This window comes from Theobroma cacao, chromosome 9, assembly GCF_000208745.1.
Source record: "Theobroma cacao cultivar B97-61/B2 chromosome 9, Criollo_cocoa_genome_V2, whole genome shotgun sequence".
NCBI classification, from domain to species: Eukaryota; Viridiplantae; Streptophyta; class Magnoliopsida; order Malvales; family Malvaceae; genus Theobroma; species Theobroma cacao.
In genome coordinates, this window is record NC_030858.1 from 37,031,423 (window position 1) to 37,092,993 (window position 61,571).

The 61,571-nt window shown below is 34.1% G+C and overlaps 11 protein-coding genes across 19 annotated transcripts in view; 5 read left to right on the plus strand and 6 right to left on the minus strand.

Annotated features, from left to right (window-relative positions):
- LOC18590816 overlaps positions 1-25 on the plus strand; it is a 2,050-nt gene extending 2,025 nt beyond the window's left edge. The window contains exon 3 of the mRNA XM_007016562.2: positions 1-25. This exon is cut by the window's left edge and continues 144 nt beyond it. The gene's annotated coding sequence lies outside the window, so the exon portion shown is untranslated.
- LOC18590817 lies at positions 107-1,853 on the minus strand. 2 transcript variants are annotated; one of them, XM_018127297.1, is made up of 2 exons: positions 1,290-1,853; positions 107-591 (listed from the first exon to the last, which is right to left on the minus strand). In XM_018127297.1, exons 1-2 carry the CDS (start codon positions 1,456-1,458, stop codon positions 410-412), a joined length of 351 nt encoding a protein of 116 aa, XP_017982786.1. In that variant the 5' UTR covers positions 1,459-1,853; the 3' UTR covers positions 107-409. The 2 variants fall into 2 exon arrangements, with proteins under 2 accessions (XP_017982786.1, XP_017982785.1); XM_018127296.1 differs by having other exon boundaries at positions 107-594.
- Positions 1,939-5,267, minus strand: LOC18590818 (probable serine/threonine-protein kinase RLCKVII). The gene is made up of 5 exons (XM_007016564.2): positions 4,886-5,267; positions 3,904-4,154; positions 3,485-3,674; positions 2,975-3,366; positions 1,939-2,501 (listed from the first exon to the last, which is right to left on the minus strand). Exons 1-5 carry the CDS (start codon positions 5,010-5,012, stop codon positions 2,202-2,204), a joined length of 1,260 nt encoding a protein of 419 aa, XP_007016626.1. The 5' UTR covers positions 5,013-5,267; the 3' UTR covers positions 1,939-2,201.
- LOC18590819 (two-component response regulator-like APRR3) lies at positions 10,260-16,122 on the minus strand. The gene is made up of 11 exons (XM_007016567.2): positions 15,887-16,122; positions 14,837-15,174; positions 14,160-14,321; positions 13,903-14,036; positions 13,422-13,583; positions 13,083-13,266; positions 12,557-12,992; positions 12,419-12,446; positions 11,458-12,201; positions 10,759-10,832; positions 10,260-10,668 (listed from the first exon to the last, which is right to left on the minus strand). Exons 2-11 carry the CDS (start codon positions 15,129-15,131, stop codon positions 10,590-10,592), a joined length of 2,298 nt encoding a protein of 765 aa, XP_007016629.2. The 5' UTR covers positions 15,132-15,174; positions 15,887-16,122; the 3' UTR covers positions 10,260-10,589.
- On the plus strand, positions 17,881-20,820 carry LOC18590821 (probable trans-2-enoyl-CoA reductase, mitochondrial). 2 transcript variants are annotated; one of them, XM_007016571.2, is made up of 10 exons: positions 17,881-18,107; positions 18,181-18,278; positions 18,426-18,557; positions 19,089-19,232; positions 19,313-19,415; positions 19,667-19,799; positions 19,916-19,992; positions 20,076-20,154; positions 20,295-20,413; positions 20,493-20,820. In XM_007016571.2, the coding sequence occupies exons 1-10, from the start codon at positions 17,929-17,931 to the stop codon at positions 20,584-20,586; spliced, it is 1,158 nt and encodes a 385-aa protein (XP_007016633.2). In that variant the 5' UTR covers positions 17,881-17,928; the 3' UTR covers positions 20,587-20,820. The 2 variants fall into 2 exon arrangements, with proteins under 2 accessions (XP_007016633.2, XP_007016632.2); XM_007016570.2 differs by having other exon boundaries at positions 19,667-19,766.
- Positions 20,760-24,005, minus strand: LOC18590822 (uncharacterized protein YKR070W). Its single transcript, XM_007016573.2, has 12 exons — positions 23,858-24,005; positions 23,658-23,761; positions 23,490-23,525; positions 23,122-23,195; positions 22,950-22,990; positions 22,592-22,663; positions 22,305-22,488; positions 22,097-22,192; positions 21,926-21,993; positions 21,491-21,683; positions 21,292-21,381; positions 20,760-21,104 (listed from the first exon to the last, which is right to left on the minus strand). The coding sequence occupies exons 1-12, from the start codon at positions 23,962-23,964 to the stop codon at positions 21,042-21,044; spliced, it is 1,128 nt and encodes a 375-aa protein (XP_007016635.2). The 5' UTR covers positions 23,965-24,005; the 3' UTR covers positions 20,760-21,041.
- Positions 24,636-27,516, minus strand: LOC18590823 (mitogen-activated protein kinase homolog NTF6). The gene is made up of 6 exons (XM_007016574.2): positions 27,199-27,516; positions 26,566-26,695; positions 26,313-26,450; positions 25,732-26,064; positions 25,304-25,487; positions 24,636-25,204 (listed from the first exon to the last, which is right to left on the minus strand). Exons 1-6 carry the CDS (start codon positions 27,351-27,353, stop codon positions 25,029-25,031), a joined length of 1,116 nt encoding a protein of 371 aa, XP_007016636.1. The 5' UTR covers positions 27,354-27,516; the 3' UTR covers positions 24,636-25,028.
- On the minus strand, positions 32,453-33,265 carry LOC18590824. The gene has a single exon (XM_007016576.2). The coding sequence runs from the start codon at positions 32,875-32,877 to the stop codon at positions 32,656-32,658; it is 222 nt and encodes a 73-aa protein (XP_007016638.1). The 5' UTR covers positions 32,878-33,265; the 3' UTR covers positions 32,453-32,655.
- LOC108663306 lies at positions 48,641-49,189 on the plus strand. The gene has a single exon (XM_018126947.1). It carries the CDS (start codon positions 48,641-48,643, stop codon positions 49,187-49,189), a length of 549 nt encoding a protein of 182 aa, XP_017982436.1.
- On the plus strand, positions 49,508-50,400 carry LOC108663360. Its single transcript, XM_018127105.1, has 2 exons — positions 49,508-49,724; positions 50,063-50,400. Exons 1-2 carry the CDS (start codon positions 49,514-49,516, stop codon positions 50,167-50,169), a joined length of 318 nt encoding a protein of 105 aa, XP_017982594.1. The 5' UTR covers positions 49,508-49,513; the 3' UTR covers positions 50,170-50,400.
- Positions 55,354-59,714, plus strand: LOC18590829 (DNA repair protein RAD51 homolog 2). 7 transcript variants are annotated; one of them, XR_001929213.1, is made up of 14 exons: positions 55,354-55,499; positions 55,602-55,715; positions 55,849-56,001; positions 56,232-56,335; positions 56,452-56,515; positions 56,615-56,670; positions 56,815-56,895; positions 57,152-57,211; positions 57,305-57,396; positions 57,453-57,590; positions 58,038-58,181; positions 58,505-58,710; positions 59,309-59,380; positions 59,469-59,714. XR_001929213.1 is itself a non-coding variant. In XM_018126727.1 (12 exons), the coding sequence occupies exons 1-12, from the start codon at positions 55,416-55,418 to the stop codon at positions 58,546-58,548; spliced, it is 1,134 nt and encodes a 377-aa protein (XP_017982216.1). In that variant the 5' UTR covers positions 55,354-55,415; the 3' UTR covers positions 58,549-58,859. The 7 variants fall into 7 exon arrangements, 4 of the variants coding, with proteins under 4 accessions (XP_017982216.1, XP_017982217.1, XP_017982218.1 ...); XR_001929212.1 differs by having other exon boundaries at positions 59,304-59,714; XR_001929211.1 differs by having other exon boundaries at positions 59,309-59,714.

Here is a 61,571-nt window from a genome sequence, read left to right on the forward strand (position 1 = left end):
TTCTTTTTTCACCATGGCCCAAGGCATACAGCATACAAGAATAAGTTTAATGCCAAGGGTCTCAAGAAGAACAGAGATCAGAGGTAATTTTGATACTCCAACAGGCTCAGGAAAGAAAACTATTTGCCCACATTACTAATCATGAAATGAGTCATACATGATTGCATGCGTTTCTCTCTTGTTGGTGTCTGTATTTGTAATTCAATACAAACAAATCAACAACAGTTTATATGCAGAATCACTTGTTACAGAAGGTTCCCTTACTATCTCTTTTGCCATATTCATGATACAGCAAAAGGAAAAATGTTGTACCTCTAATTCCATAAGGGGGGCACTTGAGATCCTAACTACAACATCGACAGAAAAGAGAATTCCTAAAAACTGTTTTCTATTTTCAGAAACAAATTCTTCAATTACTTTCACTCACTGCATGTGCTTCAGTTCCATTCCCTGTGAGATTCTGTGGGACTGAGGCGATTGGAGATGTAGCAGACGCCAGGATGGCGAGTTCAATCTGAGAAGTATTAAGAGGCAATGGCATTTCGACCGGATGTATGGCCACAATTCTGCCATCCTTGATCTCCACAGTCACTGCTTTAATTTTCAAACCAAAAACAAAAGATTCAGAGGTAATCAACACTGAGCAAAAGCAAGTTTTTGAGATACACGAAAGTAGTTTCGTCTGCAATTGCCTTTTCTTTTTCTTTATATCTGCTTTCTTGAGGGTCAAACAAGATGGCATAACCCCAAAAGCTATTTTACTACTGTCAGAATCAAAACAAATTCTGGCTTCTGAGGCATCCAATGAATAGAAACCAAAAGGAATGATCATTTAAGCAACTTAATGATTTTCTTTCCTTTTCATGCCATTTTTCTTGAGATCCAAACAAAGGCTACAGGACGATTTAGCAATAATTCTAATAACAGAACTGCTTAGAATGAGACTGCAAAAGCTTTAATTTCTTTTATTCTCACACTGTAATCACAATCAAGACACAAATAATGGTCTAAAGATTAATAAATAATAATTAACAGAAGCCGAGAAACTATCAAACAATTATTAGCAAAAAGCCAGCTTCAATTTAACCCATCAAAGAAATAAAGCCAGAAACTTTACTTCCTCACCAATGAACAGACAAGAAAGGGAACATTTGAAGAAAAACTAGAAAAGGGATCTTGAAAACGAATGCACCCAATCTAGGACAACATCAAGACAGACAGAAATCAGAATAAAGAAGGGAGAGCTTGCATGGTTTATTGAAAATCTTGCAGAAGAACATCAACGCTACCTGGACGAGAGAACCACCAGAGGATGAAGAAACTGAGTAGGACGACCACGGGAATGGCATGGGTCCATTTCTCTGCCAATGGAAACACTCGAGACTTAGAGGCCCCTCTTTCCTTCTTGGCAACTTTACCCTGTGGTAGCGAAACTGGAAGATGACCAGGTCTCATCATGTTTCAGGAGATCTGCTTTTCTTCAAGCTGCTTGAGAGAGAGAGAGAGATTTGCTGAAGATTGAGATGGAGAAAACGTTTGGCGTTGTCTTGTAGGGAGCTGAAGTAAGAGGGCTATGGTTTGCGGTTAGTTAGTTTGGCTTCTAACGACTTTAGGCGGGAAATCTTTTGGTATGCGACAGGAAGAGAACTTTGTGGGAATCCAAAACTTTTTCAATCTTAGCAAAGGTTTGGAATTAGAAAGCAATAACTGGGTGAACTCAGCCCAGCGGAGCTTAGCTGAAGCCTTTCCAAGATCCTAATGAATGCGGCTTTCTTTCTCATAACTGACGTTTAATGATATATAAGCTAATACTGAATATTCACTTCGTACATGTAAGACTGCAAAAGTGACTCTTGAGTTTGGAATTTGGGGTTAAAATTAACAAATCACCCTTTTCATTGTAGGATTAAGCACGAGAGCAACATGGGAAGGAACTCATCACTGTGAATAGTAAGGTTAATTTATTATTAGGTGAAAATGGTTCCTACAAAGAAGCATCCTACATACAAGGACCCCAACTCACATGTACAGCAGCAGAAGTGGGGGGAAAGGAAGAAAGGAAATCTCTGTATGTGAAGATTTAAAGATGGAAAGTGTGCCAGTTATCTTCTGTGATGCAAAAATTGATAACCAGGCACTGTGAATTAACACCGCTGAACAATATTTGCCACTTTCTTTTATTTCTAATTTTGTCCTCCAGCTCAGTAAGTCTTAGGCTCATGATCTGCAACTGGTCCTCTATCGTCATCCCTAGTCACAGCCAATGTAGCAGTGCTCCTGCGAGAGCTCTGAACAGGATTGCTTGGGTCATATTGCTGGGAGGCTAGGTAATTCAGAGCCATAACCACATCGGATATGGCTGGCCGCATATTAGGTTGCTCCTGAACACACATTGCAGCAATGGCAAGCGCTTGGTACAGACCTCTCACAGGGTATTGACCTTGCAGCAGAGGGTCAACCATTCGTGAAAAATTCCTTCGATCTCTGAACATGGGCCGTGCCTGCAAGCAAATAAGCAATTAAGCATTTATAGAACAGATCCAAGGAACCACTTGCAATAATTACTATTTCCCTTCATCAACTTGCCTTCTAAAACCAGTTCCTTAATTGCTATATAATAGTAGAATTATCAGCTAGAAGACACAGGACAAAAACTACACTTGGCCAAAAATATTTAACCCACAATTTCTTACAGAATTTCCTTATAAAATGAAGATATCAAAGCAAAAGATAGATGACACTTCCAGCAAACTTATTAAGGAAAAAATCAATTGAGATTATATACTACAAAACAAAACCAGATTCATCACTATCGCACTTTTAAACAGAACTACAATCCCAATAAATATGATAAACAGGCCAAAATGAGTGAAGACGGAAGAATGATTTTTAACAGACAATCTTAAAATGGAAATATAACCAATTGAAATATCAAAGACATTAATTAATAAAAGTGGAATAAGCTTTATCTTACCCATGCAACAAGATTTTGCTCCCCATGATCTCTTGTATTGTCGATTGCTTTCCTACCAGTAATTAGTTCCAAAAGGACAACCCCAAAGCTGTAAATATCTGATTTAAAGGTCAGCTGTCCAGTCATTGCATAATCTGGCGCACAATATCCATATGTCCCCATAACCCTTGTAGAGACATGAGTCTTATCCCCAATGGGACCCACTTTGGCCAACCCAAAATCAGATAGCTTCGGATGGTATCCCTCACCAAGCAAAATATTGGAGCATTTCAAGTCACGGTATATGACAGGGGGCTTCATTTTATCATGCAAATATTCTAAGCCCCTTGCAGCACCAGCTGCTATTTTCATCCTCATGTTCCAATCAAGTGGTTTTCTGCTAGGTGGAAGATCTGTAGCCATGGAGGAGAAACGATAAGAAAGTTCATGACATAATTGGTAGAGATATCATAAAAGGTAAACAGTAAAATAACAAGATCAGCACGGAAATGCTAAGAAGATTTTGCTTACCATGTAAATGGTTCTCCAAAGACCCTAATGGCATGTACTCATAAACCAGTAGTCTCTGCTCATCCTCAGCACAAAACCCTATCAATTTTACTAGATTTGGGTGCTCAGCCATGCTTAATGTCAGTACTTCAACAACAAACTCCCTAACGCCCTGAACACCATTACGATCAAGTTGCTTGATAGCGACAACCTACATCAGAAAAAAAAAAGAACAGCAAAGTAACCACCAAATTCACCAAAGATAATGCAGAACTGAGATATAATACAGGTTCACCTAGTATAATACAGGTTTGTTAAGTTGAACTGAGATATAAAACAATTAAGTTAAGTAAACCAAGTAATTGAGTAACAAAGTTTTGATAGGATATATTCATAATTTTCAACAACATTGACAGCAAGACAATATAAACTCAACTAACCTCGTTTGTTTTCTCCAAGAATCCCTTGTAAACTTTTCCGAAACCTCCTTCGCCCAAGAAACAATCCGATCTAAAGTTGCCTGTTGCAGCTGCGAGCTCAGCAAATGTAAATGATTGTGCCAGTTGGCTAGCTTTTCCATCCTTGGAAACCTCATCATTCAAATTCAAATTCTTTACATCCAACGATAACTGGTCATCCTTGGCTACCTCTTCCTTCTTTACACTCTCATATGGACTGACTTTCAGTGCGTCTTTTAGCAGATGTATCAAAAACCAAACAAAAAAAACCAAGAAAAAGACATAAGCCAAGGCCCCATGAATAGGAAAGGCCAAACAGAGATTTTTGTTTATAAATGGCCACAATCATCAATTTTTAAAGTGAACAAAGAACAAACAAGGACAAATAGAACACCCAGTACGGATTTTGGATTATAGAATTGATCTTTCTTCCCTATCATGCAAACAAACAAAAAACCTACTAACATAATTGCACATACAGCACATGTTAAGAAGATACTATATAAAAATTTCACCAATACATCATAATTAAATCACTACCAATCTGCTCAAAGAACATATTAAATGGATAAAAGAAGTACTTAAAACGCGAAGTCATTAGCTTTAACAATGGAAAAATATGAGATATAGAGAAAGAAAACATCATGACCAAAGAAGAATCCATTTTGATTTCAACACCCCTTATCAACAAAAAACCAAAGTAACGAAAAATTGTAAAAGAAAATTGGGTTAGGAAGAAAATCGACAACAAAAATGTTCTAAAATCGGATACCTTGATTTCCTAGGAGAACAACAGAAAGATCAAGAGTGGCACATATCGAAACAAAAAAACACAAGAAAAATAGTGATAACAGCAACAACAAAAATCAAACACATGATCAGACACAATGCATTTCATTTCACAAAAAAAAAAAAGAGAAAGAAAACAATAAAAAAATGCATAGAATTAAAACATATTCAATACCCGAACTGGCTTGTGTATGATCATGGTGTGTGTTTCTCTTGCTGCTGTAGTCACTCCCGTTCCTGTTCTTGTTTGTTGGCTTCTCTGATCTTTGGCTTGAATTCCCAGCGCAACAAAAACAACCCATACTCAATAATAATTATAAAACAATAATAATTGTAATTAAAATCTTTCCCTCCTTTTCTCTATTTTTCTTTCCCTTTCTCTCTCCTTCTTTCTTTTTTCCTGCTCTTTCTCAGCTGCACAGAGAAAATTTGAACCCCCAAGAAAGTACCAACAGAACAGAAGGAAAAGCAAATGCTTCGAAAGAGAGAGAGGAGAGGAAGACAAATTAGTACAACCTTAGGAGAAAGAAAATCAGAACGAAGGAAAATAAATTTTCATTTGAGGGTTTTATTCGTTCTATTTCTTATAATTTTAGGTAGTATTCAGGCGTAAACCAATTCAGGAAGACTCGTTGAAGACTAAACTCAAAAGAATGCGCCACGTCATATAGAAAAGGGTTTTTGGGTCATATCATGTGGGAGAAACAGTGCAGTAGTTTTTTGTCCGGTTCCTGTTCTTAAAAAAAACCCATTTGCTTACGTGGTGGCCTTTGATTGTCCCACAGTGATTCGGCCGCGAGTCAGTCGTCGCAACAGATCTTTGTCCTCTTGTATAGTGGAAAAACAAAATTTTCTTTTTTTTTTTTGTTTGTGTGAGTGCCACTTGGCAGGTGACGTATGCATCACAGCCAGCCTTTAATCACCGTCTAATATTTCAAATTTAAGGAAGGTCAAACGTTTCGGAGGGAGCCACCTGGATTGTGGGACCCACTGGCACACGCGGTTTTTTGTATTCATGATTCATTTAACAGCTGAACGGTGATCCACGCGTTTCAAAAAAAATTAAAAATACTCGCAATCAACAGTCTAGAGGATCCAGGCCAATGGTGCGGTTACATCTGTCAGGCTTGAACTGGGTTCCACAGCAGCTGATCACCGCTGGAATTTAAATTTCACTGTACATCAGTTGGTAAACGCTTTGGAATTCGGTTTAGCGCAGGCAGGAAAGTTCCAGCCTCCAGGAATTTTGCAATCCTTTCCCCTTTCCCATTTAATACTACTAATATTTTTAAAACTTAATTTCCCATAAATTTTATGCCTTTGTTTTTCAATTTTCTAAAATTTTCATATATTATTAATAAATTAAATATTATAATCTTGTTAATAAATAAAAATAAAAATTCAAAACCCTCAAAAATAAATATTTGTAATTTTAAAAATATTTATTTTAAGAATTTTAGAATTAATTTTTACATATATATGAAATAACATTATGTAATTCAATGATAATTTATAAATATTATATATTTTAATAATATTTCTGTTATATATTTGTACATACACTCTTTTGTTAAAAATAAAATGTTACCTCTCATATTTATACAATTCTTTAAAAAAAAATTATATTATCACTTTCTTATTGAAATCATCTTACCGCTTCATGTATTAAAAAAGTTATATTTATGAATGATAATTAATCAAATAGTTACATCCTCAAATTCAATATTACTAAGATTAAACACTTCGAGATACGTGTAAAAAGAACAAAGATTTTCTTACTTTTTTAGTTCTAATTTTGAATTTAAAGTAAAATTACAAGTAAGTTTCAACTTATTACAAAAATACTGTTTTTATGGAAATGCCCAAATAAATGGAAATTCTTCTCCATTGATTTGACATTAATTAAACAAGCATTGCATAAACAAATGTCAAGCAAAGCTTAAGTTTCAAGGTAATTGCTCTTTATATATAGTAATTAGTATCATTAATGATTACTTTTGCCAAATATGAAAAAAAAAAACTTAATTTTAAAGTATATAAAGGTACAAATTTTGTTAAGAGACCAAGATTTATAAGTTTAGAAAAGATTACATTTTACATGAATTATCAATATGTCATAATCTTTTTTAAAAAATAGCTCGTATACAATTTATTTCTAAAATAATTTTATAATTAATAATGCATTTATATATCTGTTCAAGTTTTAATAAATTTAGCACAATAAATATAAATAAAAAAAACACGAGAGTTTCAATCAACAAAGTAGTTCGACGGGTGGATTTTTTTTTTAATTTTGATTATAAATTTAAATTATAATAATATGAAGGATACAAAAACTATATACCTAATTCCCATACGTGTTCATAAATCCAATCAAATAACAACATAATTAGGGCATGGCCGGTGCACCAAAAGGTCTAGAAAACAATATTATATTATGATTGATATAGAAACTTCCAACTATATAAAAAAAAATCATTGGTTAATTATCAAAAGAAACAGAAGCCACATGTAGGGGTAAGATCAATAATAAAAACTTAGGTAGATTAATACACTTGGCACATACCCAAACCAAAATTGGGATTTAAATGTTATATTTTACCTAAAGTTTTGAGATATTTATTTCATTAATGATTTGATTTAATTATCCCAAAGTTGATGAGTGGGGTATTTGGACTAAGACAGACAGAAAAGATTGGTGGTTCATTACCAATTAGAGACATCCAACCGTTTTTTCAGTTAATTTTTTTTTCCAATGAGAGCTTAAACTAATGATCATGTTTGGCAACCAAGATTTTATGTCTAAGCAAAAAGACAGGACATTTACACATGACAGGATTTTTTAACGGAATTTTTTATCAAAATTTGTTAATAATTATATTTTTATTGGATTTTTAACTTTTTTTGACAAAAAAATGGGAACTTTTTTTAGTGTGAAGAGATTAAAATAAGTGGAATTAGAAGCTTAATTGATAATATTAAAAGCTAGTAAAGTGGTAATCCCATGTGCTTGGCTTGTAAAGGAAAAAGCTTTGTTTCACCAAAATTGATATGGAAATCATCCTTTTCTTTATCTCTAACTCGCTTTATTTGTATTTTGCAATTTTTTTAATTTAGACTCAATTAATTAGTCATGATATTTTTTTAAAAGTTTAATTTAACTTACGCGTGTAATTCATAGGTTTGTGTATAAAATTTAAAAGTTTTATCATCGATATATATAATAAAATTAAAAAAAAAAAAAAAAAGCACAAGGAACATAATTTCATGTATGATTGATTCATAGTCACAAAAGTCACAAAGGGGGACCAAATACCTCATTGCCCTTTATTTTTTTTTGCTTTTGTGTTGTAATTGGTAGCAATTAATAAAGCCACAGTTTAGGACTTTTAGGGCCAATTGTTTTGTGTCAGACAAAAGTTGACCTTTGAGTTGTTAATTAGAATTGTAGTCCCAAAATTTTGTTTTTAAATTTGGATTTTGTTAATAATTATTATATTAAATAGTATTATATATGGTATTAAATTCTTTTATTTAGTATAAATATGTTTTAATGATATATATTAAAACATATTTTTAAGAGACACCATAATAATTTTTTTTAAAATATTAATAACTCAAATTTAAACTCGAACTTTTTTTTTTGTTATTTAAAAAGAAAAAGAAAGAACAAAATAACACCTTTTGAGAGGTAAAGACTCATTGCTCACATTTTTTCTTTTCATTTGCTTGTATCCAACAACAGTAGCAGAAAGTTCCCACTTATTACTTATCAGCTTTGCAATAATCATGCTTTGCTTTATGAAATTGTTCTTTTCCCCTTTTCCCATTGTTTTAATGTAAAAAGAATTCCCTTAATAATAGACACAGTGATTATATATTCGAATATTTAATTCATTAATTAATACATTATCTTCTATCAAAATAATAAGATTTAAATCTTCTTTTTTCAAAACATAAAAATAAAGATAAAGATTATAGAGATAGGCATAGAGCCATTTATTTAGTTCCTATTTTCATTTCCCCCCCACCCCCCCCAAGTTTGAGCTCATGTTCTTACTCTATTCAGGCATAGATAGGAGTCCAGGAAGGAGATTGTCTCTTTCAAATTAGGTTAATAGACATCTATTTCCTTGATGCACATATTGAAAAGCGACAGATTTACGACATTACTTGAAGACATACAATGATTTAAATTACTGTTAAAATAAGAGAAAATCTTGATCTATAAACTCGAAACTCTGATATTGGGTCTCTATCTTCATTGATGCACATGCTATGGTAAATGAGTGAAATCTTGAAGCTTAAGTTTAAGACTTTCTTTCCTTCACTCACCCACTTTCTAGACAATGATTTAAAGTTGTGAAAGGAAGGGGAGCTTTAGCCTTTTGTCAATCTTTCCTTCCTACTGATTTTCTTCTTTGTCAATAAAGCCTGAAACAAATGTTGACCATGTGTCTTGCCAGATACTGCTAGCACTTAAGGAGTGGGGGGTGAAGTTAAAAGAGAAGGAATACTTTACATGGCGTATAGCAAGGAATCAAACAAGTTATGGTACATTTTCTTCTGCCAAAATATCGTGGTTGTTGATCCACCATTTAATATAATCCATCAATGCTGTTGCCAATTGCATTCAAGAGGAGCAACCACCATTGCATTTAAGAAAGATCCTGTCTAATTGTAGAAATATAAATTTTTTTTATCTCGTTTCATAATTTTATATGTGTTTTATCTTATGTTATTAATTAAAAACTTTAATAAGATAAAAGATTTATTAAACACAAGATATAAAATTACGAAAAAAATATCAAACGAGATATCAAATAAGACAGAAAATTTCTACTCGAATATTTTGAAGTTCTTATCCTAAAGTTGGAAACAGTTCATTAAAATGTTATTGCCATTACTATAATATCTTCAACCAATTCGATCTTCTATCCAAGAGTTGAAGGAGCTAGGAAGAGTGCCCAAATTTCTAGGGGCTGAGAGGGAGCAAATTCTTTGCTTATCACAAACTCTCTAATGGCCCAAGCTGTTAAATGAGTCAGCAACAGCTAAAAAAAGAGGTCATGGTTTGGTTTGAAGTTGAGTGTAGGCCCTCCTTTCAGCTATATAAACCTTCCTGCCTTCTACGGTTTGCCTTGTCGTATTTCCTTTTTCTAATTAAGGAGAACCGCTATTCTGGTAGCAGATTTCACTTTTTCAATGACAAGGTCGTGTAGTTAATTTGTACGAGTCCTACAAGTTTACTTTGCATCCGACCAAGCACTTCCCTTGACTTCCATCCAGTTTCTGGAACAAGAATTCTGCATTCACAGAGACCAACTGACGCTAGAACCCAGAATTCATCATCTGGTGTTTGTTTCTTATGTCTGAAAATTGAAACCTTGTAAACCATGGGTGACATAGCCTATTTCCTGATCATGAGATTCAGTGAAAGAACTGCCACCATTGAAGATCCATAGAGGGAGCTTCAGTTAGATATAATTGCATCATCCTATTAAGAATAAATAAGATTTCTAGTTAAGAATTGAATTAGGACAACAGAGTTTGAAGTACAGAGACACCAACGCCTGCTTAATTCCATGAAGAATAATAGGAAATTATCCCATCCAAGATCAGTCTCCATGCAGCAATTCATCATAGTTTACAATGATAACATACAGTTCAAACTATTCATATAAGTTCTAAAATTCTATTGTTTGTTTTCGTGCAATATACTATTAGCCCCTCATCAAAGGAAAAGAGAAAAAAACCCATCAGTCCATATGGAATGTATTCCTTCCCTAAACACACAGCCAGTGCTCGTCTCATTTACAAATATTTATATGCATTAGCAGGGAAAAGGGTCAAGTTAGCAATCTGCAACCCTGCCTGTGTTATCTTACACTATCAGAAGAATTGTCTTCAGATGCGAGGCCATTACTCACACAATCTTTTCCTCCATCAGAATCAGACCTGAGAAGCAAAGAGATAGTCAGAAAACTGTTTAGAGGTGTACTAATCATGATGAATCAATAATCTACATTCCAGTTTGAATCATCATACACTAGCTGCCGCACAAACTGTCCCTTGACACGAGGTCGTTGTTCTGCCAGCCTTTTCCTGCTCTGGTATCTGACCTGAGAAGTAAGAACCACAGAAGGCAGCTTAGTTTGATCATACTCTTACTAGGCAAGTGCCGACTTCACATTCTTCTTACAAAAATCAACAGCAGGCTGAATTCACATTTATAGTGCTGCTATATTCGCTCAACTATCCATAGAAGTTGGTCCGAGTAATAAGGCAAATTGTTTGCAGACATGCAATTTTTGTGAGTGCAATTAAAAACAAGAGATGCACGGATTACACAATTGATAAGAAGTGAACCCATTATAAACTATTTTAAGAACATTCAGAAGAGAGTTAAAAGAAATGAATCACTTCGTGTATCACTCCATGTAAACACTACTTCTGTTTCATCAATTCAATTTATCCTCAACGCTATAATTGACATTCTTACAACTTCCTGGTTGGATCATGCAAATCCGTTATATGCTTCTAGCCAGGTGTGAGATGATGCTGTCCAATTCCTATCATCCATTAAACTTTCAGACACTTAGAAATGAATATCCTATCCAATAAGGTAAACATGACATAATTTGAAACTTGGAAACAAACTCTTTGATTTATTAAGACAATTATACAGTTACTATGCAAACCATATTGTTGCTCTATTGCAAAGACATAAATGAAAAAGCGAATTACCCGCTTCTCAAAACATCTTTCTTTCCTTTTCTGACGGAATTTGGTCAAGGCAGCCACTCTCTGTGCAACCCTATCTTCATCTGCTCCACTACCGCTGCTTCTCCCACTCATTGCACCAGCTGCCCCATTTTCACTTTCCATGATTGCCTGTTCAGCATTTAAAGCAGTGCTGCTCCCATTAGGTCCATTGCTGCCATAGTTACTCCCCGAGGCACTCCCATTTACACTATAGTTCATAATATTACATTCAGAGGGCCCTTCAAACACATTGAATGATCCACATTGTGGAGCAGTTACAGCCATAATCTTCAGTGAGGTATCATGGTCTGGCTGCAACTGATGCTGCTCTTTCTCAACTTGGTGGAGATGACATTGGTGCTGCACGTGAAACACCTGGTTTGAACTTCTCGATTGTGAATGAGCAGTTTTAAATCCAGTATCATCTGCCTTCTCGGTTAACACGTCATGTGATGAACAAATATGACCATTCTGCATTGGTTGGAAGGAAGATGAGTGAGAGTGTTTAAATGCTGACATGGCCCCGCACTTGTCATTCAAAGCTTCTGGCTTTGAGCTGGCACATTTAGCAGCGGTGATAACATCATTTTTGTTGCTGCTTCCAATTGATGGCTGATTCAAAAGAATCCCATTTGATTGAGATGCAAAAGTGCGCACTGTTTCTGTCTTCATTGTAATAGAACTATTATCAAGTGGAGAACAGCTTCCTACATTTCCTGTGGGAACCTGGAATCAGGGAAACCAAAATTAGACCAACTCAAAGAGTCTTGCCCTATGGACTCACTCTTTTTATGGTTTTACTATCATATCATTGGCAGCACAATAGTTGCAGTAAGCAACATGCAAGCAAGTGATTAAGTGGAAAAGGGGAAATGTTGTGAATTTGCAGTGATTAAAACATTGACATCCGCTATACTTGCCGCCTGAGTGCTATATACCATACCTGATTAGCAGAGGATGCGGTACTGTATCTGCATATTAAGTACAGGAAAGGAAGGAAAGTGAGAAGAATGATTTCAAGTTTGATTGTAATATGTTAAAAGCAATAATGTGGTTTAGAGTCTGCAAGTAACATTCTTACTTTGAGAAAGCTGACGAATCAGAATGTCTCAAAACATTGTGCTCATCATTGGCAGCGATTTGACTATCTGCTGCTCCTTGTAGCCTCTTAAGAGTCAGTTCAAGTGATGGTGTTTCTCCAGACCCATGGCATGTTCCATCTTTGACTTCTGGGATATAAGAAGGGCCATTGGGGGCATCAGAATCTCTGCTTTCAGCTTGTTGATTGAGACAGCTGGAAATTGTACTAATTACATTAGGGGTTCGATCCTTGCCAGCTATGTTCTCATTCTGGTGCTCCAACTGTCTGCTGTCAAATTGCTTGCATTCTGCTTCAGGCAATCCATTCTGCTTTATGCTTTCCTGATGAGTAGGTAGATTTTCATGTTGATGTCCACTTTGCAGTTCTGGATTTCTTTTAACTCTTAGTTCCACGTCCTTGCCCTCTGCATCATCATCTAGAAAACAAGTGCATAGAGCTTTATTCACAAACAAGAAAAAGTGAAAGAAAGATCTAAATGATCAAAACAGAATATCACAAGGCATACCAACTAACTGATGCTGTTCTTGGCATTCTTTTGCCTTGGTAACACATACCCACTGAATCCTACATTTTTCAGGCTTTAAATGGACCACCTGAGCGCAAGTGCTATCAGGAGCATCAGGCAATTGATTTGAGGATGACATTGGCTGAGAGCTCTCAGCTTCAGCTGCCCTTTTTGTCCATGAACCCTAGAAAGAGTATAAACAATCTTAACCATAACTATCAGTAATATCCTAGATCTCAGATGTTAAAAGTTGAAAAGATTAATAATTGCAGTAATAATCCCTCCCCCTAAGTTTTCCCCATTTAGTTGTGTAACTTACAACTATTTGCATATCCTTACCTGAGTGCCACTCCCATTTTCGCTTCCATCATGGACAATCAGATCATCACTCTTGTTATCATGCTCATCACTGCTGCCAGCATAATTCTCAGACTCATCATTACTTTTTGACTTAATATACCTTTTTGACTGGGTTCCACTTTCACTCCCACTGCCGCTAGACTAAGAAAGAATGAGATATTAATCCAAAATTCAGGAGATACTTTAAAACTCATTGCCTTCATTGAACTGGATGGCAACACTACAATAAGAAATAAGACATACAATTCCACTAGACAAAACCACCATTTGGAACAACATAAGTTTAAAGAACCTGAATCAATTGCTTTTAAAAGACGTAAAGTTTCCCGGGAAATTTTGTGCATCAGCACTTTCTAGGGAAGGTGAATTGAATCTCTGAATATATACTGACAATGAAGCCAAAATCCAATTGATTCGTAAGACATAATCACATTTGAAGCAGAGATGTAGCGGAACTCACACTGTGGCATCTCCTCCAAACATGCTGCCAGAGATTTTTAAGTTCATTCTTCCGAATAGGTTTTACTAAAAAATCAACTGCACCCTTTGACAAACATTTAAAGACTAGGCTGATAGAATCATGAGATGACATCACTGCAAATTTACAGCATGTCAATAGTGGTGATAATTATATGCGTAAAGCCAGAAATAATGATTAAAAATTAGACCTTACCTCTCAATTAAAACAATTTCAAACTGCTAGTGAATGATACTTACTTATCACAGGGATGTTCTTGAAAGTTTTGTGGTTCATAATCTTGTATAAAAGACCAATTCCTGATAAAACAGGCATGGCTACCTCTGTCAGGACAATATCAACGTGGTTCGTCAGATCTTCTAGGACTTTCCACGCTTGAAGATCATTTGCAACAGCCGTAACTGCCAAGACCATATTTTAAGGTTTTAAATGTGCGGGAGAAAGAGTGGTTAAGCTTGACTTTCAACTTCTTAGGGCTTTTAATGAACACGAATGTCTAGTCATAGACAGTGTAACTTCTCCAATGGCCTTTCACATAATAAAATATAAAAGCACCCTAAATTCATTCATTTAAGGTTCTTTTAACTGAAATTGTAAAAGTTCCAGTGGCATGCCCATTGAACACCATTTAAAGCTTGAACCATCCCAACCCATTTGTATGGTGCAAAGTAAAGAAATCTAAACCACATTATGCAAATATTCCTAAAGTTTACCTCTTCAACAAACAATAGATGATTCGTTCAGAATGAAAGTAGAAACAGCATGATCTTTCTACCATACTATTTATTCTATTATCTTAAAACTCATGGTAGGATTACCGATGCAATTTTATCTCATCAGGAAACCAAAGCAACACCTTTAAGAGTTTAAGTCCTCAACATTCAATCCACCAAATGAAAGAAACACATATACACACCTTCATAACTGCAATTCCGTAGTAATGCACTCACAACATGGCGTGTTGAGTCATCATTTTCCACAAGGAGAACTTTGAGGGACCGAATAGGGAGGAACCTCTCCCAAAGTACCATGGAACCTTGAGGTTGTTGTTGAGGTATTTGCAATCCATCACATGCCTCAATTGCTCCCAAGGACCCATTGTTTACATTTACAGTTCTCTCAACAACCCTTGACTCATCTTCCTCAGATGAACCTAAACCTTGCCCCTCACTCACTACTCCGTTCCTTGCTTCTTGTTGCTCGTGACACATACTGTTTCCCACCTATCCTCAAAACCATCATCGTTCACTGATACTGCTCCAATCAACCAGATTCAAAACATCAATTATGGGAGGAATGCAAACAATTGAGTTGACCAATAACAACAAAGAAAGTAAAAATGTTCAAAAAGCTGAGAAAAGAAACACAGCTGACCATACTCCATTTAATACAAAACGCTAAAAACCAACAAACTTTTAGAATCTTTATACATCCAAAGCTAAATTTAAAAAACTAAATAGGCAGTCCTAGTCCTAAAATATTTAGTAGATTGAAATTGCAAACAATCCCAGAAGATGAAATCATCTTAAATCATCTATACTTAAAATTAAAACTTGCATGCAGTAAGCTGCAGAAAATATAAAGTCTAATAGCTTCTGAACAACCACTGAACTTTCAATTCAATCTCTAAACAAATCAAAGACATTTACAAGCAAACATCAGATCTAAAAATAATAATTAAAAAAAGAAAGACTACCCTTCTTAAATCACACTTCAAATAACCAAAATATCTAACAAAAACATTTTTAAAAAAGATATTAAAAAAAATGAATCCTTGTTTCATTTACAGAGCAACCAAGTGAAGCCTCTAGCTTTCTCTCATGTATCATCTACCTTTTCTCAGCTGCCAAACAAAGCATTGAATTAAACACGTCGAAAAAAAAAAAGGGTCCTAGTAGATTTACTCAAGCAGAAAAACCCTACCAAAAATATCCAAAAAAAATGAAAAGAAGATGAAAGTTGACACCTTAATAGCTTGTCCATGGAACAGCAAGCAGCCATTAGAAGCTCTCATGCAAGAAAAACCAGTTGGCTTCTACTTTAATCTGGTTTTTTATCATCAAAAACGGTTTTCAATATAAACCAGCTAGTGGAGTTTTCCCTTTTTTCTCATTACAAAACTTTTTTTTCTTTTTTTTAATATTAAATTTATCAAAGATAAAAGCTTGACTGGCAAAAGAATAAAAATAAAATGGGAGAGATAAAAAGAAAAAAAGAAAAGAGTTTTTAGACAGAGAAATGGAAGAGCGAGAGAGAAGATATTATTCTGGGGGGAGCTGCCGACGTGTAACAAATGAAGGTGGGGAGATGTTAAGGTGTTCACGTGGCAAGGTGGGCCTATTCCACCAGTCGATGTGCGAGCCTTTGATGGAGGATGACGTGGACAAGATCAAAAGCTGGGAGCATAGCGTCGAAGAGCCGAATCTTAAATCGATGCTCTCAGATCTGAAGACAGGACACGTGGCTCCCTCGACGGCCCCTTAAAAGGTCTTCGTTTTGCGTGTACATGGGGACGGATTGGAAGCCCTAGATAGAAAACGAGGTCGTTTTTGGCTAGTGACGAGAATACCCTTAGCCGAAATTTGTTTGTCACGTGCTCAAAACCTTATCCATATTTTTTTTAATTTATCCTTTTTAATATAAAAAATAAATTGTAATTCTTATCCTTTTATTTTTTGTTTTATCCCATGAATACTCCCATTTTGGCCACAACTGAATATTTGGACATTAGTGGCAAATTTTAAGAGTTGGGGTAATAATATAAAAATTTAATCATGTATTAATGGGATTCGAATATTTTTTAAAATAATAAAGTTCAAGGTACCTTATAAATAATAAAATTTGAGTTTAGATATTTCAAAAATAATGACTATCTTACTCATTGACATTCTTAATCATAGTGTTGTCTCATAAATGTTTAAAGTTAAAAGTTTAAAAAATTTTCAAAATAAATATTTATGGAAAATTATGTTATTTTTTATATAAAAAAATTGGTTATGTTTGAAAACTTTATATATATGAATTTATATTTGATATATTATTATAAAATAAAATGTTGTTATCTTATTAATAAATAAATTTAAGAACAAAAACTTTCAAACATAATTACTCATGTTTTTATAAATATTTATTTTGAAAATTTTTTAAACTTTTAACTTTAAACATTTATGAGACAACACTATGATTAAGAATGTCAATGAGTAAGATAGTCATTATTTTTGAAATATCTAAACTCAAATTTTATTATTTATAAGGTACCCTGAACTTTATTATTTTAAAAAATACTCGAATCCCATTAATACATGATTAAATTTTTATATTATTACCCCAACTCTTATTCTATTATCTTACATACCACATGTAAATGTGTAATTAAAATAAGTTTAAAGTAATTTTTATATATTACTAATGTAAATTAAATCAATAAATTATAGTTTGTTCATAGTAAAAATTAAAACTTAAAATTATATTTAGAATAATTAATGAATTTAAGTACATATTATATTATTTATAAAAAATTATAAATAAAATATAAAATTAAAATTTAATATTAAAAATTATTATTTATAATTGAGATGATAGATATCCTAAGACCACTACCCAAACCCCGTTATAGATAATAGTTTTACTACCAAACTCAATTATAATATATTTTAATTTTATTTAATCGGGTCGAATAGTATAATATATCCTATTATAACGTACTCATTAATAGTTCTACATGCGAATAAGTAATAATGTATTTAAATTAAAAAGAATATGGTAAGCTTTGCCCAGTTGGGCCCAATCGATTGATGCCAATGGTCCGATCCAATATCAAGTTGCTCCGAACTGGCTACCCTTTAACCTTAGCCCAATTTTCTCCAGCAAGATTGGGCCCATGTCGGATTATTCCAGACAGGTCCAGATGGTCAGTGGGCTTACGTATTCCTAAACGACGTCCACGCTTTTCTATTTTCTGGGTGATTTGCTTTTTCCAGGCAAGTTTCAGCTCTCTTTAGCTAAAAAATGGCTGTGGCGAGAACAGTAGTGGTAAAAGCAGTGAACGCCGGTTTATGGAGTCTGCAACGGAGTCGTTCCGGGAGTTTGCAACAGGCCCAAACTGTAAGGGCTTTATCGACGATCATGTCTCCGCCTTCCAAAGCAGTCGTGTACGAGCACCACGGCCCACCCGACTCCGTTACCAGGTCCCCGAAACACCAATTCGACTTCATTTTTCTCTTTTTTTTTTTTTTTTATTCCTTATTTTGATCTTTGCAGAGTGATAGAGCTATCCCCAGTAGAAGTGAAGGAGAATCAAGTTTGCGTTAAAATGTTAGCTGCTCCTATCAATCCCTCTGATATTAACCGTATTGAAGGTTTGGCTTTCTTTTCCATCTTGCCTACTTGGGTTTTACTTCATTTGATTAAAACCTGTTTTATCTTTGATTTAGTTGAATTGGGTAGTTTAAAATAGTAATAGTTTTAAGTTTTTTTAGATAAAGAAGTGAATTTTTGGTGTGTAGGCGTATACCCTGTGAGGCCACAGGTGCCAGCAGTTGGAGGCTATGAGGGTGTTGGAGAAGTATATTCTGTTGGGTCTGCGGTTAAGGGTCTCTCGGCTGGTGATTTGGTCATTCCTTCCCCTCCCTCCTCAGGTTTGTTCTTTTCACCTTTTGCTATGCCTTTGTTAACTTTACTTTGAATGCAACTTGCTTAAAATCAATAATTCTACAAGTTTTTCAGCTTATGTATCTTCAATTTTTGGTGCTGAATTTCATATCTCAAATCACTTCTATGTTGGAATGTGAAAGCTTAAAACAGGGGGGCATGGGTTAAGAATGGCTGGTGTTTTTGCAATTTAGTCTAACACATCTAACTCTAGAGATGTGATTGAATTTGTTGGAGTAAGGAGACTTAGAAAAGGGAATTTTCTATTTACTAATAGTCGAAAGTTGCAAGATGCTGCATTTTTGCCTATTAATTGATGGGAAGCTGGGAAATTTGCGACTTTCGATGTCCTATCTTCAACTTAACAAAATTGGTTGAAGTTTCTTTCGTTTTTCTCATTTAGATGTTTTAAAATAATGAAGATATAGTTTCTTGCAGTATAATAGAAAAATTAGCTTTCAGACACATCTTATTCATTCTGCTTGAGTGCTAAGGTCAACTGAAAATTTGATTGGCAGGAACATGGCAAACTTATGTTGTGAAGGACCAGGATATGTGGCATAAAATCAGTAAAGATTCACCAATTGAGTATGCTGCAACAGTTACTGTTAATCCTTTGACTGCTTTAAGAATGCTCGAAGACTTCGTAACTTTAAACTCAGGTACTACAGCTGTTGACGTGGTATTTGACCATTTTCAAGCCTCTATCTCCTGCTCTTCTTGATTATACTTGTATGAGCAGGAGATTCCATTGTCCAAAATGGGGCTACAAGCATCGTTGGACAATGTGTAATCCAGCTTGCAAGATTTCGTGGCATCCATAGCATTAACATTATCCGGGACAGGTGCGGTATGAGACTTTAGCTTCTTGTTGACATGAGCTTGTCATCACATTTATTTATTTATTTATTTTTAACTTAGATGGTGTCATCAGTTTGTGGTATTTAGTTAAGGAGGAAGTTGACTGTCATTGACTGCACAGATTTTGTGTTAAATGGTTTCATTGATTGTATTTTTTTATCCATTAGTGTTCTGTAATTTGATGCGTGCAATTTTTTCCAGCGCATCTTTATTTACCATCCTCTGCTTGCTTTAGGGCTGGGTCGGAAGAAGTAAAAGAAAGATTAAAAGCTTTCGGTGCTGATGAAGTGTTTACTGAGAGCCAACTAGAAGTGAAGAATGTCAAGGGCCTTCTGGTATCATCATTTATGGACACACTACTGTTGATTGTAGGGAGATATTTGTTCTTCCACATATGTATTCATTTTTCTTTTGTTATTTTTATTAGTTGTATTTTTTGGTTGTTCGCTCATCTTTTCTGTTTTACTTGTAATTGACATGCTAGTCAAATATACCTGAACCTACTCTGGGATTCAACTGTGTTGGGGGAAACGCTGCTTCTTTGGTTCTCAAGTTCTTAAGGTCTGGCAACATGAGGACCTTGTGTATTTCCTTTTAGTAAAAATCAAACTACCCTTGGAATGCTAACTAATTTGTCATTTCAGGCAGGGAGGAACCATGGTAACATATGGTGGAATGTCCAAGAAGCCTATCACTGTATCAACATCATCGTTCATATTCAAGGTAAACCAGGGCTTACCTGTCTTCTTTCGTATTGCAGCTTAGTGATGTGCTGCTGTTCGTCCAAGTATTACATAATTTCACGTAGAATAAAAGTAGCTTCTGAATTTAGAAAGTATTTGTGTTCTCCTATATCTTTGCAGGACCTTTCCTTGAGAGGATTCTGGCTACAGAAATGGTTAAGTGCAGATAAAGCGAAAGAATGCAGAGATATGGTAGATTACCTTCTGTGCCTGGCACAGGAGGGGAAGTTGAAATACAAGTATGTTTTCGTAGATGATCTCACTTTCCATCAGTTATTCAATTCTCATGTACGTAAACCATTCTGCTCTTCCTTGCAGGATGGAGTTGGTTCCGTTTGACAATTTTCACACTGCATTGGACAAGGCGCTCGGGAAACTCGGGAGTCAGCCAAAACAAGTGATCAAATTCTAATCTCGCATCATCCTTCATCGATTTTGAATGTTGTAGTGTAGTTATGGAGGCCATCCCATACTCTTGGATTTTCATGTCCCATGATTTAGATATTTCTTTAAATGGCTTTCCATTTACAATCAGCAAGAGGTCTGAACGACTGAAAGTTGAGATGCAACAAAAGCTGGGAAAAATCTGTAAATGCCTTAAGCAGCCGTACATTTTTAATGACAATAATAGAAAAAATTAAGATTATGACTGTGTTTGGACATCACAAGATCTGATTCTTACTTCCCACATCCCTGCTGCACACAATACACGTCTTTGAATTGGAGAAGTAAAATGTAGAAAAAAAATCAAAACCAATTCTCTTAAACAGCATATATCAGGTTTGAGTCCGATTAAGATATTGAATCTAAAGGAGGGAAGAACTTGAATGGGTGAATGTATCTAATCCTTCTGGTTCAGCTGCTAATTTATGGTTCGTATGACTCATTTCTCAGAATGAAGTTCACAGCGTCTTCCACAGTGTCAACAACCTGCAATTGGAAACAGCAAAGAGTTTTACAATGGCGCTTAATTTCTAGGATTGAAACCAAAGATATAATTTGGCCACACAAGTACCAGAAAGACCCTTGTGAATTACTTCAAACAACTTAAGGTTCTTATAGAGTTGGTGTGGTAATGATGCATTATTGAGTTTGAGTTTAAGTTTCAAGTGCCTACCAGATTGGCTGGAAATTCCACATGGTTAGATTGACGATCTCCCTTAAAAACCCCGGTCCTCGTCAAGATGGGAAACCAAGGGTGCCCGGCCTGGAATGTGAACCATGAAAGCACATTGTATTATCTCTCACCATTAACAGTGTTAAACGATAGAGATTTACAAAAATATGCAGTTACAACCGGTCCAAGAGAGACAAACCTGCATTGAACCTTTGATGTCAACAAAAGGATTATCTCCTATCATATATAGTGTTCTGAAATCGTGACTTCCAGAGTGTGCATGGTCATGATAAAGGGATGAGGCTAGCAGCTTTAGCACAACTTCAGCATTCTTAAATGCAACTGGATTTGGCTTTCCTAAGGATGTATACCTCAGGGCTTCGGAATGAATGCTGCAAGTTTAATGTAGTGGCATTAACGAAAGCCATCTCAGGGAACATAAGCTGCCACCAAATAGTAAGGCGTAATGACAGAGTGATATAGTGCTTCTTGAATTATAGGCATTCCTAGAGGGGTCTAAAATATAGGCTATGGCGAAATAATCATTTTCAGAAAAATTTAAGAGGAAAGCATAGTAATCATCTAATCCTAACCTCAGAGTAGAATCCTCTTTCCATATACCTTCTTTCCTCACCTATTGAAGATCGATTCCAATGCAATTCTGAAAGCTCCCATGCCAAAACGCTCAGAAGGAAAAGCACCCTACCTTTACTGGTATATTATCAGTACATTACTACTAGTAGAGAAAAGGATCCAAAAAAAATGAAGAAAAGCAACTGATTTTAGAAAATAAATCATAACTAACCTGGTATTTAAGGTCATCATGTGCAAAATACAGAGGTGGTTGAGGTCCTTCTTCACTTCCAGGAAGACCTCCAGTTCTTAAAATATCACAAAGAACCTAACATTAAAGAGATTCTAATGCTATAATTAGTCAATCTAGAGGAGGTCCTCTCAATGACTGAACATGACAGAATTTGATATGATTAAATAATTAAATTGTTGATGACAACCTGAATGTCCCTGCTCCAGTCAACTGAATCACTAACAATAAACGCTGCCTGAACTCTCTGTGACTTAATGCTGCATTTTCTAGTGCTGTTGACAGCAGCCTCCATGGTGTTCCATTTCTTGTATGGTGCCAGCGGATCAATGCTTTCGAAGCATAGTGCATACTCATCTATCGGAATCACATTCCTGCATATAAATTCAAATGACACGAGCCATTAGGAATTTCTACCCAAATCAGCTGTGAAAAACATCTGGACTAACAAATCAGGAAGCACACTCAAAAGCTTACTTAAATCCATATTCGGACATCACTGCAGCAGGTTCACCTTTTCCCACAGCAACAATTAGTTCATTCTCAAACCTGTATGACAACAAGAAGAAGATATAATTAGTGAAAATTATGAGACAAATAGATTCCATAATTGAAAAGCATAATGCTTGACTCTTGATTGGACCTTTCCTTTCTTTATCAAAAAATAAATAAACACTGATTGATAGATAATGGGTTTTCTCCAAGTTAACAATTGTCTCCACGAAAAGTACACTAAGACACAAGTCCTAGAAGCCTTTACAACAAGTACATGCAGTGCCGTACTTGCTAAAACACTTTGGAGCACGTTCACAGGCCTTGGTAAATTAAATCATACCTGTTCACCAGCTGTTTAAAAGGTGAATGACCCTGCACAACCTAGAATGAGTAAACAGGCAAAACGGATTTCATTAGCCATTACTACCATCATCCACAAAGCTTTCTCTAAAGTAAAATGTAATGGATTTGAATAAAATCGAAAAAAGATAACCATTTTCATAGGAAAATACCTGTGAAGGAGAAATCTCTACACCAAGGAGCTCTGACAATTCCACGGCTCTCTTTGATTCACGAACACCACCTCCTGCCAAAGATGTCAAAGATTGGAAGTTGGAACCAACAATGCTTAATTGACTACACTACATCAATCATTAAACCAAAAATCAGAAATTAAAAACTATGTCCATCTTGTGCCTAAAGGCTACCTAGTTAACAGCCATAACACACACAAAACAATCTTTCACTTAAGTGCTTGGTCAGTAGCAATGTAAACTTAAAATACAACAGCCAGGAAGGAACCAAGAAAAAGTAAACAAATTATGATCGATGAAAGAGCTTTAATGGCATGGTAACTAACATAGAGGATTCACTCACTCACCATTTGTCAAGAAAATAAAAGGAATCTTCAGGACACCTGCCCAACAAAATGAACTAATCAGAGTCTAATGTTCTAGCACAGACAAGAATTAACGATCAAACACAAGAAATTAATAATAAAGGTTTCAAAATTAATTTATAACATACGTATATAAGTACGTATGCATACCGGAGTCATCGTATAATCTCCGGAGAGCTCGCGGAGCGCCGCCGATGGGAGTGTTGCCGCGTAAGACGACGCCGTCTATATCAAACGCAATGCCGAAAGAAGGCCTGCTTGTATCCGTAAAAAGAAACAATCAACGGCTCGAAATAGAAACTAGTTATCGGGAAAAATTCCAAAAGACAAACGAGAAAATGGAAACGCACGGCGTCGATTGCTGCAAAGAAAGTTGAGAGATAGTGGAGAACAGCCGCGACAATTGCTTTCTCGATCGAGTCTGCGATGATTTTCTCAACATTTGAAGAGCAATCATCTTCTTCTTCTCTCTCTCTCTCTCTCTCTCTCTCTCTCTCTTTGAAATTTTGGCCGCTCACTTCTGCTGAAGAATAGCGAGCGAAACAGTAAAAGAAGAACAACGAAAGAAGAATTGCGAGCTTCTGCTTTCCTTTCCAATCAGATCGTGCCACGTGGGTTAATGTCTTTTTTATATATTTTTCTTAGCTTTTTTTTTGGGAGAACAATATTTTCATTGATTTTACGTGTTATAAAAATTAATTAAAACAATAAATTTACATTAAAAATATGCAATAATTATTTTTATTTTGTATAAAATCAAGTATTCCATATCACTTTATATATTTATAATTTCTTATCGCTTCAAATAATTTATTATTTTCGTAAAAAAATTCTATAAAACAAAATTTTCACTAAAAATCGAATCATAAATACATTTCATACACAAAACGATATCTATTGGATGCTTTTTCATTTTTATAAATTCATCTCACATCGAACATTTCATTATTATCATGACAAACGTATCGAAATAGAAAAATTTTCTCTAAAAATGTAAAATACATATTTTTCTTTCACACCAAAGCTATTAAAATACAAAGTTTACATGAAAAACATAAAGATAAATGCTTTTTTTTTTTGGTACAAAATTATTTGTCACTGTGCTCCCATGAATTGTTTGCATGAAAATTGAAAACAAAGTCTATATATTGCTACCCTTTGTTTTGTTATTGTTTCTCTTGTAAAATAAACTGGATGTAAAAAATATACAGACATATCCCATACACAACAAGAGGCCAAGAGACCCTAGCCATCTTTTATACAGACATATCACCCTTAAGATGATTGGATTCCTAAATATAATATGAATCCATTAACTCCCAAATAAACCCAAGAAACAAACACCCATTCTACCATCTCAAATCTCAATACCTCCAGGGAGAACCTATCTCCCTGATTTTTTTTCTGCTAGAACACAAGTCATCTTGAATTTATACATAAGCAAGCTTTTTCACCAAAACCAACCTACTTTACTGAAGCAAAACAGCATAAAACAAAATCGGGAGATGCTTGTTAGCGACTTCATTCGAGCATCTTATCTTGATTGAAGTTCAAAGACTCCCTCCATATGAGCTCTTTTATGTCTTCTTCGTTCAAGGTCGTCTGCTCGAAATCAAAGATGAAAGGAGATGGACAAGTGGGCTCCTCGTTGATCTCATGAAGACTTGATAAAAATGGGTGATTCAGTGCTTGGTCAACTGTATATGCAACATATCAAAAGACAGATGTTTCTTGTCAGAAAAATAAATGAGGAACAAGAAACAAGTACATTGTTGAAGTGGCATACTAAGGCATACCAGTGATGCGCTTGCTTGGATCAAAAACCAGCATTTTCTCTGCAAGATCAATTGCCACAGGAGACACATCTGGAAACTTTTCTGCAAAAGGCCGCTTTGGGAATCGAGGAAGCTGCCTAACATACTTTCGAGCATTGTCACTCCTAAGGAATCCAAGATCTGAATCTTCCGGTGATCCTAGTAGCTGTTTTATGAAAAAATTTAAAAAAAGAAAAAGAAAAATATTAATATATATATATATATATACACAGGTATTACTATCATGTATTCAGTGTCCAAAAAAAATTTGCAACCTGCTTCATGCTTTTCTTCACCGAGTGCCTAAAAATGGCTGTTATTTTGTAAACTACAACTACGCTATATTAAGTGCTCTTCCAGGAAACCAAAGTATTGGGTTTGGGAGTGAACAAGTCAAGAGCGATGGATACCTCAGTAATAAGCCCCAACTGCTGAACATAGTCTTTACCAGGAAAAAGTGGCTCCCTTCTAATTATCTCCATCAAAATACAACCAACTGACCATATATCAATAGCTGCAGTATACTCTGAACAGTTGAGGAGCAACTCAGGGGCCCGATACCACCTGGTTACAACGTACTCTGTCATGAAGTCTGTCTCTGAGGTGGTTCTTGCAAGACCAAAGTCACAAATTTTAAGATCACAGTTTGCATTGAGAAGCAGGTTGCTAGGTTTTAGGTCTCGGTGCAAAACATTTGCTGAGTGTATGTACTTCAGGCCCCGCAACAGTTGATATAGGAAATACTGCAAAAACCACAATATTGCTTCAACAGTTGTGAAATTATAGCCTGATTTAAACTAGCGCACAACTATACAATTGTAATTAAGACTCAAATAGTCAGACATAAGCTCATATTTTAAAACTTGCATTGATGCTGCAGCATGACATAACACAATTATAAACAATTGAACATGACATATCACATGACACTGGTAACATCACGAACTACAACATTGTTATACAATAATAATGATATAAGCATATAACCCACCTGATAGTGATCATCAGTGAGAGGCTGGCTAGACCGTATTATTTGATTGAGATCAGTGTCCATTAGCTCATATGCAATGTACACATCATTGAACTTTTCCCTCTCCGGTGGCAGTATGATGTCCTTGATTTTGACAATCTGCAAAATATTAATGCAACACTTCATCTCTCTTCCATGGTATACCACGATGATAACAAATAAAAGCGAACAATGTATTAATAAAAACAAACAAAATTTAGAATTTAATGAGTACATTATCATGATCCATGTGACAAAGGAGCTTGATCTCACGGAGTGTTCTTTTAGCATCAATCCTGTTCTCAAATGCATTTGCAATTCTTTTAATCGCAACCTCTTCATTTGTCTCGGAATTCCTGGCACAACTGCAGTAAGGAAAGCAACAATTCTCTCAATCGCAAAATTCAAAAACATTGACCCCAAAATATTGAATTAAAACTTTCATCTCTCAGTCTCTCACATGAAAGCAAATACGGCTGTCTGCATATAATATTCAAATGACTTGATCTAAGTAAATAAACCATAAACAATGAAAATCTGTTTTCTGTTTTTCCCTAAAGTGTGCATTTTTTTAATGGGTAGGAGACACCTATACTAGTAATTCAATTGCCTGAGTAAATATTATAACTTGTTGAAACATCAAACTCGAACAAACCCAAAGCTCATTGCTAATTATATTCGTTAATTTCTCTAAAAGGGTCACTAAAAATTCTCTTTTTATACCACTTTAAGTAGCTCTGTCTAATCACTAAAATCCCAAAAATAAAACCACAAAATTCAACCAATTTAATGAATCTACAGCTTTATTTTTAAGGGAAATAAAACGTATTTTTTGCTTCCAAAATAGAAGAAAAAAGCAGAAGATTACCAAACGATGCCATAAGCGCCACGACCAATAGGCTGAATAGGAGGGACGTACTTAGAAGAAACCTCAAAGATGATACCTAATACGTCGTAACGGACATATCTGCCACCATATGTTGGGATTCCTCTGCTATCGACCGCCATTGCTTCGTTCTCCATCTTCTTCTTTTTTTCACTTCCCTCAAAAACAAGCTCAAAGAAAAGCAAATGAAGAAAGGAACAAAAGGGCGTGCTTTTATGGGAGAAGAAAAGTAAGAGAAAGCGAAGAGAAGGGCCATTTGTGGTTTTTGCTTTTTGATTGGGGTTGCTTTGGGTGGTTTTTGAAACTTTGAATTTGAACGTGGAAAAAGGATAAAAAAGTGAAATTTGTCTAATGAAACAGGGAGGAATGGACTGTTGACCTTGAAAGGCCTTTGGAATTGGAGTGGACGAAGACTTTACCTTTCATCGCCTTCTACGTCAGAGTTGAGAAGTTTCTTTGATATTTAGGTGATGTCTTTTTATTTGTATATAGATAATTTTGATGATTGATTGGACTTGGTTCTGTTTGGTTGCAAGGAAAATAGCCTGGAAAAAATGTAGCTCTCATAGAAAAGTGGTGAAAATAAAAATCCATTTATTTATTTTAAATATACTTTTTGGCTCATATTTCTTCATATCTTGGATTTTTTTTTTTTAAACATCATTAAGATTGCAACTCTTGTATTTTCCCTCTTTAAATTTAGTACAAATGGTAATAGAGAGGATATTTCAATATATTTTGAAAATTTTGTAAGTGTGAACGCCTACATACACACAGTTAATTGATGATTTAATAATAATTTCGTGATAAAATAATATTATAATAAATCAATCTATACTTAACTCACACCAAGCCTTTTTGCAAAGAGATAGGCAAGTTAAGTTGGTCGATGGCAATAGGAGTAAGATCAAATTAAGTGAAGGAGAATGTTACTATTAGCATTTTTAGAGAAGGAGAAGCAAGATGGTCAACCACAACGATGATTTTGTTGGATTAAGTGAAAATGAATGTCATTATAAGTACTTCAAAGGAAGTATACAACAGGCTTCAATCTTACATCAGGCACGTAAAGGGATATTGAAACATTTATAAGCATGCATATCTTATAAAGCTAATGAAAAAAAGATAACAAACTCGTGACATAAAATTAATTTTATGTTATATTATATTTTTTATTTTATTTTTTTAAATGTACTAAATTTTAGTATAATATTTTTTAATTTCATTATAATAAATACTATTAAATTGTACCATACTCAATAAAAATAATTTTAAATTTTAATAACTTTTGTCATTCAAAACTAAGTTTTTCATTTGTACTGTAAAAAAAAAGGAAATTGTAAAAAAACTCCCTCCCTTGTACATTTCATTTCTCCTTTAAAGGCCTGTTTCGGGCAAATTTTGGGGGTCCAGTGCGGTGGGACCACCCTCCCACCTCACCGGCTCGCCCTCCCAAACACGCCAGTGGACCTTTCCATCCAAATTTTGGATTCAAAAAAATATAATGAGCCCACACTATCATTAGGTGGGCCACAAAAAGTTTTCTTATACCAGATGTTACAACTATTTGGGCTTCAAATAAATGAGCAAAAATTGGGTTTAGGTTGGGCTTCAGAGAAAAAAAATTTAGAGTTTAGACTTTCTCTAACGTTGATTTGAAAATTTTGTACAAAACATAGATTTTAAGTATGTTTGAGTTTAGGTTAATCGGGTTTTGTATATTAAGTATGAAGATATGAATAAATCATATTTTAATTGTGTCAAACTAGCTTAACTTGTCTGCGACACAATTAGTTAATCGTGTTATCGTATATCTATATAGCACATAATCTGTTTATTATTTAGTTATTTAATTATGTTCATGCGTCGTGAAGATACGTTTAGTATACGGTTATGACCCATTTATTGATTTATATAAATACTAATAGTTTTATAATGATTAAAATTTATTGATATTAAACTTTATTATATTTAATAAATATTATGATATATAGTTTTTGTTTGTAAATTTGAATAATAAAATTATATTTTACTTGTACATATTTTAATTTAATCATTTTAATCATTTTAATCATAATAATTATGTTAATCATGTAATCGTGTTATAAATTGTATAAATTTTAATCATATCATGTCACATAAAACTTAACTCTAAAAGTTTGATAAACATATTTATCTATACAATTAAAACAAGGAAACACGAAAATTGTAAAGTCTAACTTAATGTGCCATGGAACCTGATATATTAGATATGATTGTATAATTCATGTGTTTAGGAGGTTACGAAATTGAAGAGATGTTGAAGAGAAGAAAAGGTCATCGCATTTCATATTTCAAACTTGTCAACGTGATTATAACAGTTGACTGAAACTTTAAATTTAATCAGTGAGGTTACGGCACTGATTAATATTAATATAATATTAATAGATTATACCTCGTTCATTTTTATACAATTCTCGATTTCTTTTCTCGTAACAAAATTATGGAACAATTTTCTTAAGAAAACCTAAGCAGTTGAAATCATGTGCTTATGACTTTTCGAATTTGGTTGACTTTGACATGGGTTTCTTCTAATTTTGCTGTCAATGACTCATATACTGAAATTAAAAAAAAAAAAAAGTCTTTAATCAATTAACCCAAGGAATGAATAAAGTCTTTTAACAAATAAATTAAGTTATCACTTTTTGCTTAGTGAGAAAGCAACATTAACTTCTAGAAAAATGAGTTTCGGTTATTAACACATACATCCCACCATGATTTTAAATAAATAATAAAAATTTTTTTTTTAAGGTATCTAGAAGCATGACAATATCTCAAATGCACATGTGGGAAAATAATCTTATAAGTTTCTAGAAGGAACCTGTTTCCACCCCTTGGACACCCTCATATAAAACTTGGGAATTTTGTCTTTACTTAGATAATTAATTACGTAATTAAATTAGCTGTATAGATTGTTATTCTTTGGAGGGAATGAGCTATATGGGGGAGGGGATGAGCTGTATGGGACATGAGATAATTAGGTCAACCTCAGTCCTTGACCAAAACAGAAGCAAATTTTATCTAAATTTCAAGAATTTCCTTTTTGATTTTTCCCCAAAAAATATCTTTTTATTACTTTTGGAGACTTTTCTTGGTTATGAAATAGGCTAAGTTAGTTTGGCCAAGGGTGCAACCAGATGACTTAGCCAGTTCTTGACTCTATGGTCATGGCTAACAATTTGTATTCAAATTCATTGCACCGTTTTGCTTGACTGAGTAACATCACCTTGAAGATCAGTCCTAATCTTCAAAGAATTATGAAAGTTACATACTCTGAAAAAGCAGCTGTGGAAAAGGTACAAATTGAATATGCAATTCCATGTAAACTTCCATTGCCATGTTTGATCTTCAAGGATGAAGGATCTTGTCATCTGGGGTGGGCAGGATGACTTGTTCCTAACCCATTGAACAACCAGGTTCACTGCAATCAAGTACTAAGAAACAATCAAAGTTTTTCTTATTCTTAAAAGATTTTCCAAGAGTGAAAGAAACTAGGGACAGCTTCATCCATGTGTTCAAGTTCTGAGAATGCAAGATTTAGGTATCAAAGCATAAGCAACGAAAAAGGTTTAATCATCTTTGTTTTTGCTTTATGCAAATGCATGGAATATATGTAAAGATCAGAAGGGGGAAAGAAACAGTTTAAATCTCACTATAATCTCATCTTATTTGAGATTACAAAGTACAAAAGATTTTGTGTCTGGATGAAATGAATCAGGTGAAGATTTTGTGTTTAATTAATCTCATTTAAGAAGCAACAATAACAGTTGTAGAAAGATGACCAAATCATGAATGTCAGCAAATGAGCTAATGCATACCAAAGCTCAGAGGGTGTGTGGCGTTTGATTGGAAAAATAAGACCAAAGACAGCTTGGTTTCACACTTTATTTTCTTATAATAATGTTAGATGTTGGTCAAAATTTTCCTAAATTCAAAACCTTTTATCCTTTAAACCTTGTTTGTTTGTTCTTTTGGGTGAAATAACTGTGCCAGCCATTGGATCATAGCTAGCTCTACCACCACAAGTTGCAGATAGATCCAATGAGACTGAAATCAGAAGCAGCACTTCCTCCCTCAAACAGAAAAATGGGTAATCTGGGTTTAGTTCCAATCAAAGTTTTTTGCAGACAAAACAACCATATCTGCATGAGAGTTGATAGCTTGGCAAGATCAAATGAAAAGGTGATCCTTGGTCTTGCCTCTAAATTAAGCTTAGAAAAATTAGAAAAAGTAAGGTAAGCCCCGTTGATTGCGTAAATTAATCAAAAACATTTTAAATAAGAATGATCCATCATCGTTATCTTGTTAGTATATTTTTATATGATTCGTATGTTATCAAATCAATAGTCCGAAATACTTCAACCATGACAGCAAACATAGTAACAAATTTACCCAAGTAGGTAGATTTGCACATTGAAAAGTTTGATCTCAATACATTTTCGCTGCCAACTTTTTGAAAAGGAAAATTTGGGACTATACCTGAGAGGTAGTCACTTTAGGAGAAATCAATGATAAGGTAAAAGCTGTTTTGGACTGATATGGGGAAGGCATTATCAGATACAACGCTTAGCTGTTAATATGCATTCAAAGTGAACATGTAAACCACCAAAGAAAGAGTCAAACTCACTCTTTCAAGACATATTCCACCCCCCTCAAAGTGTTAGTCCAACATTCATACTTGACAATCTTGTTAAACCTGAATTATATGATTTCTGTTCCTTTTCACGTGTGCTTAGCAGTCATGCTGCTTTCCAGAGAAGAATACGGCGACTTTGAAGTTTAACCTTGTCGGTTTTTCAGTTCGAACTTACCTCAACCACTCGTGGAGAGCCAGGTGGTGGGGGTTGGAAATTCAAGCTATCCAGTCAAAATTTGAGACAGAGAGAGCAAAAGCAGAGCAAACATAACGACATGTCTCATTCAAAAGATGGTCCAACAGATTATAAAAAAGAAAATGGCAAAATCGTTTCTTTTCTCTGATCATCTTTGGGTACAAAGTTTGAGATTCAATGACAAATATATTCCTTGCCCTTGTGAGCAGAAGCTTAAACTTCTTTTGAGCAATGGAAATTGACGGGGCTGGTGGTAGTTACACCAGACAGCAGAATCAGTGAATCACCAATGGTTTATTATTGATGCCCAAGATGTGGAAAAAGGAAATTAAAGGAGAGGAAGTTCGTATAAGAATATATACATAAATTTTATTGGACAAAATCGGTTATCTAGTATGCTACATATATCAAAAATGATACAGGGTCTGTATATCAAATCTACAATCTTTTGCATAAGAAAGAACAAAAAGAAAAAGGGAAAAGAAGGCAAAATTATAAGGCCACCAGTAATTACATTAGACCCTGTACAAAAGATATGGGAGTTATTATCAGCAATTCAATTTAATGATCAATCTGAATTGTAGCTAGTTGGGGTTGGAGCAGCCGGAGTGGAGTTTGAGCTGACGTCTGGACCACTTTCTTCCCTCTTCCTGGGCATTGCCTTGGCCATCGATGCGATTGAAGAAACTGATTTGAGGAAACTCTTGAAGATTCTGATCTTAACTTGGCCTCTCCTTGGAGGGAGGGTTTGCTTTTGCTTCTTGGTGTTGCTGGAAGCATTGAATTCCATTTCGTTCAAGTGGGTATGAAGGTATAGATTCGGGTTGCAAACAGAGAGAAAACAGAGGAACTCAACAAGAGCAAAACAGAGAGAAAACAGAGGAATATAAAGGAGCTGTTGAATCCCTCTGCTTCTTGCAAGGCCAAAAAAAAAAAAGAAGGGTTTTCTTCCTTTTTGTTTCTGAGCAGGAAAATAGAAATGAGAGAAAGTTTGAGAATTGGAGAGTGTTGAGAGGTGAGAGAAGATTGAGTGAAGCAGGATTTTTGGAGTGCAGCTCAGGGATTTTTGAAGAGAGCAAAGACCTGTTTGTGGGGATCAGACTCTGTTATTTCTTGGTGACCAAGTTTTCGAGGTTTGCTGAGTTGTACATTGAATAGATTGTCTTGGGGGGGTTGGGACCGGGGGGTGGGGGGTGGAGTGAATCAGGTGCTCATAAGACCACTACATAAGGAGAGCATACCATTCCAATTCAAGCATGAGATTATGAGAAAAATAATTAAATCCCAAGTCAACAATTATTAAATACTTGGAGCCATACATCTAGGAGTATCACAAAACTTATCAATAGGCACTTTGCCATTTTAATCCTGTTTTTCTCCCACCAGTTATTCTCCCTGGACAATGTTTGACCAATATTACCTAATCACCTAGAACAGAAGACTAGAGAAAACAAGTTTTTGTAACTCATTGGCACTTTGTGCCAGTTTTTCATCATAGGAAGCTTCTTTTTGGAGTTATTTTTTACCCTTTTTCACTATCTTCTATCTAAGTTATTTGATAAGTTTCACTTGAACCAAATTTCAAATCAAATTTTCTATGACTAAAAGAGATTTGGAAAAATGGGTCATTAACAGGTTTCGCAATTAGATTATGGAAGGGTCTATACAAAGCAATTTTGTACCCCAAAAAATTAAGATTCATACAAGCAGTCATCAAAATATGAACAGAAATATGGACTCTTCAACGGGATGCAGTTCCATTCACTCTGCAGAAACTAAACACATATAATAAATGATGTTACTGTGTGAATTGCTGTATGAAATTCCCAAGAACCAAAAGAAATATGAAAGGAATTCTTGAGTCTGCATAGATATTCCAAGAGTCAAGTATGTGGAAGTGGATTGCAGTTGCAGTAGACCTCTGCTTTTTGACCAAGCTTGCTATAAGGAACCATGGTTCTGACTTCTTAATGTTGCAGGCCAAAGAAGAGGAAAATGGACAAGGAGATGCAAGATTGCAGGAAAAAAGAAATCACTCAGAACAAAAATTCCAATTGAATTTACAGTAAATGATGGGTAATCCTGCAAATCAAAGTCCCAAAGCAAGCTCCTTTGAACAACTGGATTATGCCATTATGGTTTTCTCTCAAACACACAAAAAAAAAAAAAAAAAAAAGTTCTGAGATCACCCCACTGGTTCTGGTCCTGTCATGACAAATGGGGTAGTAGTATGACCCACATGCTCCCTTCATGGGCTGCCTCCTTGCCCTAATTTCTAACTATTTGGTAATAAATAAACGTCTACATAAACAAGATCCTCATGGGGTTGCAAAAATTCTTCTGTTAGAGGGTTAAAAATTTCTTTGGTTCATGATAAAGTGAAGAAAAAGATCAAAACACTTAAAGAGTCTCTTAAATCTTGTTTGAATGCTCAAAAATAATTTAAATTAAATCACTATGAGTATAATATCTTACTAGTAAGTTCCAATTTCACTTTATTTATTTAGAATCCTGAAATTCTAAAAACTAATTTTTCAAAGTTTTTTTTAATTTCCCGAATAACTCTAGTTCGTTTTTATTGTATAAATTATTAAATTAATAAAAACTCATTTTGAAGCTTAAAAAAAAACCAAATTTAATCTCCCAATCCTGAGCAACACTGCAAATAGTCAACTACCTTCATACTCCACAACGTGTGGGGACAATAAAATTGACAAATCTATTGAAGAATTAGGCAAAGATCTAAAGTTGACACAAAGCTTTCAAGATAGCATTGATTAGTTCCAATAAATTTTTCAATGAGGATACTCTTTCCATTCCAAGTGAAACAATCCCAATTTTTTTTTTCTCATACATGAAATCATCTCGATTCATGATGATTTTGATGAAATTCTTATGGGTTTCTACTACTAAGAAAATTCTACTCTGTAAACTATTATGTCCCTCCACCATCTTAGTCTAACTAACTAATTTTCGTTTCAAGTACATATTTTTTTTTAACGTAAGTTTTACTTATATCTCTCCTTATTTCAATTTTTCTCAGGTGTCATGATGGTTCTGTTTTCTCAATTTGCAAATTCTGAATGGCTTTTTCTTTGTTTTCAATTCTATAGATAGCTTCTATTATGGTTAAGACTTAGGTTATTAATTTTACTTGATAAAATTATAAAATCACCTTTAAATGTATTGAATTGATAGTATTTTGATCATCTTATTAGATAAAATTAACACTTTTATCTTATTTTCTTACGTGATATCATGTGAAAAAAAATTAAAATTATAAAGGGTATAAGTAAAATTTATCTTATTTTCTTTTAGATTTCATTTAGTTAAAGTATATCCAGAGTCTTTGGAAAGGATAGTGAGTAGTAATTAAGAATGTTACTTGCGGAAGAAAGCTGGCCACAGACCACAGTGGTAGGCCATGGAGTTGCCTGATGGTAGTAATTTTCTCATCGATTGCTTTCACAAGCAAAAGCGGTGGTGCGGGCACATAGATGTTGAAATTTTAACACAACACTAATCCTATCCCAAATTTGAAAGTACATATCAAAATAAATAGTAATGGCTAACATTGTGACTTATTTTAGATCTCTTTTTTCGAAACGCGTTTTCGCTTTTCAAGTATTTAACGTCAAAAAAATCATTTAAAGCAAAATAATTACGACATATATATATATATACATAATAATTATTATTATTATTATGTTTTTAGGTATTCAATTCTTCTTGTACAATCGTTAATAAAATAAATTATTCACATTCACCAAAGGCCAAATTCAGAAAATATATATACTTTCTGATATATATATATATATATATATGAGAAAAATGGGTATGGTCTAAAAATAAATAAATAAATTTTGAGTTTGGGACAATTGATAGATTTCAGTCCCTCAAATCAATAAACAGTAAATCAAGAGATAATTAGGGTAAACAGATTGTGATGCAAACTGACTGAAATTTATACTTAAATAATTATTAGTAGTTATTAATGACAAGGAATGTGTTAGTTGAATGTGATGACTTGTACAAGTTTCAACTAGGAGAAATCACGCGTAAAATTGACTTGTGCCAAGTCCAAAGAAGAGTCCGTCGTTTTGTAATCGAAAGTCAAAAAAATAAATTCAATTAATCTTTCGAAAAAAAATGAATTACTTCTTCTCCATTTTATTTATTTATTTTGGATTGAATCACTCAAATTTATACGATGCCAATTGCAACAATGCGAATATTTTGGATCTCGAGTCTGCGATGTCATGTCTCGAGATATCGATTTTAGAAAGGAACATCGACGATAAGATTGGGTTGGTGACGTTCAGAATTTGTTACTTATCGTGTGAATCTCGCAAAACTTGTCTGTATCTTTCCGATTTCATTCGAGTATCAAGGTTAGACAACTTCTTACTCAGCTGTCAAAAAGATTCCGCGTTCTTTTTTTCTTCAAACATATATCTTTTATCCACGCACATATACGTAATGCTTATCATTTACTTAATTAATTAATCCCATCTTGATTAAAAAAATATTTTTACTTTTTATCATGATATAAAAAGACTTACTTAACTAATAACGGTCTACATAATCGTACTATTGTATTTACGATATTTACGAGTCATGATAGTTATCTTGATTCTCGATTTTTACACTTACAAGTCGTCGTAATCATTTTTACGAGTACTTGTACCTGACAAAAGAAATGTTGTTGCAGTCCACAATACTAAAGGCAACGTACGTCAAGATATTCTAACAGACTGTCTTGCGATTTAGTAAAAATAAATAAATAAATAACTACTCTTTTTAGCAGAGAATATTCGTCACCGTAATTAGATTTACCTTTTGAAAATTTTCTTTGACAAGAATAGCAAGAGAAAAATTATTGAAGAAAGAAGAGTGGGGGATTCGAAGTTGCCAAGTCAAACGCAAGAGCCCTTTGTTTAGGATTAAGAAAAAGGGAAGAATATTGGAGTGCACATAAAAAGCAAAAAAGACCATTACCCTGTTTTCATGTTGTTATAAAATCGGATTTGATTGATTGACCTATCGAGGAAAATGGAGAGCATGGATAAGCCCAAGCTCCTTTTCTTGAGAATCAGTCAGCACGGAAATCATTTGCTGATTATCAACATGAAAGAAAAAGCAAAACCAAGAAGAAAACAGAGGAAAGACTAAAAGGAAAAGTAAAAACAGAGACAAAGGTATACAATCACCTGCATCTTCTTTTTTCTTTTTTGAAGAATAGTTACAATTTTTTTTTTTTTTTGTACAATAGAAAGGCTAAATTCACATCTTAAGGCTAAAAACATACAGGGTCTGCACTAGAAATAGCCCTAAGCAAAGAAAAAGGAGAAAAGAAAAAAACAAAATAAAATAATGACTATAATGGCCAGGCTTTGAACAAATCAGACCCTATACAGAAAATCATAGAGAAAAAAACTCAACCCAATGAGTCGAGTGATCCATCTGAGTTGTAATCATTGGGGGTTGCATGTCCCGGGGTTGTTGAGCTTGAGCTAAGTCCACCTCCTCTTTCCCTCCTCGCCCTCCTTCTCCCAGAACCCGTCGACAGAAAATTTGCAGCTGATTTCCAGAGGCCCTTGATTATCCTGATTGTAATCCGGCCTCTCTTGGGTGGGAGTGGGAAGGTCTGTTGAGGCATCTTGGTAAGTTTTTAGAAGTTTTTTTGAGGTAACAACAGAAGAAGTTATGTGAAGAAACAGAGGAATCCAGGCAGAGGAAACAGGGGAAAGGGGTTATGGAGCTAAACTTCTCTTATATTCCTTGCAAAAGAAAAGGATAGTAGTTTCCTTTGCTTTAGTTTGGAGAGTTTTGAAACAAAAAGACTGAAAATAGTTAAAGAAACAAAGAAGTGGAAGAGGGATTTTTCAAGAGAAAACAGAGTATGAATTTTTAAGAGAGGGGAATGCAAAATGGAGAGTGGGAGAGAAATTTGTTGAGTTTGAAGAGGAAGTGAATAAAGGTTTATATAAAGAAATTTTAGGCATGCTCATGGACCCTTTGGTGGCTTTACTTCCTCAATAAGATTTGTATTGGGAGCCAAGGAAATGTGGACCATGAGAGATAAAAGAGGATTTTAATTTCTAACATGATTTTTTTAAAATAAAGATAAAAATGGTTAAATCAATCCATAAATTATTTAGGTAACAAAATTAAATTCTATAATCTAAAATAAGATACAAATTAAGCTTAAAAATTAAGGTAAAATATTGTTTTAATGTATGCATTAATAATACTAGAGTATGACTATGCGTTGCACACGAGCTAAATATAAGACACTCATGCATGCAACTCACGCGTAAACAATTTCAAACTTCTTTTAAAAATATTGTTCAACTTTTCTAAACATCCTTTGAAGTTAACACGCGGTTAAATGAAGTTTTTTTTAAGTATTCTACTTAGTCTTTTAAGAATAATGATTTTTCATTTATTTGATAATTATCACGATTCTTTGATATGATTTTATTGTAACAAAAAAATTGTGATTCATGATTAATAATAAAAATTACTTTAAATAACTTAAATGGGTTAAATTTGATTTTCTACTTAATAAGATTATAATTATAAAAAAAACTAAATGGATTAAATTTATCGACAAAAAAATTTTAAATTGAATTATTTGAAGTAATTTTAATCATTTATTATGAGTCAAATTTACGTGATTATGATGGAAACCGTAACAAGATTTCGTGATAGTATAAGATCATTACTCCTTCGCTCAAAAGTGTTAATGAAGTATTAAGTTGGTCCTTTTTATTTAATATGGTTAGCTTAAGTAAACATTAATCATTGGAATTAAATGAGTCAATGTAGAGCGATCATAATTTTGGAATTTCAAAACTTAATAAAATTAAAGAAATAACATCAAAATTTAAAAACTTGGGCATTGGTAAAGTTCAAATTGCAAATTTATGTCACATCTTATATATTCTGAGGAGGTGGTCACTTGTGTGAACCATGAACCCACAGATGTGTGTAAGTCCGTGGTCCATGGACTCCATGGGACCATGCATGAACTTGAGGCTCGACCAGCTTACTTCACTGGTGTGAACTTCGGCAGTCCGAAGGGTCCACAGCCTCCGAACCCCCAGGCCGCAGGGTTTATACTTCACTTGTTTTAGTGTTTTAATTAGAAAATATGATTATAGGATGAATTATATTCAAAGATGGGATAATTTCACATTTAATCTCTATAATTTAAGACAAACATACATGCAACTCATATATATTCAAATGAGCTTGGATAATAATACGGCATTTTTTGATCACATGTCAAATTTTAATCAGTTGATGGACACATCAGCGACTTTCTCAATGATATTAAAAATCAGACTACATTAATATACCAAATAAAAGTTCAAATATCAAATTAAACATTTAATATAAATATTATATTAAATAAATTTTTAAATTAAACTATAAACGATAAACATTATATGTAACATTATCTTTTAAAGTTAAATAATTTGCTTCAAATTCTTAGATTCGAGCATAAATAAGAGGTGGGGAGATGTGAAGATTGACTAAAAATTTCACAAAAATAAACTTCCTCCCCAAGACAAGAAATGCAGAACCAATTTCCATCTTTAATCATTCATCAATCTATATTTCTAGAAGGGGTGGCAAGTAAATTGGATGGATCTCGTCACCTTCTTAGAAATTACTAGCTTTGTGTTTGATTGGATCCCACAAACAATATGTCAAAAACATGTGCTAAAATAAATAAATAAATAAATAAACGAAGTAAACTGTTTCATTGGTTGGGAATGAACAACTAGGGGGTCAAATTAAACTTGTAATTTCCTTTTATTCAATTTTGGCGGGAAAATGTGGATTCATTCTAGCTTTGGACCACCGAATCTAACTGGTCTGGCCCCATGATCAATAGTTTCTCATTTTTATAGCATTAATTAATTAATTAATTAATCAATTTTGCATTTAAAAACAAAAAGAAAAATAGGCTATGCTTATTTTCCAAGTATTAAAGGTTTGGTTTTATGGTTTGTATTTGGCATTTTTTGTTTTATTAGGTTTTAGTTGATGGAAATCTATATAATTTTAGTTTCTAATTAGGCTTTTTATTATGAATTACTAAAATTTTCTCTTTCTATCAACTATTCATGATTGTCTCTCCTTGATTTTTTTTTTTTTTACTTTTCTCTAATATTCTTATGAGTTTATATATTATACGGTGTCAATTTATAGATTTTATACACAACCACTTAACCAAATGTTGTCACTTTTTTAATAACTAAATTTAAAAATTAAAAATCCTCAAAATAAGTATTTATAATTTTAAAAAGATATATTTTAAAAATTTTTCAACTTCTATCTTCATACATGTATAAAGTGATACTTTTTAATTAAGTGATAGTGTATAAAAATTAATCCACGAGTTTGCAAAGCTACAACTTTTTTTTTTTTTGGATTTAAGATTATAGCAAAGCTACAATTGATCACATGTGAAATTTAGTGTATGAACTTTCCTTCAATTTTTTTTAAAATAAAATCACATTTTTTCAACAATTGATAAGTCAATATTGATCTTAAACATATAATTTCCTTTATAAAACATAAAAAAAGGAACAAATTTGGACAGTTTAAAGAAGTCTAATCAACTGCTTTTTTTTTCCTATTAATTATTTTAAAATGAACAATTTAATAATAATGAGACCACAAAATCCAAGTAGCGTGCAATCTCAGTTAAGCTGAGATTATGTGGGAGACCATACAAGCTATTTTTGGGTCAACTCATAATGCTACAAAAAATTTGTCGTATTAAGCTAAAACAACCTAAGAAAGAAAGAAAACCGGTCATCACAATCTGTGGGCAGGGCCCTAACTCGAATTAAGGCAGACAGGTATGGACCGTTCGAGGTAACTGGTCTGCTTCGCCCATCATCTGTAGTGTTTTTATGTGGTCACAGTGTGCCTGGTCCGACAATGAAGGTTCTTTTTCATTTTCCTATTCACTTTTTTTTTCCTTTTTTAAGACTAGGTTGGACAATTGAACATGTCTCATAAATTGGCAAAATCAGACAGAAAAAGAAATAAGACTATATAATAAAAATATATATAAAAAAATCATCGAAATCAATGATAAGATCTTTAAATTTGTCTTTATTTATCGTACTTTTTCAGAATTTCACATCTTGCGTGTAGCTTTAAATTTAACAGTAAAAATACGGTCACCTAAGTAAAGTTTAGACACAATAAGTAAAGCATGGGTGGACGAATCTTCCAAAAATTCTAATTAAAGTAACTCTTTTCATGCTTTTTTAGTAATTAAATGCTTATAGCATTATTAATAAGTAATTAAGAGCACAACATTTCCAAATGTAACGTGTGGGGTACTCGAGATTTTTGGACACAAAATAGCGCGTTCATATTAATTGTAAGAAGACAAAGTGTGAGAACTTCTTGGTTTATGTAAGAAAACAAACAAACTGGGTAATTCCCTACAATGACATGTTTGATTGACTTGGAAGTTGAAATATTTGTTGAATCTATACAATCAGTCCAGAGCTAAAGAACCATATGTCTATATGATGTTAATAGGACATCATCATCAATAGATCATGGACAACTCGAATATTGGAAAAAGAAAAGAAAAAACAAAAATAGCTAATTTTATGGAAGGATTAAATCTTTGGGTATTTGTTTTTGATATGTGAGGGTGAATTTCTAAAATATTTTTTTTTTTTAGAAGTGAGAGTCGCGTTACAAAATAAAAAAATTATTTCCGACAGAATTTATTATTTGTTGGAAATTTATCAAGAAAGGATATTTTCGAGAAATATTTCGTAGGAGAAGTGAAGAGATTAAAATCTTAATAGACTTAATAATGAAATAAGTTTTCGAACTATATTAAAAAAGTCAATTTAGTCCCTATATTTTTATTACATTCAAATAAATTTCTAGAATTTTTATTTTGAGTCAAATAGACTATTTTTCCTAACCATTGACTAATATTTGTTAATCAACTATACAATTAGTAATTTTTTATATCACATCATTTGTTACGTGGCATATGACGTGATGTAAAAAATTACTGATTAAAAATTGAGTTTTTATTTTCTTTTAATCTATTCAAATATCTAAAAATTATTAATTAGGGATATGAAACAAAAATAAAAAAAAAACCCAATTGCTTTTAACTGATTATTATTATTTTTTAACTGATTACTATCTTCTTAATTGAAACCATCTTCTTAACTTTTGTTAGTCAATGATTAGAGAGAGAGAAGTTTATTTAACCTAAAATAAGAGTTCATGATTTATTTAAATGTAGTAAAAAAAAGAACTAAATTAACTTTTTTGATATAATTCGAAATTTATTTATGTATTTAATCATTTTATTACAGTAATAATTAGTTAAAGACTTTGAGTGAATAACCTTGTCTTTATGCTTGCACTCAGAACTCTTAACCCTGCCATTATTGTTGGTAATCAAGCTGGTGGGATATCAAGCAAGTTTTGCAAGTGAAAGTGAAAGTTAAAGAGTAGAAAACAACCAAAATTAAGATTCCCAATTCAAGAATGTGTCCAAGAAATTCATTTTTATATTTGATATATTGTTATTGGTATAAATTTTATATATTATTATTGAATCAAATGTTGTTTTTAATTAATAAATAAAATTTAAAATTAATTTTTTTAAAAAATAAATACTCATAAATTTAAATACTATCAATGTATCAAATATAAATTCAAAAGAATTCAATGATAAGTCGGGAGTCGGGGAAACTCTACACTCAACGTGTATTAATTTCAAAGTACGTGCGAATTCATCTCACAACACCGACCGTCAACCACTCTGCCTTGATTAAGCATCTTGGGGGACCAGAGTGAATATTCAATGAAGATGAAGAAAACAGAAAAGAAATCTATTAATTGCAAAAGCTGCTCGGTGCCTAGCTAGGATTGCAAGAACATACCAAAATCATTGAACAATCTCAAAAACAGATTTGGTGGTTTTGCACACCATTGCTTGTACATCAAAACATCGGCTTTCATAGAAATCCAATGAGAGATTAAAAAAATTTACATCAAATTTAACTGGTAGTACGTCAATGCATTTGAATATTTGATTAATTTATTAATATATAATTTTTATTTAAAAATAAATTCAATTTTTTTTTAATTATAAAAAAAGAAACTGCTAGTGCTTCAACATTCCTGTCATGATATGTTCATGGAGTTAATTCCATTGCACTTTCTTATCTTTCGGTACCTTGTTATGATAAGCTAGAGCAAAAGCATGGCTGTTTTTCAAGCCTGGGAACGCAAGAGGACAAAAGAAACTTGACCAGGGTCGTGACTTGACTTGAAGGTCCACAACCATGAGAGCCCACAAAGACATTGGGAAGTCTTGCAAATGGAAGTAAAGGGCAGGCATTGGCGAATTAGCTACAAGTAGATCCCAGGCATTCATCTCAGAACACCGACCAGGCACCGTTGCAGCGTGAACGAGTAATAGTACCAGTAGTTTTCATCAATGGAAGAATTGGAGCACCAATTTGAAAAACAAGTGGACTTTAGCTGGAGTTCATCACCTAGAGGGTCATAAATCGTTGTACTGGTGCAGCAGCAGCCATCAGGAATAATTAAAAGGTATTGGTTTTCGTTAAATTTAGTGATGTCAAAGTGCAAAAAGTGCACACCGGGCTACAAGTGGCTCGATGTGCAAGAAAGTTAAAGATCCGACCCCACCCCACCTCCTTGTGTACGGACATTATGCTTTTGTTTTCTTGGAAGTTGCCAGGCAAAGGGCCGACCATATTACCTGTTTAGCAGATCAGGACTTGCTCCTGGATTGGGTTTGGCTTGTAGCAGACTTTGACCCTCTGCAAACACCCACAAAACACGTGGTCACCAAGCACAGTTCTTCTCTGATGAACTCGACTCGTTATGATTTCTTTGTATTGCAATGAAGCTTAAATTTGTGTATGATTGATATGAAGTTGTTTGAAAGGAATTGTTCTAAGCAAAATGTTGAGATACAAGGGAAAAAAGAGCAGCCTTTGTTGATCGTTTGATTATCAGATATCATAAAGTCTGCTAAACCCTTGTTTTTTTCCTTTTCTAATTGTTTCTTGGCAGCATCGTGGATCCAGAGCTACGCACGCCCTTGGTTTCTCTGACCACTTCTTCCCTTGATTAAATTATTGCAGTTTAAATCACTTTACAGTAGAGTTTTTAATCTTATTTCTCCTGTGCTTTTTCCACAAAGTAATCAAACCATTTCCCCTGTTTTTATAATGTAAGTTGCTGACCTATTGTATTCATACATGACATGCTCTGATGGAAGCAATCTCGTTGTGTCGACAGAGCAAATCCTAGCACAATTTGTGTTAAAACGCCCCAACATGACACCTTACCAACAACCAGGGGAGGTGGCATTAATTTTATATATACAGCCTTCCATCGACTATCAAGAAATTTGATGAGGTAATGAGTCAGGGATGGATCAGCTATGGGACAAAAAGAAACATGATGATGCTTATGATTAACTAGATTGACTCTAAGATCTGTATAAACTTCCCATGCATGCGTGTGAAAGTAGATTATCAAGAAAAAATTGAAACCATGGGTTTGGGTTTGGGTTTGGAAGCTTAGTTGGCTCACTGTTTCTACCTTGGAGGCTAGGGAAGCTTTGGTTGCTGGTGGAGCTTTAACTCTCATTTGTAGAGTAGTAGTCAAACAAATTTCGGCTAGGTGGCGGTGGCCCGCAGGCCTGAGCCCCCCATATCCAGGATGTTTCTTGCCACTCACATAAAAAGCTGAAAATTCCGAATTTGCTATAGCAGTCTCATACACATGTAGGTAAGTTCTGTCATATTGAGAATCTTGGATCTGTTTTCTTGTTTGTTCTTTTGATGTGGCAATGGAGTAAATGATGGGTTTAGAACCTGGAATTCACCAAAGAAGAGATCCCTTCAATACAGGTAAATTGAGGGTATTTATTTATTCTCGCGCACCCAAGAATATTATATGGAAAAGAAAACAAAAAGCAGCCAACCTTCAAGACAAATTCACAACTTTTTCAAACGTTCCTGGTCCCATCTCTCAAAAAGCACACTGGGTAAGGGGAATAGAATCTGAAACTCAAAATTTGCAGCAAATTCTGGGTCTGGAGACCCTGCAAATCAAGTCCCAAAAAAAGAACAAGAACAAGAAGCATATGCAAACATGGGAAATTTATTATCATATTACATTATAGTACAACCAAAAACATAAGGACAAACCCCACAGATACAACCGGGCCTCTTCCATGAACATCACCTCCCTTCAAAAACTGGCAGAAACAACTATGGAAGAGGGCTTAACTGACAAAATAGGAACTAAAAGACTTACATGGGTTCTTATCCCCTACAGTTAACTGATAAAAACATGAGTTAATGTAGGGTTACATAAACTTTCTAAAGTTAAAAACCAAGACAGAAGCTGTGATCTGAATAAAAAATGACAGATTTTCACAGCCTAGCTATTTAGAATATATAGATACCGCCTTTTCCGGTTTAGACAAATATGTAGGGAAAGGGCTTCAGAACCACGGAACACATATCACAATTCGGAGAATTGAGACGAAAAACAGAGGATATGAAGGTGATTTTAACCCAAATGGCCTTTTTGCTAAGAGATGTCACCATTTCCTTCAGAGTTATACCCACTTTGCGGTGGGGTTGTGGTTGTAGACGAGGTGCTCTTCCCATCACTGCCTTCTCCTTTGTTTTTCCCCAGGGACTGCTTCGCCTTTGAGGCTGCAGAAACGACAGTCTTGACCACGCTCTCAAAAATTTGAGCCTTTACTTGACCTCTCCTGGGGGGAAGATTTCTTTCCTTCTTCCTCTGGGGAGTAGTAGATGCAGTCGCCATCGATATCAAAACAGATTAATCTGCAGGGAAAACAGAGAAGCAACAGAGTAAGAAAATAGAACAGGACAGAAAAATGAGGACAAAAAGTGAACAGATCAAGCTCTAATCAAACTTCAAAGAAGAAGAAAAAGAGAATATAGGAGTCATGCAAGAAAAAGAGAGATGCATTTATACTTCTAAATCGAGATACAAGCGAGGATTGTAATTTACGGTCTCTGCTAATACAAACAGGGATCCAGCAGAGTCTTAGCTTTACAACAAAAGAAGAAAAACAAAAAAAAAAACACAACAATTTACATATAAAGAAGAAGACCAGGGGAGATGAAGCGAGAGGAATAGGAATGAGGGGAAGGGGAATGGGAAACTTTTGTGAAATGCAAGGGAATTAGTAGGAGTTTGAAGAGGGTGGTGATAGCTCAATTTATAGAGCAAATATTTGATGAAGGGGGCAGCCAACTTGGTGCAAAAATGATATTGCCTTGTCCTTACTTCTATTGCCTACTTGCTGTATGGCCTTGGGCCCTGGGCCTTGATGTTGGTATCCCATGTTAAAAGGAAGCTTTGGGTTCAAGGGAGGTGTCCCCAATCAAAAAATTAAATAGGTACAGTTGGGTTTGTGGATTTGTCAAGGGGGATAAGGAATGTATAATTTCTTTGCAAGTTCTCATAGTCAGAACTCAGGATGGTTACACTTCACACCAATCTGAGCGGAATCTCAGAAGAATCTGTTAATAGATTCCCTTTTCCTTCTTTTTCCTGGTTATATACATGATGGAGTATCCTTCTTCTATCTCCCCCGTTTACATTATGTTTTGGTTTACTTTAATGGAACAGGGGAAATTGAGGGCAAGCCATCATCCTGCCATTGTCCTGTAAGAAACCTTTTGTCTTATATTCTTCATAAGGAAAAAAAACAGAAAAGGGAATGCCACCTCCATGGTACCATTACCTGTTGGAGATTTTCAAATAGAGACGTACTCAACACTTAAATTAACACCTAAGAGACATTACTTAAACGTGGTTTGACATTTATTATCTATATTGACAGTTGCTTTTATTCTTGTTAGGGGGAGGAGGGGAGGATTTTACTTCCATTACTATGTACCCTTTCTCCACTTGGCCCTTTCCTACATCATTGATTCATTGAATAAAATTTTTCCTTCACAAGCTGAGGGGAAAGTCAAGAGAAAGCATTGTTTCTGGTTTTTCTTATGCATTAAGACAAAAATCACACACAGACAGCAACTTTGGGTATACAAATCAAACCATGTGTGAGGCTTCAAATGTTACCTGAACATGTTTTCCTAGCCATGTGAAATTTTAACAAGATGGCAATGGCAGTCAAGTTACCCTGCTTGAACACAATTGTCTCAGCCGCCTTCTCTGCCACATCAGACTCCATTAGATGACAAGTAACAGACTAAAGAAAAAAGCAAAAAGAAATATAAACAAACTAGTGATCTTTTGCTTGCATTATGATATGGAAAAAGTGCAAGGGGAATATAAAAAAACGGCTCTTTATCTAACTAAAACTTTGAAACATTGCATCCCAATGGTTAAATATAACCAATTAAAAGTGACATTTCTTTGAGGTATACAATGATGTCACTCTGTTTCTTTTTCCAATGTAAATTGTATGTATGACAGAAATTGATGCCACTTGTCATGTTATTTGTCTTCCTTTCTAGGATAAGTTCCAAGTTTTCCACATCCCATTTGCTATCAGCTAATGAATTGCCATAGAGTGACAATCAAAAGAGGGTCAAGAACAAATGGCCTTTCAGGTTCAATTAAATGATGCTTTTAAGGGGGGGGGGGAAGTGGTGATGTTATGTATGGGGATTTTTGACTTGAAGGTTGAAGCATGCTCAAGGAGAGAAAAGAAAGTAGCAATATGTTTTGGCAAATCCAGCTAAGTTTACATCATCAGTTTGAATTCAAATCCTTGAACTCACCCAAACCCTATAGTATCAGAAGTTGTTTAGACAGAAGAGGTCTGTCATTTTCTCAATGACTCATTCAGGGTAATTAAGTTGAAGCATGCTCAAGCTGGATCAAAACCTCGGTTTTGGCATTGACATCAGAGTTTGATCTTGTATTGGCAGTCCTTCTCATCTTGAAAATTGAAGCAATGGAACTCTCTGGTCCGCCCCTGGATCCCTATTTCAAATTGGAAAGGATAATTTCCCATTGCAAAGGACTTGGAAGCAAGCTCTTGGCAATTAAATAATTATGCAATTGGTATGTTGAATATTATAGTTACACATGTATTAATTTACTTGTGTCTAGTTTGTAAATAGGCAAATATTTATTTTGATGTAATAGGCTTCCTTTTAATTTTTCTTTTCTTTTCTGGACAGTAGGCTGTAGTCTTGTATAAATACATGTAACTGTTTCTTAACCAAGAAGAGAATTCGGTTATCATTTTTCTTCCCTTTCTAAAATTCTCTTTATTCTTCAATAAAGTCCTTCTTTTCCAGCTTTCTGGTACAAATCGAACATGGTATCAGAGTCAGATCGAAGCTAGATTTGAAGTTCATCACATCGAATACTGTAGATTCTTGATTAGCTCATCTGCTGTTCTTTCATCTCTTTCATTTTCTCTTACAATTTCTACTTCATCTACCAGTTTCTTCCTTCTTTAATCAAACCCTAGGATGGCAAATTCATCTGTAAGATCACAGATTTCACCTGCAGAAAATCCACTATCACCGTATTACATCCATCACTCTGATCTCCATGGGTCAGTAGTAATAAACCCTAAACTTACTGCTGCCAATTACATGTCATGGAGTCGGGCTTTCTTGCTTGCACTCTCAATTCGCAAGAAGAGGGGATTTATTGATGGAACAATCAAAGAACCAAATGAGGCAGATCCATTATTTGAAGACTGGTCCAGATGCAACAGTTTGATAGTTACCCGGTTGCTTGAGTCATTGACACCTGAGATTGCATCGAATGTTCTTTACATGGACTCAGCCAAAGAAATCTGGGAGACATTGAAGAATCGATTTTCTCAACCAGACGAAACCAGAATATGTAATCTTCAATTTCAATTGGGAAATATTTTGCAAGGAACAAGGTCAGTGAATGCTTATTTTACAGAATTGAATTCAATTTGGCAAGAGTTAAAGAACTTCAGGCCTTTGCCTCAATGTGATTGTGGGGGTTGCAAAAATAATTGCTATCAAAAGTATGCAGATTAACAGAATAAAGATGCAGTATTTCGTTTCTTGAATGGTTTAAATGAATCATTCTCAGGTTTAAGATCACATATTTTGATGTTGAAACCGTTCCCTAGTATTGATCAAGCTTATAGTTTAGTGATCAGGGAAGAGTCACAAAGATCATTGATTTTACAATCCCCTATTGAAAACTCAACTATGGCTGCTGTTGTAACAAAAGGAAAAAGAAAAAAAAATACTAATTTGGTATGTTCACATTGTGGTAAGAAAGGGCATCCAAAAGAGAAATGCTATCGCATTATAGGATTCCCAGAGAACTTTAAATTCACAAAGTGAAAAGGGAATATGAGAAAGGGAAGTTCATTAGTTAATAGTGCTGTTAATGGCTCCGAGCAAGATGAATCTGATGAAGCAGCTACCAATTCAATTTCACAACTGTCCTTGACCAAAGCACAAATTCAAAAGCTTATGACATTGATCTCTGAACAAGATGATACAGCAAGAACTAAGGAAAATCATTCAGACAAGCCTTCTCTTGTAAATTCTGCACTGGCAGGTATAATTTCATCACCTAATGCTTTAGTAAATTCTGTTGTACATATGTTGCCTACATTGAATCATAACACTTGGATTTTAGACACTGGGGCAGATCATATTGCATGTTCCTTACATCATTTCAGTTTTTCTAGACCTGTTCATAATATGTTTATTGAACTACCAAATAAAGCTAAAGCTATTGTGACACATTTGGGGTCAGCTAAACTTTCTCAAAACTTAATACTAGAAAATGTTCTCCTGGTTCCTTCATTCAGATTCAATTTAGTTTCAGTTAGTAAACTTACCAAAGATAAAACCAAATGCTTATTTTTTGCTGACAATCATTGTCTCATTCAGGATCTTCTTACATGGACAGTGATTGGGCATGCTACAGTCATTGCTGGACTTTATATCATACAAAGACAGTTGAATGCACAGTTCCAGAAGTTGATTTATGTTCATAAAGGTCCTATTTCTGTTCTTTCTAAGTCTAGGATTCATAATGTTCAGTCTGGTGATACAAAGTTTATAAAATCAGATTTGGTACATGATGATTGTTTAAACTTTGTTTGTAGTTCTTTGAGTCAAAATTTTGATATGTGGGACTATAGATTAGGTCATGTGTCACCATAGAGAATAAAACAGATTCATAAGTGCTGTTCAGATGTGATTTGTAAAGATGATTTTCAATGCAATGTTTGTCATTTAGCTAAGCAACACAAATTGCCCTTTCCTTTGCATACTTAGTCTGCTACAAAACCCTTTGAACTAATTCATGCAGATATATGGGGGCCTTATCGTGTACCATCTTTGTCAGGACATCATTATTTTTTAACAATTGTTGATGACTATTCTCGATTTATATGGTTATACTTGTTAAGAGTCAAGTCTGATGTCAGTATCATAATTCCTACATTTTGTCAAATGATAAACACTCAATTTCATACATCAGTCCAAGTTTTAAGAACAGATAATGCACCAGAGTTTGGATTAGTGGAATTTTATTCAAAGATTGGAATTGTGCATCATATGTCTTGTGTGGAAACTCCACAGCAAAATGGCATTATTGAAAGGAAACATGAACATTTACTGAATATTGCTAGGGCTCTTCTTTTCCAAGCTTCTCTTCCTATGAAATTTTAGGGGGATTCTGTTCATACAGCCACACACATTATTAATCGTATCCCCTCTCCATTACTTCACAACAAAACTCCTTTTGAAATGTTACATCACAAATCCCCATCATATTCTCATTTTAGGGTCTTTGGTTCTTTGTGTTTTGCCAGTACTCTACAAAGAAACAGAACTAAATTTGATCCCAAAGCTAAACCATGCATCTTCATTGGTTATTCATTTGGTGTCAAAGGATACAAGCTATATGATCTAGAAACTCGTGAGTGTTTAATTTCCAGGAATGTTGTGTTTCATGAGTCTATTTTTCCTTTCAAACATTTAGGTAACAAGGATTCATTTTCCTCTACTTGTTTACCTTCACCATATATTTTTGATGATCCAATTTTTCATTTTACATCTAATCAGTCTGATACTCAACCAACATCTCTTGTTTCACCTTTAAATGTTACTTCACCATCAGACTTTTCTTCAAATTCTTCTCCTACTCCTTCAGATTCTTCATCCCTTGTTGATGTTCAGCCAAATTTTCTTCCATCACAAACAGAAACTTCTTTCATTCCTAGGAAAAGCAATCGCATCAGATCATTACCTAAATACCTAGAGTCTTATCATTGTGATTTACCCTCATTGACATCTAATGTTACAGCATATCCTATTAATAATTACTTATCCATTAGTCAACTTTCTCCTACACACAAGGCTTTCACTGCCAGTTTGTCTTCTGCTTCTGAACCTAGTACATATGCACAAGCTGTACATCATGTTCAATGGAGAAATGCTATGCAAGATGAATTGAATGCTTTAGTTGAGAACAAAACTTGGGAAGTGGTTGTTGTTCCTTCTGATTTTCCAGTCATTGGTTGCAAGTGGGTGTACAAGATTAAATTTCTTACTGATGGTAATATAGACAAATTCAAGGCTAGGTTGGTAGCAAAAGGCTATAACCAACAAGAAGGTTTTGATTATCAAGACACTTTTAGCCCTGTTGCTAAGCAAACAACTGTAAGGGTTTTTCTTGCATTAGCTACTATTCATAATTGGTCTTTATCCCAATTAGACATAAATAACGTCTTTCTTAATGGTGACCTTGTCGAGGATGTGTATATGGAGCTGCCTCAGGGATTTGTCATTCAGGGGGAGTGTCCACTAGGGACCAAATTTGTTTGTAAACTCCAGAAATCACTATATGGTCTTAAACAAGCATCAAGACAGTGGAATGCCAAATTTACAGAGACTTTAATTCAGTATGGATTTGTGCAATCGAAAGCTGATTATTCTTTGTTTACAAAGAAGTATGATACTGGTGAATTTGTAGCTTTGCTTGTATATGTAGATGATATTTTAGTAGCTAGTTCTGCAGCACAAGTTGAATCTGAAGTGAAACAGTATTTGAAGTCAAATTTCAAGTTGAAGGTTCTTGGTTCACCTAAGTATTTCTTAGGTATTGAGATAGCTAGATCTCCTAAAGGAATTCTGTTGTGTCAGAGAAAGTATGCACTGGATCTTGTTAATGAGCATGGTTTGTTAGGTTCTAAACCAGCTTCAACCCCAATGGAATATAATCATAAGTTAACTGCTGCTAATGAAGATGATTTGTTGACTGATGGTACTGTGTATAGGCAACTCATTGGTAAATTGATATATTTGACCTTCACTAGGCCAGACATTGTATATGGGGTACAAGTTATAGCACAGTTTATGGATAAACCAGGGAATGTACACTTACAAGCTGCTTTCAGAATTCTTAGATACTTGAAAGGTTCTCCTGGTCAAGGAATTCTGATGTTTGCTTCTTCACAAATAAAATTGAGGGCCTATTGTGATAGTGATTGGGCTGGTTGTTTACTTACAAGAAAATCAGTGACTGGTTATGCTATCTTCATTGGTGACTCTTTGGTTAGTTGGAAGTCGAAGAAACAGAATGTTGTAGCTAAAAGCTCTACTGAAGCAGAATATAGATCAATGTCTGTAACGTGTAGTGAAATTATTTGGCTGTTGTTCTTGTTGACAGATTTTGGAGTTGTTCATTCAGAAGCAGTGGAACTATACTGTGAGTATATGCAGAAATCCTGTTTTTCATGAAAGAACAAAGCATATAGAAGTTGATTTCCATTTTGTAAGAGAAAAGGTGATTTCAGGAATTATCAAGCCAAGTTATATACAAACTTCACATCAGCTGGCAGACTTGTTTACTAAATCACTCTTACCAGGACAATTTCAATTCCTACTTAGCAAGATGAGTGTTTTGAACATTCACGCTCATAACTCTCATCTTGAGGGGGAGTGTTGAATATTATAGTTACACATGTATTAATTTACTTGTGTCTAGTTTGTAAATAGGCAAATATTTATTCTGATGTAATAGGCTTCCTTTTAATTTTTCTTTTCTTTTCTGGACAGTAGGCTGTAGTCTTGTATAAATACATGTAACTGTTTCTTAACCAAGAAGAGAATTCGGTTATCATTTTTCTTCCCTTTCTAAAATTCTCTTCATTCTTCAATAAAGTCCTTCTTTTTCAGCTTTCTGGTACAAATCGAACATATTTCTTCTTTGGTGAGCTTAGGTTTTAACAGCAGAACCTGACAATATAAGCAAGCTGATGAGTTTGGCTGAAAACTCAGTAGAAACCGCGTAAGCTCTTTCCATGGATGGCTCGTTTCCTCTAAAAGGCCAAAATGCAATGGAATTTCAAACACAACTTTAACTAGTCAGCTTCACATAGGTGATAATATAAAGAATTTGACTGGAAAACAAGTCTCCAGAAACAATAATTAATTCGAGTTCTTGAGGATATGGGGACGACAGAATAAAAACAAGGGAGAAACTATCAAATTAAATTTGTAGTAGCAGTAGTAGCAGATTTGGCAGCAATGTTCTTCACCACTACTCTAACGATCTGGACAAAAGCTTTCAAGGTTGTTTGAAAAACATTCTGATTAGCTAACCACAGGCCCTGATTCGATTACTTACCCAACACTTCGCAATAATATTCTTGGGTATTATCTTCTGCATGCAATTTGACATTTGATGGGAATCAGTCGTAGCTGTGAACACTGTACATCCTGTCAGATTAATTTCAAAAGAGTACCGGTTGATAGGACGAAACCGAGGCAGGTGTCAACTGCCAAGCTATTGTTAGGACGAACACTGAGACAGCAAGAGTTTTTGTTTAGTCCCAATCTGTCACTGGTTTGATAATGTCTGTTCTTGTCTGTATACCTTGCAGAACCCTAGACCCGATAAACAAGGTGGGCGGTACTCGTTTTCATTTGTGGGCTCTACCTTCTGACCATATCTGCAGTCCTGGCAGACAAGCAACGTCAACATGGAAACTAAAAACGACTTGTCGAAAAATAGCTTGTAAAAGAATGGACCATTCCCTACGATAAGCTGCAGGTGCTATCAAATATTTCAGTACTGAAAAACATCTGTTAAGGTGATAGCAAGCTGGGCATTTCTTAGTTTCTCTTGAACCCAAACACCCGCCATAGTGTTATCCTCTTTTAGGGGATAAGTCTTCCCTCCAACACGTTGAACATAGGCCATGAATCCTATTCTAGCTAGTATGTGAATTTGAGAATACTTTATTGCTTCATTCCTTATTTAATTAGTACTAGTTTGGACTATCAAAATCATTCTTTAATTGAATTTGCATTAAGTACTTAAGATTAATTGTTATTCTCAGAATTTTATTTTTATTTTTATTTTTATTCCAAATTAAAGAAATTTGATTCCTTATGATTTGTTGTTTTTGTTTTTAGGCTTAAATAGCTCTTAATTTTAATGAAAATTTAATAATTCTCATATTCAATATCAACTCGTTTTTTTTTTTCGAGACTTGATGACACAAACATATGACAACTAATAAAACAATGATGTGATCACATCAACTATTACATAATCACATCATTAAGCCACTTCATAAGTTATGTAGACAAAAAAAAATCGATTGAGATTAACTGTCTGTTTGGGTTAATTTTTTTTTTGTTTAATTACCTCTTAAAAATAGAAGTTAAAGCCAAACAGAATTTTAAAAAGCTCTGAAAAAAGTAAATTTTTTTAAAGAATAAAATGTAAAATAAAGCTTTAGGAAAAGCTTAGAGAAAGAAATTTCTCTTCTCTTTTTTTAAGAACACATCAGTTTTTCAAAAAAAAAAATTTTGCTCAAAAATGTCCTCATTTATTAATATAGTCCCAACAACACCTTTTATGGTAATTTTAATCAAAATTAGAATTTATATAAATTTTTTTGTCCAGAGTTTATAAAAATAAATTTACCAAACAGTATTAAACTTATTTTAAAAATTATTATTTTTCATAATAATTTAATTTTTTATTACAATTAAAGGTTTATAGGGGAACAAATTAAAATATATAAAAAAAAAAAAGAAATCGGACTCCAAATATGGGCCGGACCTTTTGTCCCAGTAAAGACAAAGCCCATTCTCAAATCCAAGCCCAAGCCGAAACAATAAACGGTTAAGAGCTCACAGAAATTGGCGGGAAAGACCAGCAAAAAAACACAATAAAAATCCAATAAAGGAAAGAAAGTGAAGAATCAAATTCAAAGAGAAAATGGCGAACAAGATGATCAGCGAGATCCCACTTCCCAAATCCATCGCCAATGTCTTTGCCGCCCGTAATATTTCTACTGCCAAGGTTTTTCTTTCTTCTCTTCTTTTGTTTATGTTCAAAGCACTTCAATTTCATTAATAAGATTAGGAGTAATATTTTGTGATCAATTTGATTTGCTTTTCTAAGGACGCGTTATCTTTAACGGAATTTGAGCTAATGGAGTTGTTAGACGTGGGATTGACGGAAGTAAGATCTGCATTATCGCAAATTAGTGAGATCGTTGCTCCACCGTATCAAACTGTAATAAACAAAAAATTTAGATTTACACAAGTTTTTTTTTTTTTTTGCTTCAATTGATTGGATTTTCTCCTTTTTCGTTTCATTAAATTCTACAAATATATAGGGTTTTTTTTATTAATTTCGTCTTTTCCAGGCACTTTCCTTAATGGAACAGCGGTTTCAAAACGAGCATTTGGGAGGCCATTTTCCAACAGGCTTGAAAGGATTGGATGCAGCTTTATGTGGGGGAATTCCATTTGGGGTTTTAACTGAATTAGTTGGTCCAGCTGGAATTGGCAAAACCCAAGTAAAAAAAATGAATTTTTACTTTATTTTTAGTAATGGGTTGTTTGAGAAGTCTCTTAAAGATTAAAACTTTTGGGTGCTTTGACTGGTTTTTCATAATAAAGCTAGGACCTTTATTAGTATTCAACTGAAAGTTGAACTTTGCTTTTTATTTGTAATTGCATTTGAGGTTGAGTGTTTTAGTAAGGAAACAAGTAATCAATGAGTACCTTGTTTTTGGTTAAATTGCAGTTTTGTTTGAAGCTTTCGCTATTGGCTTCGCTGCCTACAAATTGTGGAGGCTTGGATGGTCGAGTGATATATATTGATGTTGAATCTAAATTCAGTTCAAGAAGGTAGTTACAGCAGGCTTGCTCAAAACTTGTTTATCTTCATGTTTCTAATTCTTTACTTCCTTCACTTTTACAACAAAAGTACTGAATTTTGAACTTATAGATCTGCACTTTGTCAGGTTGTTAGAAATTGGATTGAGAAGTTTTCCTGAAATATTTCAGATGAAAGAAATGGCACAGGAGGTCTATGGAATGTTATTTTTCTTGCTTTACCTTCCCCGGTTCTTTGCTTTATAATATTGCCTAAGAATAAAAGGGTTCATGCATCCATTTGTATTGCAGATGGCTGGTAGAATTTTTGTTTTGCGGCCATCATCACTTTCTGAATTTACCCAGAGGTTAGTCCTTGAATGTGGATGTCTAAACCGACTAAAACCTGATCAGTACCTCTTATTATTATGTGTTGTTGCTTGAATTTTCTATGCTGATTGAACAAGATTTGACTAACATTACAATCCTTTGTTCTGTTATTTATCCCCCAGTTTGCAACAAATCAAAGTTTCACTCCTCCAAAACCAAGTGAAGATGCTAGTAATCGATAGCATGGCTGCTCTTGTATCAGGGTAAGTTCTATATTCTAATGACTTCAACCTGCCAAGCTCATCATTCTCTCCTCCAGTATCTGGTGAGGCTTCTGTTGTAAATGGCATGTCTTCTAGTGTTTTTGGGATAAATAAAACTTTATCGTTAGCTTGCTGTGTTAGTTGTCTTATAGCATTTCTTCTCTTCTTTTCATCTCTAACCTCTTCACTGTTATTTGGAAATATTTGCAGAATATTTTTTCTATTATGCGAGCAATGACAGGTTTATTTGGTTCAGGGAACATGAGCAGGGGGTACGTAGACAACAAACATTGAGTTGGCACATTTCGTTCATTAAGTAAAAATCACATCCTCGTAATTTGTGGCTCTTGCTTGAGTTAATAGTGTTTTCGGTTCCACTGATAATGTTTTTTGTTTTACATATGTGTAGGTCACTGGCTGAATTTTCACGAATTCCTGTTGTAGTTACAAACCAAGTGAGATCTCAAAGCCATGATGAAGCCTCTCAATATTCTTTCCAAGGTAAAATGGCATAATCAGATTGTAAAATATTTTCCATGATTTATTCACACAAATAGAATATCTGTCTTGTGCAGTTCAGAGTAGGGATGGGATTGTGGAGACTCCGACAAGATATGATTCTCATCTTGTTGCCGCTTTGGGGATTCATTGGGCTCATGCTGTAACCACTCGTTTAGTGCTGGAAGCTAAATCAGGTTGCCACAATGCTTTGCATGATTCTCCTAATAAGTGAACTCCTTTAGTAGGAGATGTTGGGATGTGCTTTCCTTCTGCATGTTGGAATGAGATGCTTTTATTAAATGGGTTCTGTTACCAGTCTATTTTCTTTAAGAATGGTGTTTGCTCATGTCCTAGAATTTGGGAAAACTTAAATTATTCAATTTAGATTTCATACATATTTAAGGGTTCATGTGCTTATCATTTGTCATAAAATTTTGCAACTTCTAATGCCTATTTTATGTCTTTCCTTCTTTGTTGTGAAACAAAAGCAAGCAACCATGTGTATGACATGCAAGATGCCTTTTTTTTCAGGAAATGTTCTCAAAATAAAATTCCTATTTCCAGTTTACCACCTTCTAAAAAGAGCCAAATCTCATATATCCATTTTCTTATGCACTTTAAAATATTCTTTTCTCTTGCAGGTCAGAGGTTTATAAAGGTGGCAAAATCTCCAATATCTCCCCCTCTGGCTTTTCCTTTCCACATAACTTCATCAGGGATTTCATTGCTAAGTGATGAAGGAATGGAACTGATGGGGCCTGAGATAAACTCAATTCACTGTCAAGGTTCTTTCCTGACCCTTGCTTGTTGTGAATCTGCAGATCATTCTGAATGCATTATTAAAACTACCAATGGCATGGATTTAGTGGTGGAACATTTGCAGAGCAAACCTCTCTTTTGATGGATTTTACATATGTGATTTCTCGTAGAAAGACAACAGCAGTCGAAGAATTGCTATGCTTCTTAACTAGATGTCTTTGAAAATGAATTTCCTACTCGAAATACATTACTTATACACATGATTCAAGCACATTTGCAATTTGACTTTCTCTTCAGGTTATATTATAAATAGATTCATGAATCTTCTATTCTAATGACAAAACTGCAGGGCACAATGAAATAATCAATTTCAGAATGGAAAGCTTAGTTTGATCAATCCAGGCACAAGCTTCATGAATCAGATTTCAGGCTGGCTTCAAGAGCTTTGCTGCTATGAAATTTGACAGTTCATTTTGAACCACCTTTCCCCCCATTTGCATTTACAGAAAAGAAAGATTCCTCATTGTTTATCTGGATGACAAAGGTATCTTGTAGGTCAGTGAATCCTTATTGAACACCAAAGTTCCTTCCCACATCTACAATCATGGGATTTTCTTCTTCATGAATACTTGTAAATCTTGTATCAAGCATGTAAATTGCTTTTGGGGATATCTCATCTCTTATATGCAGAGAAGATTAATGTCTCTAGGTTTTCCTATTTCATTTCAGCCTCTTTTCATATTGGGTCAGTTTCTATCAGGCCTACTGTTGGCCCAGTTTTTCTTCAATGAAGTTGGGGTCAAGGAAAAGGATTTAGAGAAATGATGGCAAGTCAAAATTATCAAATGAAAAAGCAAAAAGCAAACTATTTCAATTTCACAAATTCAGGTTTTATGCCAACCTTAAGTTGGCAATTGGTAATTATGGAGATCTAGCTTACTTATTCTTAATGTGTATAGGTGACAATCCATGCAGCAAAAATAATAATAATAAATGATGGTAAATGAACATGGTTCAGCACCATCTCTTCATTAAAAACCATAAAATTGAGACAAGCAATGAGCAATGCATTCATGGTAGGAGTTTGGGGGGGGTTAAAGATACAAGAAGAATATCATGTTTATTAATTATTCTGTGTGTTTTTGCAGAACAGTGGATAACTCTGCTGATTTGGGTTTGGGGAAGATATTTATGATCAAGAGCTGCTTTTCTTTATTACAAGTAGGTAAGAAATTAACTCTGCAGTTCTTTGCTTTTGGCAATAAACAATTTGTTTATGTTAACTCCAGAGGAAACATGTATTTATGCATCAGATCTTAGGGTTTTTATTCTGCATTGGGAGAAGAGATGACTCTCTCAGCCAATCCCTGGTTTACAGAGGAAAAAGAACAGAGATTACTGCAACAACCCTTTCTTTTTATTTGGGAAGATAAAGTGCACATTGTCATTTACTAGGATTCATGAATGTGGACCAAAACCCATAGAAACAAATCTTGGGGATGCTCGAATAATGATCTCAAAGATAAAGACATGGGTTAAACATTGAGTTAAGTCCAAGGTTTTCCATAGAAATTAATCAATCCATCTACTTTATGACACGATATTGCAACTGCCCTTTTGATTTGATCCCATCAACAATTCCTTTTCACTCATCTTTTCAATCAATTTCCTTGTCTGGTTTCCTTCATAATTTTGTTGAAATTTTCCAACTCATCCTGGACTTTTTCTTTACCTTGGTTGGTGACTATAATAATTATGATATATAGTACTGTCATTTTGTCGGAAAATATAAACCATTAAATGAGCCACCAGGCGATATTCTCTCCCGTCTCTAAATATTTGTCTCTCTTTAACTTTTACAGAAATTAAAATCCTTAAAGAAAAAAAAAACATCTGGTTTGAGTGTGATCTTTACCTAGAATTGCTTAAATCCTACTCCATCAAGATTCAAGACCATCTTATCCCTAGTCAATGGGAGAGAGCTTTTCAATTTCCAATAATAAAAAAGAAAAAAAAAAAAGAGATAATGATACTATGGAGAAGAGTCCAAAGATTAGAATGATTTTTAAGGTTTCTTACTTTATTTTTTATTTTTTACTCTTTAGCTTTTGATTAAACTATGATTAATTCCCTCTTTCTCTGTTTGAATAGTGAATCAATCCACTAAGCACCAAGTCACCAGCCTGACTTGGCTTATTCAAACCTTTGTCGGATATGTCTATCTTGACCATGTTTGGCTTTTAAGAGCACACACACACAGATCACGACTTAAACCTTAATAAACAAAACCTTAATTAAGATTATGTTCATGATTACATTGACTAATTAATTCTGGCATTGCTTTTTATTAACCCCTGGTCTTCACATCTTAATCTCCTCGAAATTTTTATTAATTTATTTGTTCTCATTTTATAATTTAATATATTAACTAGTGACATCATATGTATCTGGTTACCATAATTAAAAAAAAATTTAAAAAAAGTCATTGTTTAATTACAATTTATTTTTTAAATCTTACTTTATTGGAATAGCAGCTGGAAAAACAACATTTTTAAAATTAAAGGTGGGGTGCTTATGTCTGTTTACACCTAATCAATCTTTATGTTCCAAGGATTTAGTGCACTTGGTTCATTGAACTCTGAATTTTCTGAGTATTTAAATATCGAAATTGAGGAGTAAGCAAATATAATTACTAAAAATTATGCCGTCTTTAAGTAAAATTAAGATAAAAAATTTTTTTCATTTATTTTATATTAAAATTTTAAAAAAAAAATTAAATATAAATGTTCCGTACTTTTAATATGAAAAATAATATCACTTTCTCTCAAAGTAAGTGGGTGGGTTTTTTTTTTTTGGAATTGTCCTTTTGTTCCCTTTAAAACGTGCTTTTTTTTATTTAAATCTTTGTTTGATTTAACTTATTTTAATTTTTTAAAATAAATTGTCACATTAAATAGAGTTATTGATGTTACGTGTTTGGTGTGATTTGTGTGACATCCAACTTTATGTGCTTTTTTTCAGAATTTGGCAAATATTTTTTGGCTTTATTTATATAAATAATTGATATTTATAGTAAAATTATTGTCTTCAAGTTAGACCACCGCCGGTCATTGTCAATTAATTTATTTTAAGAAATATTAAAATAAATAAATTCTACATCATTCATTTAAGAAAACAATACTTAGATAATTAGACACAGGAAATCAATTAGGGTAATTAATTTAACAAACAACTTTACATTTTGACCCCTTTTTGTCTAAATTAGGATAATTAATTTAAATTTCGATTTTGTTCAACCTCGATCAATGATCGATTTGGACGGAAAAAGTAATGTTACGTACGATACAAAATTAAAGAATTTTATAATTATAGTGAAAGGTTTTTATAAAAATAAATAAATTTTGTTGTGTAAACAG

What these genes read in the sequence shown, in the direction of transcription:
- LOC18590819 (XM_007016567.2), bottom strand. Translation starts at nt 15,131, where the DNA reads ATGTGTCACGAGCAACAAGAAGCAAGGAACGGAGTAGTGAGTGAGGGG. An exon ending in CAAGAACATCCCTGTGATAA is followed by an intron (nt 14,037 to 14,159) that starts GTAAGTATCATT and finishes GTAAATTTGCAG; the next exon opens with TGATGTCATCTCATGATTCT. An exon ending in AAAGATGTTTTGAGAAGCGG is followed by an intron (nt 10,833 to 11,457) that starts GTAATTCGCTTT and finishes CTTACTTCTCAG; the next exon opens with GTCAGATACCAGAGCAGGAA.
- LOC18590822 (XM_007016573.2), bottom strand. Translation starts at nt 23,964, where the DNA reads ATGATTGCTCTTCAAATGTTGAGAAAATCATCGCAGACTCGATCGAGA. An exon ending in ATGATGACCTTAAATACCAG is followed by an intron (nt 21,994 to 22,096) that starts GTTAGTTATGAT and finishes CAGTAAAGGTAG; the next exon opens with GGTGCTTTTCCTTCTGAGCG. An exon ending in TGGAATTTCCAGCCAATCTG is followed by an intron (nt 21,105 to 21,291) that starts GTAGGCACTTGA and finishes TTCCAATTGCAG; the next exon opens with GTTGTTGACACTGTGGAAGA.
- LOC18590824 (XM_007016576.2), bottom strand. Translation starts at nt 32,877, where the DNA reads ATGGAATTCAATGCTTCCAGCAACACCAAGAAGCAAAAGCAAACCCTC.
- LOC18590818 (XM_007016564.2), bottom strand. Translation starts at nt 5,012, where the DNA reads ATGGGTTGTTTTTGTTGCGCTGGGAATTCAAGCCAAAGATCAGAGAAG. An exon ending in TCATACACAAGCCAGTTCGG is followed by an intron (nt 4,155 to 4,885) that starts GTATTGAATATG and finishes ATCTGCTAAAAG; the next exon opens with ACGCACTGAAAGTCAGTCCA. An exon ending in AGCAAAATCTTGTTGCATGG is followed by an intron (nt 2,502 to 2,974) that starts GTAAGATAAAGC and finishes ATTTGCTTGCAG; the next exon opens with GCACGGCCCATGTTCAGAGA.
- LOC18590823 (XM_007016574.2), bottom strand. Translation starts at nt 27,353, where the DNA reads ATGGAGAACGAAGCAATGGCGGTCGATAGCAGAGGAATCCCAACATAT. An exon ending in TCACTGATGATCACTATCAG is followed by an intron (nt 26,065 to 26,312) that starts GTGGGTTATATG and finishes TGGTTTTTGCAG; the next exon opens with TATTTCCTATATCAACTGTT. An exon ending in TCCAAGCAAGCGCATCACTG is followed by an intron (nt 25,205 to 25,303) that starts GTATGCCTTAGT and finishes TTGCATATACAG; the next exon opens with TTGACCAAGCACTGAATCAC.
- LOC108663306 (XM_018126947.1), top strand. Translation starts at nt 48,641, where the DNA reads ATGGCAAATTCATCTGTAAGATCACAGATTTCACCTGCAGAAAATCCA.
- LOC18590821 (XM_007016571.2), top strand. Translation starts at nt 17,929, where the DNA reads ATGGCTGTGGCGAGAACAGTAGTGGTAAAAGCAGTGAACGCCGGTTTA. An exon ending in TGATATTAACCGTATTGAAG is followed by an intron (nt 18,279 to 18,425) that starts GTTTGGCTTTCT and finishes TTTGGTGTGTAG; the next exon opens with GCGTATACCCTGTGAGGCCA. An exon ending in ATTAACATTATCCGGGACAG is followed by an intron (nt 19,416 to 19,666) that starts GTGCGGTATGAG and finishes TGCTTGCTTTAG; the next exon opens with GGCTGGGTCGGAAGAAGTAA.
- LOC18590817 (XM_018127296.1), bottom strand. Translation starts at nt 1,458, where the DNA reads ATGATGAGACCTGGTCATCTTCCAGTTTCGCTACCACAGGGTAAAGTT. An exon ending in CTGGTGGTTCTCTCGTCCAG is followed by an intron (nt 595 to 1,289) that starts GTAGCGTTGATG and finishes TGAAAATTAAAG; the next exon opens with CAGTGACTGTGGAGATCAAG.
- LOC18590829 (XM_018126727.1), top strand. Translation starts at nt 55,416, where the DNA reads ATGGCGAACAAGATGATCAGCGAGATCCCACTTCCCAAATCCATCGCC. An exon ending in GTAATATTTCTACTGCCAAG is followed by an intron (nt 55,500 to 55,601) that starts GTTTTTCTTTCT and finishes TGCTTTTCTAAG; the next exon opens with GACGCGTTATCTTTAACGGA. An exon ending in ATGGCTGCTCTTGTATCAGG is followed by an intron (nt 56,896 to 57,151) that starts GTAAGTTCTATA and finishes TATTTGGTTCAG; the next exon opens with GGAACATGAGCAGGGGGTAC.
- LOC108663360 (XM_018127105.1), top strand. Translation starts at nt 49,514, where the DNA reads ATGAGAAAGGGAAGTTCATTAGTTAATAGTGCTGTTAATGGCTCCGAG. An exon ending in TGTAAATTCTGCACTGGCAG is followed by an intron (nt 49,725 to 50,062) that starts GTATAATTTCAT and finishes TGTCTCATTCAG; the next exon opens with GATCTTCTTACATGGACAGT.